The 72,089-nt window shown below is 38.3% G+C and overlaps 3 protein-coding genes across 3 annotated transcripts in view; all 3 read right to left on the reverse strand.

Annotated features, from left to right (window-relative positions):
• Positions 1 to 26,964: 26,964 nt before the first annotated feature.
• LOC309605886 (membrane-spanning 4-domains subfamily A member 13-like) lies at positions 26,965 to 49,893 on the reverse strand (the record flags this gene model as incomplete). Its single annotated transcript, XM_082342204.1, has 4 exons — positions 26,965 to 30,990; positions 39,800 to 39,919; positions 40,878 to 40,934; positions 49,699 to 49,893. Coding segments are annotated over 4 exons (501 nt in total), but the record flags the coding sequence as incomplete, so codon positions are not given.
• MS4A13 (membrane spanning 4-domains A13) lies at positions 40,693 to 49,024 on the reverse strand. The gene is made up of 3 exons (XM_082341810.1): positions 46,481 to 49,024; positions 43,099 to 44,579; positions 40,693 to 42,721 (listed from the first exon to the last, which is right to left on the reverse strand). Exons 1-2 carry the CDS (start codon positions 46,535 to 46,537, stop codon positions 44,400 to 44,402), a joined length of 237 nt encoding a protein of 78 aa, XP_082197936.1. The 5' UTR covers positions 46,538 to 49,024; the 3' UTR covers positions 40,693 to 42,721; positions 43,099 to 44,399.
• A 9,357-nt stretch (positions 49,894 to 59,250) lies between the features above and the next one.
• LOC309605887 (membrane-spanning 4-domains subfamily A member 12-like) overlaps positions 59,251 to 72,089 on the reverse strand; it is a 14,345-nt gene continuing 1,506 nt past the window's right edge. Inside the window, 5 exon segments of the mRNA XM_082342205.1 lie at positions 59,251 to 59,447; positions 59,451 to 59,495; positions 61,572 to 61,688; positions 63,319 to 63,375; positions 63,998 to 64,145. Coding sequence (XP_082198331.1) covers positions 59,340 to 59,447; positions 59,451 to 59,495; positions 61,572 to 61,688; positions 63,319 to 63,375; positions 63,998 to 64,145 — 475 coding nt within the window. The 3' untranslated portion in view covers positions 59,251 to 59,339.

Raw genomic sequence — 72,089 nt, forward strand, 5'->3', positions numbered from 1 at the left:
AATATGAAAAGGTAATGTCTATAAAAGAATTTTAATCAGTAATTAATAACCTTCCAAAACAGAAAGCACCAGGCCCAAATGGGTTCACTGGTGAATTCTAGCAAACATTTAAGGAAGAAATTATACCAACTGTCTGTTATCTTTTTCAGAGGAGAGAAGCAGAGGGAATAGTTCCTAACTCATTCTACGAGACCAGCATTACCCTAATACCAAAGCCAGAGAAAGATATTACAAGAAAAGTATGCATTAAGATCTCCCATGAACACAGATGCAAAAATTCTCAACAAAATTGAATAAAAAATGTGTAAAAAGAATTATACACCACAACCAGGTAGACCTGGTTTTATCCCAGGTATGGAAGGCTGGTTCAATATTCTAAAATCATTCAGTGAGATTCATCACATAAATAGGCTAAAAAAGAAAAATCACATGATCATATAAATAGATGCAGAAAAGGAATTTGACAAAATCCAATTACCATTCATGATAAAAACTCTCAGTAAACTAGGAATAGAGGGGAACTTCCTCAACTTGATAAAGAATACCTACCAAAAAAACCACAGCTAATATCATACTTAATTGTGAGAAACTCAAAGCTTTCCCACTGAAATCAGGTAAAAGGCAAGGATGTCCCTTCTCACCACTTCGTTACAACATCATACTGGAAGTTTTACCTAATGCAATAAGACAAGAGAATCCAGAAGAATTGACAGAAAAACTACGGACACTAATAAATGATTATAGCAAGATTGCAGGATACAAGGTTAAAAGAAAAAGGCAATTTCTTTCCACTGGCAATGAATAAGTGGAATTTGAAATTAAAAACACAATATTACTTACATTAGCACTCAAACAAATGTAATACTTAGGTATAAATCTAACAAAATATGAACAAGATCTATATGAGGAAAACTATGGAACTCTGACAAATGAAAGCAAATGAGAACTAAATAAACTGACAGATATTCTATGTTCATGGGTAGGAAGATTCAATATTGTCAAGATGTCAGTTCTTCACAACTTGATCTATAGATTCAAGGCAATTCCAATAAAAATCCCAGCAAGTTATTTTGTGGATATCAACAAACTGATTCTAAAGTTTATATGGAGAGGCTAATAACCCAGAATCCCTAACACAATATTGAAGGAGTAGAATATTCAGAGGACTGGCAGTACTTGACTTTAAGACTTAGTATAAAACTATAGTAATAAAGACAGTGCGGTTTTGGCAAAAGCATAGAAAATAAATCAATGGAACAGTATAGAGAACCCAGAAATAAACCCACACAAATATAGTCAACAGATCTTTCACAAAGGAGCAAAGACAACTCAATAGAGCAAAGTTAGTCTTTTCAGCAAATGGTGCTGGAACAACTGGACATGCACTGCAAAAAAATTAATCTAGTCACAGAACTTACACCCTTCATAAAAATTAACTCAAAATGGATCACAGACCTACACGTAAAACATCAAATTATAAAACTCCTAGAAGATAACACAGGCAAAAACCTAGATGCATTAGGTATGCTGATGACTTTTTAGATACAACACCAAAGGTATGACACATGAAAGAAATAACTGATAAGTGGCACTTCATTAAAAGTTAAAACTTCTGCTCTGTAAAAGACAATGTCAAGAGGATGAAGAGACAAGCCACAGACTAGGAGTAAACACTTGCAAAAGACACATCTGATAAAGGACTGCTATCCAAAATATACAAAGAATTCTTAAAACTCAACAGTAAGAAAACAAACAACCCAATTAAAAAATAAGCAGAAGATCTGAAGAGACATTTCATCAAAGAAGATAAACAGATGGTCAATAAGCATATGAAAAGATGTTCCACATTATATGTCTTAAGGAAACAAAAATTAACACAACAGTGAGATACAACTACACACCTATTAGAATGGCCAAAATCCAGAACATTGACAATACCAAATGCTGATGAGGATGTGGAGCAACAGGAACTCTCATTCGTTGCTGGAGGGAATGCAGAATGGTATAGGCACTTTGGAAGACAGTTTGGTGGTTTCTTATAAAACTAAACACACTCTTACCATATGATCTAGCAATTGCATTCTTTGGTATCTACCCAAATGAGTTGAAAACTTATGTCCACACAAAAACACAGATGGTTTTAGCAGCTTTATTCATAACTGCCCAAACTTGGAAGCAACCAAGATGTCCTTCAGTAGGTGAATGGATAAATAAACTGGGGTACATCCAGACAATGGAATATTATTTAGCACTAAAAAGAAATGAACTATCAGGGCATGAAAAGACATGGAGGAAACGTAAATGTATATTACTAAGTGAAAGACGCCAGTGTGAAAAATCTACATACTGTTTGATTACAAGTATATGACATTCTAGAAATGGCAAAATTACGGAGACGATAAAAATTTCAGTGATTGACAGGGGTTGGGTGGTGGTGGTGGTGGTGGAGGATGACTAGGTGATGCTCAGAGGACTTTTAGGAGAGTGAAAAATACCATGTGTGATATCATATAGATGGATACGTGTCCTTATACATTTGTCAAAACCTACAGAATGTACAACACCAAGAGTAAATCGCAATATAAACTATGGACTTTGGGTGATTATAATGTGCCAAGGTAAGGTTCATCAATCATAAAAAATATACCACCTTGGTGAGGGATGTTGATAATGAGGAAGGCTAGTCATTTTGGGGGCAGGGTGTATATGGGAAGTATCTGTACCTTTCCTTCAACTTTGTTGTGCACCTAAAACTACTTTTAAAAAATTAAAGTCTTAATAAAAAAAAAAACCAAACAGAATGAAACAAACAAAAAACCCAATGTGGTACTGATATAAAGATGATCATATATACCAATGGAGTAGAATGAGACATCAGAGATAAACCCTCACATATATGGCTAAATGGTTTTTGTCAAGGGTGCCAAGACCGTTCAATGGGGAAAAACAATCGTTTCAAGAAATAATGCTGGGAAAACTGAGTATCCACATACAAAACAATGAAGTTAGACCTTTATCTTACATCATATGCTAAAATTAACTCAAAATGGATCTAAGATCTAAATGTAGGACCTAATAGTACAAAACTCTGTAGTGTAAATGCCTGACATTAAGCTTTTTGATTATAATATAAATGTTTGACATTAAGCTTTTGATTGCTCAGGTATCCATTTCAAAGACATCCCTCTCAAATAAACATATTGCAACTGTATTGACATAGCATTTAACAAAACAACCAGACTAGGAACCAGGCCACCTCCACCTATGAAATTCTCCTTTTAGAAAGCCTTGGGTAACCTAGAAAACTGACTGCATGAGAGACACCTCTTCTCCCTTCTCATGCCCTAATTCCTGCTGTTATGCTTTAAATTCACCAATAGTAGTGAACTCATGAAACACTGGACATTCCACCCCAAGGTTCTAATGAGGCAGAGCCCCAGGTCCATGCTCCCTCCCTCTGTCTCCACCCACAACTTCACTGTGTGGCTCCAAGGCTTACTCTGTATCCTCCAGGACCTGTGAGTAATAAATCTTGTTCTTAAAAGTTCCCTGATGGTTTCTTGCTGAAGTGTGCCCTGTGATCATAAGAACCGCAAGGGGTGGTCCAGCTACAACATGGGCCCCAGTCGGGGTGGGGTGGGGAATGTTTGTGGGGCTCACTATGAGTAAATCTGGGCCCAGAAATTGTCTCAGACATTCCCAGCTAAGAATATAACTATCAATAGTCTGGGACAACACAACATTCTTAGTAGAAGATATAGGAGAAAAGTTTCATGCTACTAGATTTGGCAATGACATTTTTGCATATGAGATTAAATGCACAGGCAACAAAAGAAAAAAACGATAAATTGAACTACATCAAAATTTAAAACTTCTGTGCATCAAAGGACATAGAGTAAAAGGCAACCCACAGAACTGTATAAAAATTTTCAAATCATACATCGGATAAGGAGTAAATATCCGGAAAACATAAAGAACTCCTAGCATTCAATGACAACAAAAACATACAACCCAATTAAGAAATGGGCAAAGGACTTGACATTTGTCTAATGAAGATATACAAATGGCCAATAAGTACATGAAGTGATGCTCAACATAACTAATCATTAGGGAAATGTTTATCAAAACCACAATGAGATATTACTTTACACTTATTAGGGTGACTACCATCAAAAAAGCAGAATACAACAAGTGTTAGAGAAGACGTGAAGAAATTGGACCATTCATGCACTGTTGGTGGGATTGTAAAATGGTACTGCTGCTATGGAAACAGTTTGGCAGTTTCTCAAAGGTTAAACATAGAACTACCAATTGACCAAGCAATTCCATTCCTAGGTATATGTATAAAAGAATTGAAAGCAGGGACTTGAAGAGATCTTTGTATACCTATGTCCATAGCAGCACTATCTGCAATAGCCAAATGTGGAAGCAACCCAAGTGTCCACTGATGGATGAATGGAAAAATAAAATGTGGTTATATACACAATGGAGTATTTTTCAACCTTGAAAAGGAAGGACATTCTGACATATACTACAACATGTTTGAACCTTGAAGACATTATGTTCCCTGAGCTAATCACAAAAGGGCAAGTGTTGCACGATTCCACTTATCTAGGCACTAGAGTAGTCAAATTTATAGAGACAGAGAGAATGGTGGTTGCTAGGGGCTGCGGGGACGGGGGAATGGGGGAGTTATTGCTTAATAGGTATAGAGTTTTAGCTTGTAAGATGAAAAGAATTCTGTGGATGGATGGTGGTGATGATAGCACAACAATGTGGATGTACTTAATGCCCCTGAACTGTACACTTAAAAATCGTTTTTGATGGTAAATTTTATGTTATGTGTATTTTAGTACAATTAAAAATATGTATTACTTAAATCTTCTTTTTCAGCAAATCTTCTCTGATACTCTGCTGCCAAGGGCACGGGGGCAGCCTTGATACTACTGGGTGGGGTAGATTCCCCACTCAGCCTCCATTGACACTGGTGGGTGGCGGAGGAAGAGGGGCACCTTACTTAGGGTTCGTCACTAGGTGACACCCCCATGGCTCTGTGGGATAGGATCACCACATTACTGCTCCCCCATGTAGCCTATACTGACACTGGGGAGGCTGGGGAAGAGTGCTCATTTCTGCTGAGAGATGATGAAAGTCTCAGCCTCCCACTTAGCTGTCTCTGGCACCACCCTGGGGAAGGGGAGGGCTGTCTTGTTTACAGCCAGGTAATGGTGGAAGTCTAGGTTCCTACATGGTCTTTGTTTATGGAGGTGGGGGCCATAGTTTTTCCTGTGGTGTTTGGGTAGAGTAGGTCAGTTATTGTCTGAAAGTTTTCCTCGATCTATGGCTGAGAAAATAGGGTTTTCTTGGTTTTGTTTTTATTTTTTTGCCTGTGCTTAATAGTATTTTTGGGTTATAGGCTTCCTAAGCACCCAGTTCAGGATATTTGAAGAAAAACAAATAAACATACAAACAAAAAAACCTCAGGAAACTCACCACCAGGTCATTCTTTGGATTCCAAGGTCCCTAGCTCTTCTGCTTCCTCTGTACTTTTCAGTCTCCTTATATTTATCCAAAGTTTTAGCTGTAATTCATGGTAGGAATAGGGAGAAATGTATCTACCTTATCTTGTCCAAAATTGCAAAGTAGAATGTTTTCTTGACTGAAATGAGACCTAAACTCTCGGATAATGGTCGATATCATTAGAAGGACGGTAATGTGGCCAGCAACAGACATAGTCTCAGAAACACTTTATTCCTTCCCAATACCTAGATCAGATTAGTGGAGAAGCGGGTTAGGAATCCAGGTCTTTAACACCATAAAATTGGGAATGAGGAGAGGAAACTTTGGGTTCACTGCTTGCTTTATATAAGGCTCTTAGTACAATTCTTGTAGAGGATCAGGTAGATCTTAAGTAAGGGAAGGCAATAATAGACTTGACATGTTGGGAATACTCCTGGACCAAGCTTTAATCCTGTTGGTTTAATTCCTAATCTGGCTCCATCATCCAACAATATGGGTGGCTAATGCAAAAGGATATAACCTGCTAGATTTGATGCGAGTTGATTGGGAAAACAGTGCCATGTCTGGGAGATGATGTCCAGAACATAGTGCCATTATGATGATTGTCCACAAAGCTCTATGGTCTGCAGCTTCTCCTGAATATAGTTCCCACAATCTGACCACCTCATTTGGGACCATGTCATCATCAGCTGAGCTTAAAATAATTTATAGATGCCAAAAAGGGATTTTATACCCATTTCCAGACTCAGTATATCCGCTGGGAGTATTACTAGGTTGTAGTGGTTTTGGGGTATTTAAATGTAGCTGATAGATTCATAATTTTTGCTTTATTTAACTTTAGCCTGATATATAGTTGATACTTTCAGGCAGCATGTAGAGAATGCAGATATTATTACATAACCATTTCAGGACACTTTAACTACATCTCTTTAATTTGGGGAGTTCATAATAGAGGTGGTTAAAGTCTTCTCCTTTTTATATTTAGAAATTGCAACACTATAGTCATTTATTCACTCAAGTAGCCTTTAGTTCTTACCCCCAACATTCTTGTTTCCTCTCTTATCCACACACGATTTCGTGGCATCTTTCACTAAGATACAATAGAGAAATGAAAAGATAAATGTTTCTTTTCTATAGGAAAATACGGAAACAAATAAATATTAATTATGTTCTTGGGTAAGGTACTTAAAATGGAGGGAAATCTAATCCTAGAGCTGCTAATTTTTCATGGCTTCATATTCCCCTGAGAGATGTTTTTCATCAAACCATCAATATTACTATCTTGAAAAATCCAATACTTAGTTCTCAAGTAGTTTTGTTCATGTGACAACCTTAAATTGGACTGTAGTAAATAGTATATGGTGCCTGCTCCCATCCATCAGTCCCTCTAGAAATCACCCATATTCAGAAAACTTGGCCTTTTTCTTGCTATGGTTTATTCTCTTACTCCATATTGTTTTCTTCCAACTAAAGTCTGGTGCAGGGACGCCTGACTGACAGAACACGTATGTCTACATCGGCTGCACAGGAGGCTAAAAAGTAAAGTGCTATACATTCTACTTTGTAAAGGTGGGCTTCACAAGTTGGGGAACCTATGAAAATGTAGGAAAGGTATTCAACAGATAAGACAATTAAAACTCACAGATAGTTATCATTAAAGCTGTGGATAACCTTTGGGATTTCTGTATAACTCATTTCAGTTATCCTTAGACTCCATATTTAATATCCATGAGAATTTTTCCTTAGTCCTAGCTAGCTGGGCCAAAGGTGAACATGTAACTCAAAGTGGGAACATAATATACTCTTTCCCAGGTTGTTTAGGCTGATTTCTTGATGGAAAGATGTAAAACCTTGGGAGCAGTGGTGTTGCCATGCTCTACCCTAATGGACAGAGTTGTAGAGAAAGTGAGTTTGAAGAGTGAGAAAAATAGAGAGGACACCCAGAGAAAAGAAGAGATGAGAAGTAGCAGAACTTGATGAGTTTCTGATGGCTTTCAATTTTCTAGTTCCAATTTCTTTTGGAAACCTGGCTAACTTCTTGCCCTTACATTATATAATCATATCTGTTCATATATTATAACAAATATACCTTCATTTTGCTAAAGCTAGTAAGAGATAGCTTCTGTTTCTTGCAACCAAAATGTCTTTTTAAAAAATTCGCTTTGTCTTCTAACTTTTCTCACATGGCTGTCTACTCTCACCATCTACTCTCCTGAATCTCCAATGTCTGGCTCTTTTTATTTTTTTCCCAACCTCTTCTTTATAGCCATATCTGAAATTTAAGACTTTGTCTTTAAATTCTTCACTAATAAACTTTTCCTTCCATTTACCGGAACTCTTAAGATTTGAGTTCTCTAAGCAGGCCTGTCGACGCTTGAAACTGAGAAGAGGTAGAAAGGTATAGTGGAGAGAGTCAAATCTGAGTTCAAATCTTGTCCTTACCCATATCATTTATTCCTTCAAAGGGCGTTTCCTCAGCGGCCAAAAAACCCTGTAGGATTGTGTTGGGAGCAAATAAGAGAAACTGGTGCAGAACTGAAACTCAAGAAGAACTTGCGTTGGGAATGCCTGCGCTCAGGGCGGTCTACACCGACCACGGATCCCTGCATTCACTTCATCACAGGACTAGCTAGAGGGGCGAGATCTCGCAGGTGATGCCCTCAGTTCCGGACTTTTCGGCTCCGGAAGTCCTGGCGGCAGCACTTGCCGAGTGGGTCCTGCTTCCTCGGTTGTGCCCCTCATCGCCCCTCGCGCGGTTCCAACGCCGCAGTTTTGACCCAGAGCTCGGCTTCCGGGCGCGGCTGCGCGAGGAGCCCCGCGGGGACACCTGCGCGGTGGGGGCCTTGGAGCTCTGACGGATCTGCAGGCTCCCAGGACACGGATAGGGAATGAGATGTTGGGGGAGGGAGTTAACATAGACCAAACCCTTTGCTGCCTGTATTAGCGTCACACTCTGCGTCTGTTAGCATCACAATCTGGGCCATGCCTGGTTTCCCTGGCTGCCTCTGCAGGGACACCTCCATCAAACACACGCCCTCCGCCCCTCTTTTCTGCTAGGTTTGTATCAGCAACAGTCTTTCTACCTTTAATCTTCACAAGGTGTAGAGGGAGGAGTACTGCTCAGCAAACCTGGGCTCTAGTCCTTAACTCTCCTTTTTATTAGGTGCATAAGTGCTTGGGCAAAATATTTATCTTTCCTGTTCCTTAGGTTGTTTTTCCGTACAATGAGGTAATATATTTTCTGTGTATCTCCCATGTTCACACTAAGTTACTCTGAGAACTGAAATCGGGTTATACACGTTTAAAATATGCTGTAATCAGGTCCCAACAACTAATATATTAGAATCCTAACTTGAGAGCCATGTCCATGATTCCATGATGCCGGGTACCATGGAGAACTTTTTTTTTTTTTTTTTTAAAACAACTCAATAGTCTGTAAAGGCACTGTGTCTGTGTCTGACACATAGTAGAAATGAATAAATGAACAAAATGTTTTCTATTCAAACTCCCTCGTTTATACTGAGTCTCAGCTTAAGAGTATAAATGATTTGCTTTGATGGCTAACTAAAGACAACATTATGGTAAGGGAATGTAATTAGCATTTGTTGAGGCTTTAGGTGCTTGGTCTTTTACATATTGTATAATTTATTGAACAAATTATCTGTTAAGCATCAGTATGTGTCAGGTACTGGTCTACATATTGGGGATAAAAGCAGTGAAGAAAAAATATATATTTCTGCACCTCACGGAGCTTATCTCGTGGGAAGGTTCAGGGTGAAGGGAAGTGATGAGTGTTAGTGTCAGGAGGTCAGGGAGATGAACAGGATCCGGCATAGGAGGTAAAGAGTGGCCAGAAAGGTACCTGAAGAGCCCTGGAATCTAACAAAATTATGCTAAAATTATGGTAAAAGCCTCCTGGATGGCCAGTTAAGATGAGGACTGAGCATTGCTCATTAGATTTTGCAATATGGAGGTCACTGCTGTCATTGAGAAGAATAGTTTTAGGGGCAAGGTAGAGGCCAAACCCTAACTTGGAATGGATTCAAGAAAGAATGAGAGGAGATAATTTGGGAATAGTCAATATGGAAAGTTTTGTTTTTAAGGAAAGGAAAGAAATGGAGTCATAGGTAGAGGGGGAAGTAGTCAAGAGGTTTTTGTATTGTTTTAAACAGGAGAAATAATAACATGCTTTATATACTTGTGGGAGTGATCCAGAAGAGAGGGAAAAACTGAAGTCATCAACTGAAGTGAGGATGCAGTGGGAAGTTTTTTGACTGTGTCCCCTGGAGTCTGCCTTTTATTGGGCACAGTCACCTTTACATCTTTAACCTCGTCACAAGAAACGTTCTGTACCTCCTTGGCCTGAAAAACCTTGCTTTGTTTTGAGGGCAATACTTTTCTAAGCACTTGCTCACTCTCTGGAACCAAGAGTCCTCGGGTAGGGTGAATGATGAATACATTTTCTGTGAATTCTGCTGAAACTTCAAGACCCATACTGCCCAAACCAGCAGCCACTAGCCACATGTGGCAGTTAAGCCTTTGAAATGTAGTTCATCTGAACTGACATGTATTTTAAGTGTAAAATGGTGTGCATTTAAGTGTAAAATGCACACCAAATTTTCAAGACTTGATATGATGAAAAGAATGTAAAATATCTAAATATTTTTGAAATATTTGTTTAAGGAAATATATTATTAAAATTAATTTCACCTGTTTGTTTACTTTCTTAGTGTGGCTACTAGAAAATTTTAAATTACACACATAGCTCATATTATATTTCTATTGGATAGAGCTTTTCTAGATCTTTTCACTCTCCTATAAACCTCTTCCCTCTTTCAGCTCATTTTCTTGATGTCTCTTCTCTACATTTACATAAAATCTTAACAACAGGGCCAAAAAGGCACTATGTGAGCTGGTTCTGCCTATCTTTCCAGCTTCATCCTTAATCACCTTCCTTTTTAATCAATGAGTTCTAGACACACCATCCTCTCAAACCAGCCAATCCTTTTCCCTTCTCAGGATTTTGTTCTATTTCCTCTGCTTGGAGCACTTGTCTTCTGACTTGGAAAATGGCTTGAAAAATCACCTTCTTAGAAAAGCATTTATTTCCTATCTAAAACAGTGCCAACTATCTAACCCACCTCTCTTCCCATCATCCTGTTCATTTCCTAAAATGCATTTTCTAATGCCACACTTCCAAAATTCTCTTGCTAACTCATTAAAAAACAAACAAACATATGTACCATTTATCTTCTCCTTCAGCTCCATTAGAGTAGGGGTCTTGTCTGTCTTTGTTTACACCCAGGGTCTAAAACAAGGGTGGATGCCTAAACAGATGCTAAATGAGCACAAGCAATAAAGATTGATTATATATGTGATAACATAGGAATATTTAATTTTTTAGTTAAATTTAGTACATACGTGGTTGGGTAGTATTAGAATCTATGTTTAAGTGCTACTGTAAATTATAGAAATTAAAAATAAATGATTAAAGCTAATTTAAGTAATTATGGTTAAAACAATCGCTTTTTCACCATGTCTGTCTTTTCCTTTACTTTCCAACATATGACTCTCTCCTAGTTCTCTGTGTACTCCTTGTGGACTCCTTTCCATGGCCTTATATTTTGGTCTTAAATGATATTCTTCCCTAGGGTCCCTTCTACTTTCCCTCTTGTAAGAAATCACAATTAGAAAGACCCTTGGACTAAACAATTTAGTTTACAAACTTTAAGAGGTTTTGTTATTTGACTAATATTGTGATTTGGTTTTTTTTAACTCTGATTTTAAGGCCATTAGATGGGGCCTGGGTTCTCTAAGACACCATCTGGCCATTACTTTGTAACATTTTACACCTGGTTTCTTGTGGACATTTGATTGCTGGATCTGAGCTTTCTTGACTGGAAATGCCATTTGTATATATGGAGTGCACTACCTTCAAAGCTGAATTACCATGTTAGAATTCTCTACTAAATTCCTAGTCTCATATTTCCAACTTCCTAATAAATGTTTCTACATAGATTGTCCAAAAGCACCTCAGATAAAGAACAATCCAATCTAAATTCATCATTTGCCTATAAAGCTTTTCTTTTCCCTCTATTCCAGCTAACCCCCAAACCGCAGCACTGGTGTCACTTGCAAATGTAACCGATCTCCAAATCCTTTTGATTTTATCTTCCACATACATTTCAGACTTTTCCTCCTTGTCTTCATCTCCCACTATTCTAGTTGTAATATGCATCATCTCTCCTCTAGAAAATTGCAGTTATTGTCTAACCTAGAGAACCCGTTTTTTTTTGGTTTTTTTTTTAAGGAATTCTTTATTTTTATTATTTATTTATTTATTTTCGGCTGTGTTGGGTCTTCGTTTCTGTGCGAGGGCTTTCTCTAGTTGTGGCAAGTGGGGGCCACTCTTCATTGCAGTGCGCAGGCCTCTCACCATCGCGGCCTCTCTTGTTGCGGAGCACAGGCTCCAGACGCGCAGGCTCAGTAGTTGTGGCTCACGGGCCCAGTTGCTCCGCGGCATGTGGGATCTTCCCAGACCAGGGCTCGAACCCGTATCCTCTGCATTGGCAGGCAGATTCTCAACCACTGCGCCACCAGGGAAGCCCTGATAACCCGTTTTTAGAATAACAGCCACCTCAGATCCTCCACATTCTAACTACAAGGAACTAACCAAAAGTCTGATGATGTTACTTACTGTGTTTCCACAGTAGTGCACCACGGACAGGCTGAAATTCCAATGCCTTAGCGTGTCACTCAAATTATATCATATCCTCCCCTTGTCTACTGTGTAGCCTCACTTCCCACCTTCTCTCCAATAGGCACCATGGTTCATCCTCATCAAACTACTTGCCGTCCTACAAATACGCCATGCTTTCTCCCTTTGGTCAGCGCAGGTCAAGTTGCCATTGCAATATGAAGTCATTTTGCCTAAATCTCTATTTTTGAATGAATCTGATTGGTAAGTAGGGAGATACCATTATCAGACATTAGAACTTCTGTGTGTGTGTGTATGTGTGTGTGTGTGTGTGTTTGTGTGTGTGTAGCATTAATCTATTTTCCCTTTTTCATTCAATTTCAGAGGCTGGCTCTTAATTTTTAATGGCTGGAAACATTTTGTTTTCTTAAAATGTGTGGGTTTAATGTCAGTTCAGATAGTTTGAGTTCTTGAAAACCTGGCTGATTAATAAAACTGAGGCATTATTATCAAATTATCTCTATGTTTTTCTCTCCCCTTATTGGTTTCTTCCATAGAATTGTCTCTTTGGGAAGTTTTTTCGTATTCCAGTTACTATAATCTTTATTGATGAATATCTATGCTGACACATTTGTTATGAGTAAAACTGAAAAGTCTTAGGCCTAATTTGGTAAATGAGTGTGATTTCCTATTTTTTCAGCCTAAAACTCATACCTAAAAGTCCCTTGTAGTTTTATTTCTTCACATAATTTGAACTCTTTGTTTTTATACCCTGTCTTGTATCAATCATTTGTGCTTTAATATGAATGAATTTCAGAGTTGGAACTGCTATTAGTCTATTCACATGAGAACCTAGGATTAGAAAAAAAGGATTATCTGGGCACCTCTGCTTTAACCCAGGCATATATGCAATACCTAAAAATAGGCCCTATTATCATCTGGTTCCTAATCCCCTCCTGCCTCCCAAAGTCCCAACCCTTGGCACTTCCTTCAGTTCCAACACTCCCAGGTGCCAGAATCTGTTCTCATAACACCTGACCCCCATACTCTTTTGGAGAAAAGGTATGCTCTCTCTACTGGACACTAGTATTGCTTTTCGATTGTTCCTTAAGTGTGGGCCTGCGACATGAGTTTTAAAACAGTTGGCATGGAAATGGAAGATAAGGATGTACCTTTGACAAGAGTTCTCTGCATCAGTGATGGATGAAGCAAGCTGAAGATAAATTTTGTCTTCCAGATTGGGAATGGTAAATGTAGTAAGGGTAGAACTATATATATAACTTTACTGAATAACTGTACCAAATTTTCTTGGGATGTTTCAACTCTCTAGCTCTAAAACACCTGATTTTTGAAGATATTAGAGTATACTGCCTTTTTGTACACAGGAAATTGTAAAATACAGAGACCACAGATTTCAATGTACCTTTAATCTTGTGCCTAATGATGATTTGCCAAGTGTCCTTAGTCCCAGGAGAATATATGTTGAATAAGACACATCTGAGACAGAAAAGTCATATCTACCTGTCTCTACTGTCTTAGGAGGGTGGAGATATAGAAAACAAACTTCTAATTTCTTTACAGTTTTGTATAGGAGGGTTTTTCCTCCTTATAGTCAATAATAAGCCAAACAAGCAAACAAACAAACAAAACTATATACATTTACCCCAGCATTTTTCAACTTACCAGGGAAATTCTTTGTGCTTATCCTTTAACTTTTAGTTATAGGTGCTTTTACACTCTTTGTCTTTTAATCTAAGTTCTGACTTATTTAAGTGATCTTCAATCCTTACTATATATTTGACTTTCCTAGCAGGATTTTCCCTTTCCTATAAATTCTTCTCTTCCATTTAGAGAAGACCATTTAACATTTATTTTAGGGTAGGTTAAATATTGATGAATTCTTTTAGTTTTTCTTGTCTGGGAAGTTCTTTATCTCTCCTTCTCTTCTAAATGATAATCGTGCTGGGTAGTGTATCCTAGCTTGCAGGTTTTTCCCTTTCAGCACTTTGAATATATTATGCCACTGCTTTCTAGCCTGCAGAGTTTCTGTAGAGAAATCAGCTGATAGCCTTAAGGGGGTACCTTTGTATATGACTCTTGGTTTTTCTCTTGCTGCCTTTATAGTTGTCTCTTTAACTTTTGCCATTTTAATTATAATGTGTCTAGGCATGGGGTTGTTTGGGTTCATCTTGTTTGGGACTCACTGTGCTTTCTGTACCCGGATATCTGTTTCTTTCTTTAGGTTTGGGAAGTTTTCAGCCATAATTTCTTCAAACACAATTTTAATTCCCTTCTCTCTCCTCCTTTCGGAACCCTGATAATGCAAACGTTGGCACATTTTAGATTATCCCATAAATCTCGTATGTTGCTTTTTTTTCTTTTTTATTCAATTTGCTGTTCTGAATGGGTGATTTCCATTATTCTATCTTCCAGATCACTATGTGTTCTTTTCTATCACTTAGTCTGCTATTCATTTCTTCTAGCGTGCTTTTAAATTTTCAGCTACTGACTTATTTATTTATTTATTTATTTATTTATTTATTTATTTAAAAGATTGATTGATTGATTGATTGATTGATTGATTGCTATGTTGGGTCTTCGTTTCTGTGCTAGGGCTTTCTGTAGTTGCGGCAAGCGGGGGCCACTCTTCATCGCGGTGCGCGGGCCTCTCACTATCACGGCCTCTCTTGTTGCGGAGCACAGGCTCCAGACGCGCAGGCTCAGTAGTTGTGGCTCACGGGCCCAGTTGCTCCGCGGCATGTGGGATCTTCCCAGACCAGGGCTCGAACCCGTGTCCCCTGCATTGGCAGGCAGACTCTCAACCACTGCGCCACCAGGGAAGCCCTGACTTATTTATTAAATAAGTTAAAATGTTTAGTGTTTGGAGCACTTCTTTTTCCTAGTTAACATTTGTATTACCAATGTTTTGAATTATTTATCTGGTAAATTATATATGTTTCATTATTTTTTCAGGGGCTTTTCTCTTGCTTTTTGAATTGAGAGTAGTTCCTCTGCCTTTTAATTTATTTAACTTCCTCTTCCTCTGTGACTTTAATTGAAACAGTTACCTATTGTGGTCTTGAAATGGTGTTCTTATGTGGGAGTGTTCCTATGCAGACTGCTTGTGCCCAGTGGTTTTGGTGGGAGGGCTGGATTTGCTGTGGGTGCTAGTCACGTCTTTGCTCAGGGTGTGCTGGAAGCTATAACTTGGTAGGGGGTGGGGTTAGAGGTGGAGGGGCTCTAGCCAGCACTGGATGTGAGGTGGAACTTCTTCTCTGCTCAGTGGCCGTCACCACCTTGTCAGGGGCAGGGTCTGACACCAAGTTGCTGGAGCAGAAGCCCTGGGTTGGACTTGGGTTGTCTCTGTTCACTTTAAGTGTGTGTTTTTCCATCTCTCCTCACCAGGACCTTTGCCCCAAAGGAGGGGAGTGCTGAAGCAAGTGGGGCCTGTGCACATACAGAGGTTCAGTGCACTGCCTGTGTAGGCATCTGTGGCTCCACTCAGATGCAGCCCGTGGTTGAGTCTTTTTCCTGTCTGTGGCCACCCCAGATCCAAAGGTGCACTGTGGCTTGGTCTGAGTTAGGCTGGAGTGTTTGCTCAGCTTGGGCTGGGGCGCACTGGCTTGGGGCATGTGGTGAGGGGGTTGGCGCAAAACCAAGCAACCGCTAGAGCTGAACTCTGCCTGCCCTGCCTTGGGGGCGAGACCCACCTCTCACAGCTGACCACTGTCCCCAGCCTTTACCACTCTTACCCTGTTGTGGCACTGTTCTGTAGGAGAGATGGGGCCTGTGTAGTTTCTTGGCATGGATGGAGTGGGGTGAACTGTTGCCAAGTGGCTGCTATCAGAAATCTGGGCTGCTGCTTGAGTAAGTACCAACTGTGGCTGCCACAGCCCTATCCAGGCTCCATCCCGGGACCAGGTCACCTCTGTGTCCTAAGGTCGAGTCTTTTCCCTGGTACTGGCTGCCCCAGATCCAGTGTTGTGCTGTGGTGTGCAGTGAGCAGGACCAGAGCATTCACTTGGCTTGGACTGCAGCACTCAATGAGGTGGTCTTGGGAAATCTGGCTTCTCCTAGGGCAGATCGCTCTCTGCCCTGCCTCAGGGGCAAGGCAGTGCACTCATGCCCCTTGTTAGCAGAGTCCAGGCTTCTCCAGCCTTTCTCTCTGTCCCAGCTGTCCTCTAATCAGCCAAGCGGGCTTGGCTTCTCCATGTAAGACTGCAAGAGTGGGATACCCAGTCTGTGGCTTAACCTGCTTACTCCCAGGGCAGGTGTCTGCCATGTATTCTCCCTTTTCCTCTGAGCCCCTCCCAGGGGCACAAGTCCCAACCCAATCACTTTTCTTCCCCTTCTACCTGATTACATGTGTAACTTTCTTACAGCCTTGGTTGTACAAGAGTCCTTCTGCCAGTTTCCAGTTAGTTTTCAGTGAGAATTGCTCTGCATGTATATGTATTTTTGATGTGTTTTTTGGGGGGAGGTGAGCTCCACGTCCTCTTACTCCACCATCTAGATCTCCCCTCAATACCATATTGTTTTGATGACTATGGCTTTGTAATGTAATTTAAAACCGGGATGTGTGATACCTCCAGCTTTGCTCTTTTTCAAGACTGCTTTGGCTATTTGGGGTGTTTTGTGGTTTTATACAAAATTTTAGGATAGTTTTTTCTATTTCTCAGAAAAATGCCATTGGAATTTTGATAGATTGCATTGAACCTATATATCATATTGGGTGATCTGGATATTTTAATACTATTAATTCTTCTCATTGAGAACTTGGGGTATCTTTTCAATTATTTGTGTCTTCTTTTCTTTCTTTCATCAATGTTCTAAAGTTTTCAGTCTACAGATCTTTCACCACCTTTGTTAAATTTATTCCTAAATATTTTACTGTTTTTGACACTATTGTAAATGGGATTCTTTTATTTCTCTTTCAGTTAGCTCACTGTTAATGCATAGATGCAGTGATATTTGTATGTTGATTTAGTATCCTGCAACTTTACTGAATTACTTTATTAGTTCTAACAGTTTTTGTGGAATCTTTAGGGTTTTCTATATATTATGTCATACACGAACAGAGATAATTTTACTTCTTTTCTGATTTGGATGCTTTTAATTTCTTTTTCTTGCCTAATTGTTCAGGCAAGGACTATCAGTATTATGTTGACTGGAAATGGCAAGAGTGAGCATCCTTGTCTTGTTCCTGATTTTAGAGGGAATGTTAGCAGCTTTTCAATCTTGAGTATGATGTTAAGTGTGGGTTTGTCATATATGGCCTTTATTACGTTGAAGTAAATTCCATTCCTATGCTTTTGAGTTTTTATCACAAAAGAATGTTAAATTTTGTCAAATGCTTTTTCTGCATCCATTGAAATATGACTTTTATCCTTCATTATGTTAATGTGGTGTATCACATTTATTTGTGTATGTTGAACCACCCTTACACCCCAGAGAAAATCTCACTTGATAATGTTGTGTGATCCTTTTAATATACTGTTGAATTCAGTTTGCTAATATCTTGTTGAGGATTTTTGCACCTACTTTAAATCAGGGATATTGGCTGGTAATTTATTTTCTTGTAGTGTACTAGTCTGGCTTCAGTATCAGGACAATGCTGGCCTTGTAGAATGAGTTTGGAAATGTTTCTTCCTTTTCAATTTTTGGGAAGAGTTTGAGAAGGATTGATATTCTTTAAATGTTGGGTAGGATTCACCAATGAAGCCATCTAGTCCTGAGATTTTGTTTGTTGGGAGATTTTTGATTACTGATTCAACATCCTTGCCTGTTATTGGTCTGCTCATATTTTCTATCACTTCATGATTCAGTCTTAGTAAGTTGTAGGTTTCTGAGAATTTATCCATTTCTTCTAAGTTATCTAATTTGTTGGCATGTAATTGTTCACAGTATTCTCTTATGATCTTTCATATTTGTTTGGTATTAGTTGTAATGTCTCCTCTTTTATAATTTTATTAATTTGAGTCAACTATTTTTTTTCTTAGTCTAGCTAAATGTTTGTCAATTTTATCTTTCCAAAAATCCAACTCTTAATTTTGTTCATCTTTTGTATTGTCTTTCCAGTCTCTATTTCATTTATTTCTGCTCTAAGCTTTATTATATTCTTCTTTTTACTAACTTTGGGTTTAGTCTGTTGTAAGATTACAACAATTTGTAATCTTACAAGTTGTAAGATTAGATTGTTTACCTGAGATCTTTGTTTCTTAATGTAGGCATTCATTCTTATAAAATTCCCTCTTAGAACTGCTTTCACTGCATTCATTTTGATATGTTGTATTTACATTTCCATTTGTCTTAAAATATTTTTTGATTTCCCTTTTGATATCTTCTTTGACACTTTGGTTGTTCAGAAACATTTTATTTTTCACATTTGTGTAAAGTTTCCAGCTTTCCTCATGTTATTTATTTGTAGTTTCATACCATTGTGATTGCAAAAGATATTGGGTATGGTTTCAGTCTTCTTAAGTTTGTGAAGACTAGTTTTGTGACCTAATATATGATCTATCCTGGAAAATGTTCTATGTGCCCTTGAGATGAATGTGCATTCTGCTGCTGTTGGATATAACCTTCTGTATATACGTTAGGCTGAGTTGTTCTAAAGTATAGTTCAAGTCCATTATTTCCTTATTGACTTTTCATCTGGATAATCTATCCATTATTGCTATTAATTTCATTGCTGTCTATTTTTGCCTTAAGATCTGTTAATAATGTTTAACGTATTTAGGAGCTTCAAGGTCACATTTCAAAGGAGCATGCATATGGGGATGTGAAGAATCTGTGATCATTTGTACCATTTGTGATAAATGTACCATTTATCAATTCTCTGTACCCTCTTGTTTCTTTTGGCCTATATGCAAGCTTAAGTTTCCCCTAACCTTCTTGTCTCTACTTTTTCATACCCTGTTAAATCTTTTTAAGTTCCTGCAATTTGACCCAAGATATTAGTTCTGAGACTTTATTATTTGCCATTTCCATTACTGACTTATTTGACTAACTTGAATCCCTACCTTCGAACTCCATTCTCCTTTGGCTTTCATGATACTGTAATTCCCTAATTTTCTTTTCTTCCCCCATGACCACTTCCCAGATTCTGTTGCATCTTCTTTCTTGTCATGATCTTAAAATTAGTTCTTTCCAGAGTTCTTCCCTCAGTACTCTTAACTATTCACTCAATACTGTCATCCTGGTTGGTTTCATCCATTCTCATATTTTAAAAAATAATTGGGCTGAATTAAATATACCAGAGGCTATACATATCAAGCATACAGTTAGATGAATTAAGCAAAGTGAAAATCCATGTAACCCACACCCAGTTTAAGAAAGAAAACATTACTATCTCTTGAGAAGCCCCTCTCCAGCCCAGTGATATCACAACCCATATGTTCTGTTTGTAACTTTAAATTTGTAATAATTATAGATTCACAAAGCTTACATAGTACAGAGAGGCCCCATGTAGTCTTTACCTAGCATCCCCAATGGTTACATGTTATGTAGTTACAGTACAATATTCAAACTAGGTATTTCATATTGGTACTATGTGTGTGTATTGTTCTACGCCATTTCATCATGTATGTAGAGATTTCCTCTGCCATCTGAAAGCAGAGTGTTCCTATGAAACCTTCTGTAAGCTGAAATGGTGTAAAGTGAAGAAGTAATTACCTTAGCATACATCTTACTATCAGATGCACAAAATAAATCGAGATAAAGCGCAGATGCTCAGAGACACAGTTCAAAGCTATGGTGGCTTGATGCTGAGATGCTGAGTGTAGTTCCTGGGGAAGGAGCTTGGCAGGGCCACTCTTGCTGCTTGGAGTGTTTTCTGCCTCTCTAAGGGCTTGCTGCAAAATAAACACTGGGTGCTATTTTTGCTTTTTTTTTCTCATAAAAGTGAAAACCCTCTTCAGATTTCTTTCACTTAGTGAAAACAGGTACTAATGTAGGTCTTTTGTAAAAGTGAACTAATGTAAAGTGAATTTTTTTTTAAAGCGGGGGCTACCTGTAGATTCATGTAACCTCTGATGCAATCAAGATACAGAACTATTCCACTACCACAAAGATGTCCCTCATGCTACTCCTTTGTATTCACACCCACCCCTACCATCCTTAAGCCCTGGCAATCAGTAATCTGTTTTCCATGTCTCCATGTTTTTCATTCGAGAATATTTATACAGTTGACCCTTGAACAACATGGGCGATTGGTTTCAGGACCCACCAGGGACACCAAAATCCATGGATGCTCAAGTCCCACAGTCAACTCTCTGTATCCGAGGCTCTGTATTCATGAATTCAACCAACCACAGATCATGTAGTACTGTAGTGTTTATTGAATAAAATCTTTGTATAAGTGGACCCATGCAGTTCAAACCTGTGTTGTTCAAGGGTCAACAGTATAAGTGGAATTATACAGTATGTGACCTTTTTGAGATTGGCTTTCACTCAGAATAATGTTCTTGAGGTCCATTCAAGTTATTATATTTGTTAATGATATTTTGTTAAGAATTTTTTGGCATTCTTATTCATGAGGGATATAGTCTGTAGTTTTCTTTGTACTGCTTTTTTTATTGTTTTGCCATCAGGATGATGGGAAGTGCTTTTGCCTCTCCTATTTTCAGGAAAAGATTATGTAGAATTGGCATTAATTTTTCTTAAAATATTCCATAGAAACCACATAGGCTTGGAACATTTTTTGAAGGCAGTTTTAAATTATAAATTAGATTTGAAAAATAGTTATAGGAATATTCAAATGATCTACTTCATTTTAGTGAGTTGTGGTAGCTTGCACTTTTCAAGGAATTGGTCCATTTCAAGTAAGTTGTCAAATTTATGCATATAGAGTCGTTTGTAGTGTTCCCTTACCATCCTTTTGATGTCTGCAACCTCTATAGTGATATCTCGTTTCATACCTTATGTTAGTAATGTGTTTCTTCTCTTTGTGAGTCTTCCTAAAGTTTTGTCAATTTCATCAATCTTTTCAAGAATCCGTTTCTTTTGGGGGGGGGGTTTCATTTTTCTGAATTCCTTTTATTTTTTTGCTTCCTTCTGCTTGCTTTGGGTTCATTTTACTTTTTTGTTTGTTTGTTTTTTGAGCTCAGAGGTTAGATTGATTTAAGACATTTCCTATTTTATAATGTAAATATTAAATGCTATAAATTTCGCTGTTCTAGCTGTATTACAATAAATTTGGTACGTTGCATTTGCATTATCATGTAGTTCAAAATATTTTTAAAAATTCCCCTTGAGATGTCCTCTTTAACCTAGGGATTATTTAGAATTATGTTGTTTAATTTCCATCTTTTCTTCTGAAAAGTCACCACAATCTTGACTTCCAATAGGTATTTTGTTGGTTTTGATCTTTAAACAAATTGAATCCTAAAGTATGTAATACTTTGTGCTTGATGTTTTTGCTCAACATTAAATTTATTTAATGAAATTATTCTACCATTGATGAGCATTGGGATTTGGAATTTTAGATTTTTTTTTTTCCAGCTGGGGTTTGGAATACTGATTCTGTGACTATTCTATGAATATTCTTGTCTTTTGTTGAACATATGTACTAATATATACTAATTTTTATGCTTCAAACCTAGGAATGAGGCTTCCATATTGGATATTCTCAAACTGGTATCCAAAGTGGTTTAAGCAATTTATATATTTCTACCAGCAAGGGGTATGTAAGTTACAGGTTCTCCACATGATTCCAAAGAGTTGGTATTATCACTGTGGAATTTTTTGCCATTCAGGTGGGTGAGTAGTGTTATGTTTTACTCATATCTTCTATACTCTTACTGATTTTTGTCTGCTTGTTCCATCAATTATTGAGAAAAGTTGCTAAAAATTTTCCGGTATAATCATGGATGATCTATTACTTATTTTAGTTCTTTCAACTTTTGCTTTATGGATTTTAATATTATTCCCATACAGAATAATATAGAATTATATCTTCTTAACAGATTGACACTTCTGATGAAATTTCCTTTTCATCTCCAGAATTTTTCTTGCTTTAATATTTTCTCTAATACTACTTTGTTTACCTCTGTTCTGTTTCTTTTCTTGCCTTTCTTGACTTCTTCTGGATTTCTCACGTATTTTTATTTCATTTTAATGGACTATTAGGTTGTTATACAGTCTTTTATTATTCTTTCAGTGTTTACCTTAGAGGTTACAATGTGCAACCTCAATTTATTAAGAGCTGTTGTAAATTAGTTCTTTACTGCTTTATAGACAAGGCAAAGACCCTAGAACACTCTAACTACATTTATCACCTGTCTTGTGCTATTTTCAGTCTTTAAAAAATATATTTTAGTATGCCAGGAAATGATTATGTTGTCACTATATTTACTCAGACATTTATCCTTTAAAAATTTTATTTTTCCTTCCTTTGCTGCTTCTTCAAGTTCTCATCTGAGATGATTTCTATTTTGTCTGAAGAACACTTACTAAAAATTTAATTCAACGCTGAAGACTTTTGGCTTTTATTGGTTTTGGTTAACAAGTCAGCCACCATTCTTCTTATCGTTGTTCTTTGAAGGTAAAATGTCTTTTTTCCTTGTCTACTTTTAAGACTTTTCTCTTTGTGGTTAGTTTTATGCAGTTTTACTATTATGTACTTAGATGTGGGTTCCTTTATATTTACTTAGCTTAGGATTGTAACCGTTCTTGAATCTATAATTTGTCATTTTAAAAAATAAACTTGGGAAAATTCCAAGATATAATCTCTTTAAACATCACTTATTTTCTCTTATCTCTACTCTCCTTCTGAACTTCCAAATACATGGTATTGGAACTTTTCACCAGTATCATGTCTCTTACCCTGTCCACTCCCCACATTGCATTTTCCAACATTTTATAAATGCTTCAGTCTGATTTTTCCTTTTGCTCTTTCTTCCAGATTACCAATCTCTTATCAGTTATGTCTAATTGCTGTTACATTCATACATTTAGACATTAATTTCAGTTGTTGTGCTATTTCTCATTTCCATTTGATTCATTTTTAGAATTTTCATTTCTCTGCTGAAATCTTGTCATTTAAAATTTTATAATTCTGTTATTGGATCCATTTTGGGCCTGTATTTTTTTCTTGGATTTCAGTTAATTCTTGTTTTACTTTGATTGGATTCCAGACATTGTGTATGAAAAAACTGTGTATAACTTGATGCTCTGGATAATGCTATCTTCCTCTTGAAATGATTTGTATTTGCTTTGGTAGAATGTTAAATCTGGGGAAGCTCACTTTAATACAATCTGTAACTGAGCTGAGCATCAGTCTATGAGAGGGATGGCTCATTTTTGCTCATCTTTACTGTTAGGGTACAGCTCTAATAAGGATTGTAACAGGAAGTCCTGGGTGTCTATGAGCTTCTTGTCCTCTGGTGGGCACGAGCTCCAATGACTATCTTCACAGTTCTTTAAGAATACTGGAAGCTCTTACCCTCTTAACGTCTCATCTGCTGTTTGTGATTCAGAAAATGCATCTGGGGGAAAAGCTATGCTAAAAGTCTGGATCATCTCTTGGTTTCAACTCTGGAATCTTGGTTCCTTAAATCCCAGCTCCCTTCAATCCTAGATTTCCAATACCTTCAAACAGCTGATGTTTTAAAATTTTGGCTTGCTTCTGTTGTGTTCTTTGTAGGAGGCTTGGGCTGCAAGAACTTAGTTTTTAACTGCTGGAAACGGAAACCCTATTTCCATATTTTAAATAACCATCAAAATCAATCTCTTTCTATTTAGCTAACCTTTCTCCAACCTCCAATTATGTATTTTCAACTGCCTAACAGACATGTCTACTTTAATATCTCATAGTTATCTCAAACTCAACTTATTCTGAATGGAATTTATCACTTTATTCAATCCTGTTGTATCTTCTACATTTTGTATCACTGCAGGTGTCACCCAATCGAGAAATGGGGGGGTCATTTTAGATTCTTTGTTTTTCCCTTCATATCTTATGTTTAATCAGTCAACAAAACTAAAGCTTACCCTTTTTTCACTGCTTGTCTGAGTCACTGCAGTAGTTATCCATTACTCTCACACACACTCTAGTTGTTCTTATCAATTTCATCCTTTCTAATGCATTTCCCTCTATTTAATACTTTTTTGAGCATAAATCCAAGCTTATCATTTCCCTCCTTAAAAGCTCTTCAGGGGAGGACTTCCCTGGTGGTGCTGTGGTTAAGAGTCTGCCTGCCAGTGCAGGGGACATGGGTTCTAGCCGTGGTCTGGGAAGATCCCACATGCCACGGAGCAACTAAGCCCGTGTGCCACAACTACTGAGCCTGCGCTCTAGAGCCCACGAGCCACAACTACTGAAGCCCACGTGCCTAGAGCCCATGCTCACAACAAGAGAAGCCACTGCAATGAGAAGCCTATGCACCACAATGAAGAGTAGCCCCTGCTCACTGCAACTAGAGAAAGCCTGCGCACAGCAACGAAGACCCAACACAGCCAAAAATTAATTAATTAATTAATTAATTATTTTAAAAAAAGCTCTTCAGTGGTTTCCCCGTCTGCGAGGTATAGGTCAACACTTTAGTCATCGTCTTTGATGATTTGACTCTATCATCTGGTCTCTTCCTACTTCTCCAACTTTCACTCTTAACCTATTCCTCCCTGTTATTATGTTTTAATGATATATATTTATTTTAACTACTGGAATATACTATGATCTTTTTCACATTTCTGTTTTTGCATGAGCTAATCTTTCTATTTCAAATATCCGCCCACCTTGCAATCTGCTTGGTAAACTATGATTAATCCCCTGCTCAGAGGCCACATTCTTCATAAAACTTTATTCCTTCTTATTTCCCAATAGAAGGCTCATTATCTTTTCTGCGCTACTTTTTTCATACTTCTGTTAATACATGTATCACACTGCAGTACTGATTTGTTACCTGTTTGTTTCCTCCCTTAAAATAAAAACTCTTTGTGATGAAGCACCTTATTACTTTTTGATACGCCAAAGTTTAATATATTCATTGGCACACTGTAGACAATTAATGTATGTTAGCTAAGCTTAACATTCTTAGAACCACAAGAACTTAATTTGTATTATTAGATAACAATTGATGAAACCTCTTGAGAGACAAGGCAGAAAACGAACAAATAAAAAACAGCAGCACATTTAAAAGAGAGCTACACATATTCACTGGCATGATTCATATTGCTGAGCAAGGCTTTCTGAAGTTCTTTTCCATATACGAAGAAAGGATGAATCTGAATTCACAACAGATCCTTGGGAAATTTTCCTTAGTATGGAACAGCAGCCTGTTTGCTTTGAAAAGCAACTGAACAGGTGATCCAAGCAATGAGAAGAAATAAGAAGGAGGAATGAAAGGGAAGAAAGAACAGCAGAGACTTTCAGGGCAGAAAGGAACTTTAATGAGGAAAGGAGCAGTCAATGAAGGGACTGAATTGGATGACTTCTAATTCATACTTTGCTCAGGTAGCTAGCTAGCTCAGGTAGAAGAACTCAGACTGAAATGTACTCTTTACTTGTAGAGGCATAAATTATTTAAAATTCTCCTGAGAATTATACAATATCATGCTCTAAGTCTGTGTAGCTTGTACTCTAGAGACAGTCGCAAATCTTTATGGTCTCTTACAAAAGCTCCATTAGGAAGAGTTGACAGCTATTCAGAGTACCGGGAAAATAAATTCTTCCTTGTAATAATATCATATTTAATTAGGGAAAAGCTTTCCAATTGGAGCCTACAAAAATATGTGTGAAGAATTTTCTGAAATACTGAAAAGAAAAATTCAACTTGTTTTGTATTTTCTTTTGCACAAAATTTGTGGACTTTGTAGCAGCTTTGTTACACAGATATATCATCAGGCCCACATCAGGTAACAGCACCAGGAAAATTCTCACATTTCTAAGGTTTTTAAAAAGCACTCTCAGCTTCCTCTGTAACAGTTGTATGATCATCTTCATTTTTGCAACACTGAAAAAAAAATTAACTTCTTATAAATCACATTATGATTCCTAAAATCATACATGTAGTACTTAGTTTTTTAAAAATATAAGCAATACTGATGTTTATAGAATAAAATGTTAAAGTGCCATTTGTCCTCTTTCTGTTCCATCTCTACCTCAACCCACTCTTTTACCTGCTATTGAACCACTTGTAACTTTTGGTATACTCCCAGACTTTTAAAATAAAATATTTATGGTCTTCTGTAACATGAACAGATGCCGGCACCCCAAAAGTCACCTTGTCATGACATTCCCAATTATTACCCATTCCTTCCCTTGAAAGTAATGCCGTTTTGACTTTTAGGTAATCAATCCTGTCTTTCCTTTCTAATTTTACCAACAGCTTCCATCCCTCCCTAAACATTATAGTTTAGCTTTAGTTTTGCCTGATTTCAAACTTCCTATGAATGGAATAAAAAAGTATGCATTCTTTTGAATTTGCCTTTCAATATTCAACATTATACATATGAGACTGACCTATGCTGTTAAGTGTAGTTATTGCTTATTTTAATTTCTATGTAGAATTTTATTCTCAATATATTCACCTCTCACTGAATACATTTCCACTTTGGGACCATTATGAATAATACTGATATATATGTTTATTTTTTTCCCTGGAAGTATATCTTTTTTTTTTTTTTTTTGCTGGTGAATCGTGCTTTAATATCAATAGAAGGTGAACACAGGAGAGTGACAGCAGGCGGGGACAGCGGTGGGGAAGTCGTGATGGAGGCCACCTCCTGCCATGCGGGCCATTCCCTGGAAGTGTATCTTGCTACATGTATACACACATTTCTGTTGGGTATATAATCAGGACTGAAATTACTGATAGGGTATGCACATCTTAACCTTCAGTAAATAATGCCCCAAAGATTTTCAAAGTTGTTGCAGTAATTTATATGCCAATTAGGAGTGTGTGAGAAATTTCTTTTATCCATAGTCATTACCATCACTTAGAACTGTACTTTGAAATTTAGTCATTGTTAGGTACTTAACATCTCATTGTAGTTTTATTTTAATGTTATTTTTGAAATGGCTGGATTTATGTCTGATATTTTGCTATTTTCTGTATGTCTCATGTCTTTTATGTTCCTCCTTGTTTTTTTAAAAATTAAATACTTTCTGTGTATTATCTTTGCTAATTTTATTTTACTATAATTTTGGGAATTTTCTTAGTCCTTGGTCAGGGATTACAATATGCATTTAAACTTATCACAATCTGCTTCAGATGAATGCTAATTTAATTACAGTAAAATATAGAAACTTTGTTGACATGTAGCTGTATTCCTTCCCCTTCCTTTGTGCCTTTGTAATCTTTGTGTATGTCTTTATTTCACCTTCATTTTTGAAGGATAGTTTTAAAGGATATAGAATTCATGCTTGACTGTTTTTTTCCTCCAGCACTTTAACATGCCATCCTACTACCTTTAGGCCTCCATTGTTTCTGATGAGTCAGCTATTATTGTGGTGACACTGCACACGAAGTCATTTTTCTCCTGCCGCTTTCAAGATTTTCTTTTGTCTGTTTGGCTCTGAGGCATCTAGGAGTGAGTCTTTTTGTGTTTATTCTAACTGGAGCTCACTGAGCTTCTTAGATGGATAGAATACAATTTTTCTTCAAATTTGGGAAATTTTTGCCCATTATTTCTTCAAGTTTTTTTCTTGTCCCCCCCCCATCTTCTGGTATTCTCATTATGCATATGTTGGTGCACTAGATGGTGTCCCCCAAATCTCAGAGGCTCTGCTCATTTTTGTTTTCTGTTCTTCAGACTGGATGATCTATATTGGTCTATCCTGTTTGCTGATTTTGCCTTCTGTCAGCTCAGATTTGCTCTTGAGGTCCTCTAGTGGGTTTTTCATTTCAGTAACTGTATTTTTAAATTCCAGAATTTCCATTTGGTGTTCTTAAATAATTTTGCTCTCTTTTATTGATAATCTTATTTATTAAAAGATTAACAGCTTCACTGAGGCATAATTGATATACAAAGAACTGCATATATTTCATGTGCACTATTTGATATATACAAACACAGTGATACCATTGCCACAATCAAGGTAGTAGACATTGATACTCTTACTTGATGAGTCATTGCATCATCCATTAATTCTTTAAACATGTTTTCCTTTAATTCTTTGAAGTCTTTCTTTGTGAAGTCCAACATTTGTTCTCCCGTCCTCTCAAAAAAACTGTATCTATTGATGACTTTTTTTTTCAAGTGTATGGGACACTACTGCCTGTTCTTCGCATGTCAAATGTTGTTGTTGTTGTTGTTGAAAAATTAATATTTTAGATAACATATTTTAGTGACTTTGGATTCTGATTGCCTCAGCTTCCCTCTGGAGTGGTTGTTATTGCTTTCCTTTGTGACTTGCCTGTACTAATTCTAGTGGAGTCTGTGTCCCTTGCAGTATGTGGCCTCTGATATATCTGTTTACTTTTTTCTAGTTTTTAATTATTGTTTTTATTTTTAACCCTGGTCTCCTAGGGTTCTCCCCTGGGTCAGAATAAGTGGTCAGCCAATGACTGCTTAGAGCTCATGCTTAAACACCTTGTTATGGGCTGAACTGTGTTCCCCTCAAGTTCATGTTAAAGTCCTAACCCCCAGTGCCTCAGAATGTGACTATATTTGGAGATAGGGTCTTTAAAGCAGTAATGAAGTCATAATGAAGTCATCAAGGTGGGCTACAATCCAATATGATTGATGTCCTTATAAGAAGAGGGGATTAGGACACAGACACATACAGAGGGAAGACCATGTGATGACACAGAGAGAAGAAAGTCATCCAAGAGCCAAGGAAAGAGGCCTCTGAAGAAACCAACACTTGCCAACACCTTGATCTTAGAATTATTCCAGCTTCCAGAATTGTGAGAAAATAAGTTTCTGTTGTTTAAACCATCCAGTCTGTGGTAATTTGTTATGGCAGCCCCAGCAAAGTAATATACACCTTAAGCTAATAAGACTACCACACTTTGTCAATGAATCAGTATAGCTTAAGGAAGGTATTCAAAGTTTAGGCCATTTGTAAATCTGTCACAGCTTTTACTTTGTGTTTGCAAGGCCTCTTATTCAGCCAGGAGTGAGAGCTTACTAGGGCCCTCTCCAGCCTCCTTAGTGCATGCATAGTCTCACCCAAATTTGTAATATTCCAAGCCACAAGGGATAAATAGGATACTATCAAGGCCCACTATGGTTATATTTGTCTCAGAATCTCCCTGCTAAGTTTCTGGCTGGTTGCCAATTTCTTGCCTCAACAAGTATTGTAATCTTAGTTAGGCTAGGTGTTATATTGGCTTTTCCAGATTGTTTGCAATGGAGATCACTATTATTTTAATACCCCTGGTCATAAAACTTTCTTTGCTCTGCTCCAAATAAAATAAGCCCTCTCCAGCAGTGAGGCTGCTGGTCCTCACAGTCTGACTCACCCAGGTAAACCTCTGCAAAAACGAACCTGGGGCTGAGGGGGCAAGTTGGAAGGAATTAGAGCCGCTCCAAGCTAAAATGTCACAGACATCCACTGTTCTTACCCAAGGTTCAGTAACTTTTCTTAAACAAACACTTCTCAATTTGTTATATGCTTTGGTAAATTTCCAGAATCTTTAAAAGGTCGTTTATTGACAATTTTGTCCAGTTTTATAATTTCTTTTTAGGGAAATCTGCCATATCCTCACCCAACAATTCTGGAAGCCCCACCATTCCCTTTTCTTAGAAAACTGTGTTTCATGTAGTCTCATAGTTACTTATGCACTTCAGTTAGTCTCTGATCAGAGGGTCTTCCCTTACCATCCTATGTAAAATAATCTTTGCCTTACCTCCTTACTGTGTTTTGTTTTACTCTATAACACTTTTCCACTTCCTGAAGTAATTATATATTTGTTTGTTTATTGTCTTTCTCTCCCATTGGAGTGCAGGCTCCTTGATGGTTGGGATGTTGTTTTGTTAATCGTTGCAACCTGAGTGCCTATTACACTGCCTAGTAAATAATAGGCCCTCCATAAGTATTTGTGAAAGAATGAATGAGTGTTAGATATCTAGTTTTTTTTAAGGTTGAGAGGAAACGTCTCATCAACTTTTGTGGGATTGTGAATTAATACAGCATTTTGGGATGTTATTAAACTTGCAATTACACTTCTAGGAAGCAACCACCTACAGAAATACTAGTCTTGTATGCAAAGATATATGTAGTGGGATGTTCACTGCATCAATGTTTATAACTTAAACTGGAAAAAAGTTAAATATGCAGCAGCAATAAAGGAATGTTAAAATAAATACTAAGGAAAACTATGATGCTATTAAAAGGCATTGTTTACATATGCTTACAATGGAAAGATGTTTATGATAGCTGAGAATAAAAGCATGTAACAAAATAAGATGATCACACAATTAGTAAGAAAGAAAAGTGTGTGTATGTGTGTGCATGCCTTTTTGTATAGATTTTGGTATGTGAGCATGATGGGGACTATATTTAGAGGAGAATAACATTTTACTCTACAATTTTTTTACATTTTAATATTCAGTTTCACATATTACTTTTGTAATTTTATAAACAAAAAAGAAAAAATTAAAAAAGTGAATATTATCACATATTCTATTAGTTCCAAACATATTGTATCAGAACACTTCATCTCCTCCTAGAGTATGCTTACTAGAAATCTACATCTCTAGATTTGCCAGAGGGTTACATCAAAACTTACCAAACCAACATAGCCGAAGATCGTGTATGTGAAAGCAATACACAATTCCAAGGGGTAGAAGCCCAGTAAAACACATGAAATTTCTCTCCCAAATTTCTGAAACCAGAAAATAGGGAGACATCTTGCATCATCTTTTGTAAAAATTAGAACAATTTCTTTATTGAAGTATAGTTAATTTACAATGTTGTGTTAGTTTCAGGTATACAGCACAGTGCTTCAGTTATGTATGCATATATGTGTATGTATGTGTATGTATATATATATATATATATATATATATATATATATATATATATATATTCTTTTCCAGATTCTTTTCCCTTATAGGTTATTACAGAATATTGAGTACAGTTACCCATGCTACACAGTAGGTCCTTGTTGGTTATCTATTTTATATTTAGTAGTGTGTATACATCAATCCCAAACTCCTAATTTATCCTTCACCCCCTCCCTTTCCCCTTTGGTACCATAAGTTTGTTTTCTATGTCTGTGAGTCTATTTCTGTTTTGTAAATAAGTTCATTTGCATCTAGTGAGATGATCGTACAGTTTTTACTCTTTAATTTGTTAATGTATCACACTGATTGATTTGTGGATATTGAAAAATCCTTGTATCCTTGGGATAAATCCCACTTGATCATGGTGTATGATCCTTTTAATGTATTGTTGGATTCAGTTTGCTAGTATTTTGTTCAGGATTTTTGCGTCTATGTTCATCAGTAATATTGGCCTGTAATTTTCTTTTTTTGGGTGCTATCTTTGTCTGCTTTTGGTATCAGGGTGATCATGGCCTCAAAGAGTGAGTTTGGAAGTGTTCCTTCCTCTGCAATTTTTTGGAATAGTTCCAGAGAATTAGGTGTTAACTTTTCTCCAAATGTTTCATAGAATTCACGTGTGAAGCCATATGGTCTTGGACTTTTTGTTTATCAGAAGCTTTAAAATCACAAATTAATTTCAGTACTTGTAATTGGTCTGTTCATATTTTCTATGTCTTCTTGGTTCAGTCTTGGGAGATTGTACCTTTCTAAGAATTTGCCCATTTCTTCTTGGTTGTCCATTTTATTGGCATATAGTTGCCTGTAGTAGTCTCTTATGGGCCTTTGTATGTCTGTGGTGTCAGTTGTAACTTCTCCAATTTTCTTTTTAATTTTATTGATTTGGGCCCTCTCCTCTTTTTTCTTGTGTCTGGCTAAAGGTTTATCAATTTTGTTTATCTTTTCAAAGAATCAGCTTTTCATTTCATTGATCTTTTCTATGGTTTTCTTAGTCTCTATTTCATTTATTTCTGCTCTAATGTTTATGATTTCTTTCCTTCTACTAACTTTGGGTTTTGTTTGTTCTTCTTTCTCTAGTTGCTTTAGGCATAAGGTTAGTTGTTTGAGATTTTTCTTGTTTCCTGAGGTAAGCTTGTATCACTATAAACTTTCCTCTAAGAACTGCTTTTGCTGTGTCCTATAGGTTTTTTGGATCGTCATGTTTTTGTTTTCATTTGTCTCTAGGATTTTTTTTTTATTTCCTCTCATTTCTTCAGTGATCTGTTGGTTTAGTAGCATATTGTTTAGCCTCCACATTTTTGTTTTTTGCAGTTTTTTTCTTGTAGTTTATTTCTAAACTCATAGCCTTGTGGTTAGAGAAGATGGTTGATATGATTTCAATTTTCTTAAGTTTACCAAGGTTTGCTTTGTGGCCCAGCATGTGATCTCTCCTGGAGAATGTTCCATGTGCACTTGAAAATAATGTGTATTCTCCTGCTTTTGGATGGAATGCTCTATAAATATCAGTTAAGTCTGTCTGGACTAATGTGTCATTTAATGTTAATGTGTCTGGCCTGTTTCCTTATTGGTTTTCTGTCTGGATGATCTGTCCATTGATGTAAGTGGGGTGTTAAAGTCCCCCACTATTATTGTGCTACTGTCAATTTTTCCTTTTATATCTGTTAACATTTGCCTTATATATACTGAGGTGCTCCTATGTTGGGTGCATGTATATTTACAATTGTTGTATCTTCTTCTCGGATTGATCCCTGGATCATTATGTAGTGTCCTTCTTTGTTCCTTGTAACTATCTTTATTATAAGTCTATTTTGTCTGATATAAGTATTGCTACTCCAGCTTTCTTTTGATTTCCATTTGCATAGAATCCCTTTTTCCATACCCTCACTTTCAGTCTGTATGTGTCTCTAGATCTGAAGTGGGTCTCTTGTAGACAACATGTATACAGGTCTTGTTTTTGTATCCATTCACCCAGTCTATGTCTTTTGGTTGGACCACTTAATCTGCTTACATTTAAGGTAATTATTGATATGTTTGTTCTTACTGCAATTTTGTTAATTGCTTTGGATTTGTTTTTGTAGGTCTTTTTTTGTTTTGTTTCTTTTGTTCTCTTCTTTAGCATTATGTTTGGATTCCTTTTTCTTTTTTGTGTGTATATGTATTACACATTTTTGGTATAGCAGTCTATGTATATATCCACATGGTTGTTTTAAATTGCTCACCTCTTAATTTCCAGTGCATTTAAAATATCCTCTATTTGTACTTTCCTTCTCTCACAATTACTAGTTTTGATATCGTATTTGTGTGTGGATGATTTCCTACCTTTACTGTATGTTTGCCTTTACCAGTGAGCTTTCCCATTTTGTAATTTTCTTGTTTCTAGTTGTGGCCTTTTCTTTTCTGCCTAGACAAATTCCTTCAGCATTTGTTGTAAAACATGTTTGGTGGTGCTGAATTCTTTTAGCTTCTGCTTGTCTGTAAAGCTTTTGATTTATCCATCAAATCTGAACAAGAGCCTTGCTGGGTAGGGTATTCCTTGTTGTAGGTTTTTCCCTTTCATCACTTTAAATATATCATGCCACTCCCTTCTGTCCTGCTGAGTTTCTGCTGAAAAATCAGCTGATAGCTTTATGGGGATTCCCTTGTATGTTATTTGTTGCTTTTCCCCTGTTGCTTTTAACATTTTCTCTTATCTTTACTTTTTATCAATTCGATTACTATGTGTCTTGGCATGTTCCTCCTTGGGACTCTCTGTGCTTCCTGGACTTGGGTGACTGTTTCCCTTCCCATTTTAGGGAAGTTTTCAGCTATTATCTTTTCAAATATTTTCTCAGGCCCTTTCTCTTTCTCTTTTCCTTCTGGGACCCCTATAATGCAAATGTTGGTGCATTTGATGTTGTCCCAGAGGTCTCTTAAACTGTCATTTCTTTTCATTCTTTTTTCTTTATTCTTTTCTATGGCAGTGATGTCCACCAACCACTCTGTCTTCCAGCTCACTGAACCATTCTTTTGCCTCATTTATTCTGCTTTTGATTCCTTCTGTTTTTCATTTCAGTTATTATATTCTTCAACTCTGTTTCGTTGTTCTTTATATATTCTCTTTGTTAAAAACTTCTTGTAACTTTTCCCTCTGTACATCCATTCTTTTCCTGAGTTCTTAGATCATATTTACAATCATTATTCTGAACTACTTCTTGTGTAGATTGCTTATCTCCAATTCACTTAGTCGTTCTGGGGTTTTATCTTGTTTCATCCTCTGGAACACACTCCTTTGCCGTCTCATTTTGTTTAAATTTCTATTTGTATTTTTATGTACATGGTAGGTTAGTTACATTTATCGACCTTGGAGAAGTGGCCCTCTGTAGGGGATGCCCTATGTAACCCAGCAGTACACACCCCTCTCATCATCCAAGGGCCAGGGACCAGCTGGTCCCAGCGTAGTTTCTGATCTGTGTTTGTGGAGTCATTTCTGCAGGCTGCAGAATCATAGTTTTCTTGCTTCTGGTGTCTGCCACCTAGTGGGTTAAGCTGGTTTAGAGGCTTGTAGAGGCTTCCTGGCAGGAGGGGCCAGTGCCTGCCCACTGGTGGTGGAGCTGGGTCTTGGCCCTCTGGTGGGCAGTACTGTGTCAAGGGGCATGTCTAGAAGTGGCTGTAGGCTCAGAATGTCTTTAGGCAGCCTGCCTGCAGATGGGCGGGGCTGTGTCCCCCGCCTAGTTACTTGTTTGGCCTGAGGCATGCCTGCACTGGAGCCTACAGGCTGTTCAGTGGGGCCAGGACTTGGTGCTAATGACCAAAGGAATATGTTGCCTTGAGGAGCATTCATGCAGATGAATACTCCCTGATATGTCTGCCACCCACTTTTATGACCCCAGAGTGAGCCACAGACACTCCCTGCTTACCCAGGAGACCCTCTAAGACCAGCAGGGAAGTCTGGCCCAGGCTCCTATGAAGTCACTGCTTTTGCCCTGGGTCCTGGTGTGTCCGAGGCCTTGTGTGTGCCCTCCAAGAGTGGAGTCTCTGTTTTCCTTAGTCCTGTGGAGCTCCTGCAATCAAGCCCCACTGGCCTTGAAAGCCAAATGCTCTGGGGGCTCCTCCTCCTGATGCCAGACCCCGAGGCTGGGGAGCCTGATGTGGGGCTTAGAGCTCTCACTGCTGTGGGAGAACTTCTGTGATATACTTATTTTCCAGTCTGTGGGCCACCCGCCTGGGAGGTATGGGATTTGACTATATCACGAGTGCGCCCCTCCTGCTGTCTCGTTGTGGTTTCTTCTTATGTCTTTTGATGTAGAATATCTTTTTTGGTAGGTTCCAGTCTTTTTTATCGACGGGTGTTCAGCAGTTAGTTGTGGTTCTGGTGTGCTTATGAGAGGAGGTGAACTCAAGTTTTCTATTCTGCCATCTTGTCTCCTCCAAGTTTAAGATTTTAAGATACCTAAAAGATCTTGGAAACTGTCTTTAAGATGTGTAGGGATGGTAGAGGTCTGTAGTGAGGTCCAGTCTTGAGCCAAGTCACAGCACCAAGAAAAGTGCCCAGTCCTTATGCGGTTCTCTCAGCTAAGAACCTAGGCAAACCTGAAGAAGCAGAGAGGAAGCACATGGAGACTGGCCCTCTGCCCAGATTGTGGAAAAGCTCAGAGGGCACACTGACCTCACTTGCATTATTATCTTTAGTAAGTGCAGATATGGTCATGGAAGGAGCTCCTAATATGAGAGTCAAGGAAAAGAAGGGAAACAGAAGAATAAATAAGCCTCTTTCACCATTTGATTTCCCTAGGCATTCCTACGCCTGTGCTTTCTGCTTCACTTTCCTAGCTTTCATTCCAATTCATTATCTACAGCTGTAATTCTTGATCTTCATCACTCAGCAGTCTTGTCTCAATTCTTGCAACTCTTCATTCTCATTCTCTTCACTAGAGTCTCTGGCACAGCTCACTATCCAAACTCTTCAGTCAACAAGATTTGGCTATTCTGTCTCCAATGATAAGAGGGCCACCAAGAGATTTTATCAAGCAATTCTCATCATTAAAACAGCTATTATTAATTACAAGCTTACTTAAATTTACATGTGTAAAAATCTCACACAGAAATTGCTATAGTATCAGATGGAAGAATGAATAAATTCAAAATGAGAAACATTTCACTTGGAAGTATAAGGTGATTGTGATTTCTGGGATAAATAAAGCAGATCCCTTTTGTTGCTATTGGAAAGGTATTTTCAACTACATATGAGGATGATGATTTGGTACTAAGCCTGAAAATAAATGTAGTTTCTGTGATGGCTGTGTTAAGACAAGAATGATATTCTGACCCAGAAAGAATAACATCATAATTCTCTCTCCTTCAATTCCTTCATCTTCCCCCCTTTTTCTGTTGGGTTTATTTAATACCTTTGATATGCAAGAAATTATTAGGTGGTAGAGATTAGATGGTAAGAATGAAATGACAAAAAATTCCTGATTTCTCAGTTTACATTCAAGTAGAAAATATAGAAAGATAATATAAGGTAACATATGATAAGGTTAAAGATGTCAAAATGGATAAGAACTTGATCAACAATTATATGGGACAGGAGACTCACCTTAAGCCATTCATATCTAGGAAGGCTTTGTAAAGAGGTAGGACCTTTGAAATAAAGACTAAGAAAAATGAAGGAGGAAAGCAATATTCTAGGTAGCTTTAGTTTACTTGTTTCTTTGTAACCTATTTTGTTTCAGAAAGAATTTAATAACATAAATTAAGAGTGTGACAATATAATTAAGAAATGGAGACATTAAAAAACCCAATAATAAAGCTAAATTATATATCACATGACCTACAGTTTGGTAATGTGAGCAAAAAACCGAATGCCAGAATGAACATAACATTTTTTGAGAAAATGATAAAGCAAGTTTAATTCAGATAAAGTGTTCATTCATGATGATATTAACAGGAAGATAAAGAAAAGACTGTAGGGGGTTTGAAATGGCAAAGTAAAGAATTCTCATTTAATTTTATTGACAGAAACATAATCATAGCATTTTAGCTGGGAAGTACTTGTGACCTCTTAGTTGGCAAGACTGTAAAAAGTAATTTTGCCCACACTCCATAATTTATGTGTGTTAGTGTTATTCTCAAACTCTTCCCCTGAAAGTGGCAAGTTATGTGCCAGAGAAGTTCAAATAGGAAAAGAACAGAAAAAGTGACTGAGTTCTCAACACATAACTTAAGCCTCTGAATCCAGCTTAAGTCAGTTAAGTGTCCTTTTTTGGGAAGTCAATTTGGGCTGTATTTCTTGTCACAATCAAAAGATCACTAATTAATAAAAATGTAAGTAAATGATAAACAGTACTTGGTAATTGGGAAGACAGTGAAAAGATAAGGGTTTGAGGATTACATCAAGGTTTTGAGCCTAGGACACTGAAATAAGGGCGTCTTGCAGTACAGTACCTTTGAGGAGGTAAACATTTTCCATTGTATATACGTTGAGTTTGAGATGATGACGATAGAAGCATATCCAAGTAGAAAAGTCATTAGAACACTAGAACAACATGCTTGGAGTTTGGGAGAGACAGAGCAGTTAACTAATAGATATGTGATAGCATCTTCTCCGTTTACACATAAAGAAACTAAAGAACGGGGAAGTTAAGAAACTTGTCCAAGGGTCACACAGTTAGTGAATATGAAAGGTAGTATCTGAATAAAGGCAGTCCAGCTCTGGATTTATTGTATGAGAAGTATTTTTCAGAGGCATGAACTTTTGGAGATAGCTGAACCTACCTGAGAACACTGATAACTTGATGAGTTTGTGGATTTAGCCAAGCTACTTGTTTATGTTAGAAAGCTGGCATATGAAAAATCTTGTAAAATATTGGTTGCCTTAGAAAATGTAGGTATATAATTCTATAAGGCCTCTAGGAAAAGACAGTATATAAGTTCATTTTGTGTAACTAATTACAGCAAACGAAGCTGAAACTTGTGTTTGGGAGATTGTGAAACTGATCATTAGTACTGAGTTCATGTCAGACAAATACAATGTACAATGGTTTGTAATACTGTTTGCAAAGGTTAAGTCTTGGCAATTATGCCGTATTATCTTAAACTAAGATTATAAGCTTATGAGTAAGAGTGGTAAGCTAAAATAACTTGCAACAATTCTATACTTACTAATTCCACCCCTCCCTATCTCTGTCCCTGAAATAAGAATTGAAGGTACCTAGATTGGATTTCCAGGGCAAATGAAAAATTTTCTTACAATTTACAGGGAAAATCTGATGCATGCTTATTTAAATCAATACATCATTCATGACAGACAATCTATTCGGAGGTATTACTGCATCTTCTCTCATCATCTTATTGTCTTCTAGGCTTTTGTTCTCCATGTTTGGATTCCTTCATCTGATGGTCCCCTTTATAATATACTGCAGGTATGGAGAGAGGGTATATAGCGGAGGAGAAGGAAGTTTATCCCTCATCTAGAATGAGCCTTCTACTCAGAATTATTTTGAATTAAAATTTCCAAATTGTTATTTGTTTTGTTCTGTTGTTCAGTAACAAAGAGGAGCTCCACTCCAATCAGTTCTCATTTTAAATGGAAGATTTTTATAATTATTGTTAAAGTCTTTTGCAGCACTAATATTCTGTTATTTGGAATTTACAACATTTTTAAATTAATTAATTAATTTATTTATTTATTTATTTATGGCTGTGTTGGGTCTTCGTTTCTGTGCGAGGGCTTTCTCTAGTTGTGGCAAGTGGGGGCCACTCTTCATCGCGGTGCGCGGGCCTCTCATTATCGCAGCCTCTCTTGTTGCGGAGCACAGGCTCCAGATGCTCAGGCTCAGTAATTGTGGCTCACGGGCCTAGTTGCTCCGCGGCATGTGGGATCTTCCCAGACCAGGGCTCGAACCCGTGTCCCCTGCATTGGCAGGCAGATTCTCAACCACTGTGCCACCAGGGAAGCCCTGTTATTTGGAATTTAAAGCCAACAAAACTGAAATAAATCTACTGTAATATCAGTAAAGATATTCACATTTACTGGAGAACGTTACTATCTTAAAAAGAGATATAGTTATTTTTCTGGTACAAAGTATGTGACTGGATGTTTAATTAAATGGAAGCAAGGCAGATTCATGCATATTTGGCATTTGAGGACTTAAAGCAAAATTCATGTGAGACACAAAAATAGGCTATATATGAAAATATCTATGTTAAACCAGAAATGTGTAGCTGTATACAATTCCAACTACTATATGCATCAATAGCAGAATTCTTTTGTTGATTTTGGGGAATGGTTTTAACGTCTAGGATTATACTTTTCTTTCATTAAGAGAATCATCCTAATGTGTGTATATATATATATGTATACATACACATGTATGTATATATATATCCTACTATATATATAACTTATCACTGAAGTCTTCAAATTTTTTACTTTATTTTAATTGGGTATGTCAAGATTTCAAACATCCTATTAATATTTACAAAAAAAATGTTAGAGCTATTTTTGAATTAAAACTTTCAATCAAGAGCTTACTACTAAATCAGAGAATTTCATGGGGGCCAATAAAAGCCTTATTTTACCTCTTCAGGCTTCAAAATCTCTGAAAAGAATAATTTTGAAATTAAGATGTTCCTATAGAATTGGTCACTTACCGCTTGTCCATAATTCCTATATGACACAGACTCAAAAGAAGACAACTCCATTACTGTTAGAACCACTGCAATAACTGCAACAATTATGCATAAGATGTTCATGATCATAGTACATGTAAGCTGAAAAGAAGATATAGGATTATTATACTCAGAATAAACAATCTGGTTAAACAGTTTGTATTGCTGAAAAAAAAAATCTAGTTAAAACTTTGATCTAGTTTCTGAAGCTTTAGAAGGGTTGGTATATTTGCCATTAGAGTAAAACCTTTTTCTATTTTATAAGAAACCCAGTTAATTTGGAGGAAACATTGAAATATCATCACACCAATAAGCATCAATCTTCCATTTGGGCTCAAAAATATTATATTTTACAATCTTCTGAGTCAGTTGGAAGAAAGGGTTATAATATATGATTTGAACAAAAGGAGTTCCACTGTAAAAAGAAAAAAAAGATGAAAAATGACTGCTTGCAGAAACAGGCCAAATAGGATTCAATGAATTTTAACCCTGGGTTTTCATTCTCTAGGGAAATCCTTCAATATCTTTGGATATTAGTTTTTTATCTGTACAACTATGAGAGCAGACTAATTAATTTCTAAGGTATCTTTTAGCTCTAAGATTCTAAGATTTTTTTCCTTCCCAATATCTTTCCACCTCTACTATATATGGATCTTTATTCTGAACAGATTTTCTATTTTGTTGCCAGGTACAACTGTGTTCCCAAATTGGAGTTAGGAAAATGAAGTTTTACAGCAGAATTATGTCTATATATAAAGGCATTAGGTCCTATTAAATATTTTTCTAACGGTAAAATTCACACAATGTTAAAAGAAAGTAGAACACCAAACCAAAGAAAACTCCACACTTAAACTTAGAAACCTTTATATAATATGATTGTAACTAATATAGCATGTTTGTCTACATTAAATTATATGCTCCTAGATTTTCAATTAATTCCTTCATTTATTTTACAGGTAGGGTAGATTCCTTCATTTTTTAATGCCCACTGTCTTTTCACTAAAACCTACTTAGCTTTGTGACAAGCGATTTCTAGGGTACCATAAACATTTTAACTTACCAGGCGTGGAGATGGATGCCTTGCTACTCTTATTATGGAGACTCCTGAAATGATAAACTGGATATAAAAACAGATATTTATAAATGCTCATTGATAATGCTCATCAACTTAAAAAATATTTTTAACAACTCGTTCTTCTAAGTCAATTATTTTTAGAATATTAAGAGTAAAAAAATATAAAGAAGTTTCAGTGGAAGAGGTGAGGACAAGTTTATTATCATATAGTAATGAAGATAACAGTATGGTCACTAATAACAGAAACATATAGGGGACAGTGGGCATAATTCAGACAGAGGGTTGTGGAATATGCCAAAGATGACTTAAGCAGTCCTGAATCAGGGACCAAGTTTGCTTAAATCTGCGCATGCTTTCTGAACTCATTCGATTCTTACTTCTAATGCTATACTTCCTATTGAGATGCTGTCACTGATTATAATTACTGTGTATGAATCCAGATGTAAAAAAGTAGTCCATGAATCTATTCCAGATTGTGTTTGTACAAAATACATCTCTTAACTGAGACTGTAGCCATTATTAGCGTAACAGCTGCTATTCATGTTTTTGCGTTTGTTTTGTTAAAAAGAGGTTCCATTATTTCATACCAGGCTACTTTGTCTATTTCCCAGAAGTGTAAAACTATGTCATATTGTTTGAATGTGGGCTGCACAATCCCTGTGAAATATTCCTTTTGTCTTATCTGTTTTAGTGGTTTTGACAAAGATCTAAGTCAAAGGCTAATTTGTGGAAAAATAGCATTCATACTATACACCATATACAGGAAGGCCAAACTTGAAGCTTACTAATTACTCAAGGATAACTTAAGTCTACACACTCAGCACTTCATTCTGTAGCAAAAGTGAGATTTCTAAGAAGGTACACAGTGAAGGTAAGAACTAGTTCAGAATACAAAGTGAAAATACCTTGTGAATTTTAAACTAGTGCTAACTAGATTACCAAACCACGTGCTTTACAAAATGCCTTTCAAAGTTTATGAACTAAATGAGAAATTTTGCACTGGATTATATTTAATTGAAATTTTAGACAATTTAATCTAGAAGCTAGCCATGATATTTTTATAACATGAATGATTGAAAACATTGAAGGACAGGAATCATTTATCTGGATTTTATCTGCAAATTTACTATTTTTCTCCTATTATTTTCCAAGGCAATGCTTTGACACCTATAAGCCAATGTACAAAGGCAGTGGCTCTCCTAGAGGCCACTGCTTCCTTTATAGCCCACTCAAATGGTGGCCCTCTTATCTCCTACTGCCCTTATATCACCGGTTCTAAGCATGGGTAAGTGGTCTCCTTGCTCCTTATTGTTACTTCCAAACATTCTTTCTCTTCCAGCTTTGAATCAGATGTTATCAGATTCTATCACCCACTACCCCTTCTGGTTGAAGTCATCTACTGGCCCCTTGGTCACTCTTCTATTTCTAGGTGATTTTAATTCTTTTCTAACCTTTTCTCTCACACCTCTTAATCCTTGGTAATTTCAGAGTATACTTATATGATCTTTCTTATAACCTGGGCTTGTAGTTCTTTGAATTTCTCTCCTCTAATCCTTTGACTCTAACTTATCTCAGTCACTCACTCCCATGTTCATTCTCTTGTACTTATTTCTGTCAATAGGTGCAACACCTTCCGAATCTCAATTTTAATTATCTCACTCTGTCCACCACCTCCCATCTTTCTAGCTCATAACCTGCAGTACTGCAACTCTAACAATCCTTTGACCCCATCTGGAGCTATAATCTGAGCCCCTTACTTCTCTGTTATATTCTTTCCTTCACCAGCTTCAATCCCATGGTCAGCTATTAAAAACGTTCATTTTTATACACTCTCAACTCCTTTGCACCTTTCTTGTTTGATCACAGTTGTATGGTTAAACCAAAATCTTGATTAAATGCAGTTGTCCTTCTTACTACATGCCTGTGTCCATCAGCTGAACATGGCCTGAGAAAGATGTACATAACCATCTTGACCCATCTCACTAGACAATCATGTTTTAAAAGCTTAAGTGAGTCCTTAATGCTGCATGAAAGTCATACTACTTTTCCACAATCCATATACTCTCTCTCACTTTTCCTAGATGACTATTTCCTATTCTCTTCTCTCTCCTCAAACAACCAATCCATTCGCCATTCACACTCTCAGATCATGATCCTGCTTCCTAAATTACTGAGATATTTGAGGTCATCAGAAGAAAAGTTCCACAAGCTCCCAACACCCGACTACCTACCTATAAAATTTGTCCTTTCTCTCTGGTCCTCTACCTTCCCTCCTGTTACCTGCCTGGACACTATTTACATTAAAGGTGGATAATTTTTTGTTGGGGGCTGTCCTGTGCATTAGAGGATGTTTAGCTGCATCCTTGGCCTCTGCTTACTGGATGTACACCCACAGCTGTGAAAACCAAAAATGTCATCACCAAATGTCCTCTGAGGGGAAAAATCAACTCTAGTTGAGAACCACTGCTAGAGATGAACTGTCCATACTCCTAGCTATTTGTGTATTAAAATGCTTCATTTCTTGCCTACCCAAGTCCATGATTCTAATAATCCCTCCCTCCCCTCATTTATCTCATATATCATCAATTTTATCTCCTCTGGTTCAGTCCCTTCAGCAAAAGACATGAAACAACCTACTGAAACAAATAAGCAAATCCCGCCCTGACCCAAGCTTCCCTCAACTACTACCTCATGCCTCTATAGCACATTACACCAAAGCCCTTAAAGGAGTTGTCTGTATTTGCTGTCTCTAATTCCTCTCCTCTCATTATTTTTTATTTTTTAATTTTATTTCATTTTTTAAGTTTTTGGCCTCCCCCACAGCATGTGGGATCTTAGCTCCCCGAACAGGGATCGAACCCACGCCTCCTGCATTGGAAGGCAGAGTCTTAACCACTGGACCGCTGGGTCTCTCTCATTATTTTTTAAACCAATTCCAATCAGGCTTTTGCCCCACCTTCTGATGAAACTATTTGTCATGCTTACTATTGGCCTCCATATTGCTAAATCCAATGGTCGATTCTCAGCCCTTGTCTTATTTGACAACATAACACAATTTAATATAGTTGATCTTTCCCTATTTCTTTGTTCACTTGGCTTTCAGGATGTCACACTCCCCAGACTTTCCTACTACCTTATGGCTGTAAGAAACCACAGAAGAGTGCAGGTGATGACACATTTAGAAAATTTGTGAGTATAGACTCATTGTGTGAGGAACCTAAGGTAAAGACCCTAAATGTGAAAATTAACCATGCTAATGGAGATTATGCTTAAGATTCTGTCTTTCACATATCTAAGGACAATCCAACCTATGGTTGTCATTGTGTATTCACTCCTATATCTACATCTCTTGTAATAGTACTGGTAAATTAAAGGTGCTTAAAAAATACTTGTTGAAAAAAGAAATCTGATTTTGAATAAATTACCAACATGGGATTTAGTTACTTAGCTCTCCTGAAAATTTTGTTTAGAAACTGTTCCTTATGTTCCATGTGGCATGAATATTATTTACTGAATGATTAAATCATATAAATATATTCTACTTACAATAATTCCCCATAAAGAACATCCTGTTTTGTAAGTTATAGGTTCATATGTCCCAAAGACTCCTTTAATTTGTCCTTTATACAAAATCAATAGGAGATACCACATGAAAACACTAAAGATGCCAATCATAATCTGGATAGCCTATGAGAAGAGAATGCTATTAGTACCAAAACCATGTAATTTATAACATAATTCCAAAAAGTGCTGACTATGAGAAACATTCAACATTTTTACAAAAGATGAAAGTAAAATAGAAATGCACTTAACCATGAAATTTCTGGATTGGTTAGTCCAAAAAGAGGGCCCTTACCAGGAAGTACTGAGGTTTACCAAATAGGAATGAGTCATACCTGGAGCATCAGACTGTTCAATAGTAATTCTGGTGAATTCTCCCATAGAAAAGTTGACAATCTGACTCTACTACTGGCTGTCCCCCCTACCTAACAAGTAATGACGTGACAGGAGAATACTGAGGTTACTTCTTTTCCTTCAAGGCACATTTGGTATGGATCTTTTTTCACAAGCATGCTGAGGTGGGGTAGAGTCAACACAGAGATACAAAGAATACCCAAAGTAGACTTACTTGCACAAGGTCTTCCTATTGGTAGGGGATAATTATTACTCAACTTTAATTTGTAAAAAGACAATTATAATCCCAGTAAATATGTACCAGTAAATTTCTGAATTTATATGTAAACTGGTATTTCAACTATGAATCACATTTTTAATTACTCTTTAAAAATTTCAGAGGATACATTATCTTCACTTTCATAAACTTTAACAGGAAGCTATTTAACGTTTTAACTTTAATGGTTCCAGTTCTTTGTAAAGCAAGTGATCTATGAAACACATAAATGCAATTGGCTCATATTAAAGATATGTTTTAGAGAAATTTTTTTTCATAGAAAACCCACTTTTTGGGGGTAACAAACTTACGCATTTAGATTCAGATTTTAAGGTTTCCTCTGAATCAAATTTGGAAGAATGAAATTATTTTCAAAGGTTCTTTGGATCTGACTGGGAGAAAATCCTTTACTAGATCTCAAAATCCTTGACAGCCTGGACTTTAGTTGTCCACTGTTGTCACCAGCCTCTAACATGGCGCCCAGCATACAGCAGGCACCCAGTAAATACCTCTTGAACAAGCACATCAGTATCAAGAACATTAATTCCACATGACTTTCTGTTAACTATAAAAGGAGTGAGTGGGCTTGAGAAATAGTGCCTACTTTTATATGGATTGCAGCTTTTCTATATGAAACTATGAAATACCTAAGAAGCCAAATCTTGTAAAGGGCTCTTACAAGAAAGCAAGGCTGCTAGTATCTGGAGAAGGACAAAATGACTTTTCTCATTTAAAAAGTATTCTTAACCTAGAGCCAATGAACGGGTTCTAGGAGGTCATATGCTTCCCTTTCCACACACATAAGTGAGTGCAAAGGATTATGATATGTATATGAGTCTGGGGAAAAGATTCAGAAGTTTCTTCCTATGCCCAAAGAAGTCTGTGACTTGAAAGAGGTTAAGAATCTCTGCTGAACAAGTCAGGTAGGAGACTTAGACAACTGGTCTACACAGTAGCCAAATTCAAAGGAGACGTTCACATCCAGTGGGAAAAATTTTTTTCCCCTTCAGAAGTGATCTTTGAAATTCCTTGGTGTTTATTAAGAGAGCTAGATAAACTCTGTTTATACTTTAATAGAAAAGACAAATTAATAATAGTCCTACTGCATAGATACCAATATAGTAATTAAAAAGATCAGCAATACATCTCTCTCACAGTTAAAAAAATCTGTTTTTCTTTTATTACTTTTTTGATTTATCCATTACTCTGTGTGTATTGATTTAGTCAGTACACATATCTAAGCACATATCTGTTTATAAAGGGCAATGAGATCAAATTTGTAGAAGGCTATCAATATTTTTTTAAAAACCCAAAAACTTTTACCCTTTTGACTTAACCAAATCTGCCGCCCTCCAGATTCAAGAATATTCCTTATTAAATGTTCTTACATGCAGGAATATATTGAAGTCTTACTTACCCCTAAAACAAGAGAATCTGCTGTAGAGACTTTTGAACAACACGCACATAGAGCCATACTACCAGCATTTCCTCTAGATGATTATGTCTCTAATCTTTGGCGATATCTTTATTAGCAAACGTCTACAAAACAGTACAAAACACATATACACACTTTGCTCAAAAGAAAGTACTTAAGTTCATTTCTTTTCTTATGGTTTTGCAACCACCTCCCCAAACTCTGAAGCAATCGCTTTTCCACGGCTTACTTGTTAGAGGCAATTTGTATCCACCTGTTCTGAATAACAGTCTCCATAACGGAAAAGCCTCCCTCTATGACTAAAAAATATCAGTACATTACAGATATTTTCTCTGAGTAGTGAACAGTGTCTCTGGATGATAAAGTATAAAGAACACCTAAGGAATAGTGTTAGAGGATTTTCAGTAAAGCTGTTCACAGTTCATTTGCAGTTCACAATCAATTCAGTGTAACTCATAATGCCATGTGTGCATTTTTAAAACCAAATTCTTGGACTTAAACTCATCATGGGCTTGTGATTTTTTTTTCTGACACGTACTTGCTACCTAGTTCGTCTTTCTATAAGATGAACTTTTTCCTCCATGAGACAGCTTATCAAAGTTGCTTCCACAATCCTAAAGGCTCTTCCTGTTTTTTTTTTTTTTTTCCCTGTTATTCCTGCATTTTCCCCTGATGTTTAAATCACCTTCTTACTTACGTGAACATTAAAAACTTGGCTAATAATTGTATCCCCTTCTGGGATTTCATCCACTTGTGGATCTGAAATTACATTGTTTAGCATCTTCTAACATGGCATACTTAGGTCAATAACATGAGTTACACCATTTAGCCATCCAGGTGATCATCTAACGGGTGATCTCAAAACTTGAGCCTTGGACCTTCCAGAAACTAAAGAGGAGTTTGACTAAATGATCTGTCATTCGCTGCACCCTTAAAATCTCATGATTTGATTATTTTAATGAGTCTTTGGTTTCTAAAATTGATTTCCTGAATGTCTCTTAATTCTACAAATTATAGAAACAGAAAAAGCTAGGTAAGAATACAAGAGCTGGTGAAAGCAAATAGAGAACACAATACGTTAATCACTGAATTATAACTAGTAAGCTTTATATATTCAAACATCACCTTTGAGAAATACCAAAGAAAGGCAACCAGGATTAATAGGCAACCAAGATTAACCACTCTGTCAGGTTTAAAAGACATAGACTTACAGAATTCATATATAGAGTAATGAAGAAAATTCATACCTAGATTGCTATTATTTGTCACTTTTCAGATAAGAGGAAAATAATAAAAATAGTAAGCCCTTTTGTGTATATAGAAAAAGTTTTTCACATTCATAGTTTATGGTGGAAGCACCATGAGTGCTTGGGAAGTAGAACATTTAGCATCACTATACTCTCCATCAGGCTCCCACCAAAACTACCTCAAATGAAGTATTCATTAAAATACTAAGAAAAAAAGTGTGTGTGTGTGTGTGTGTTTAAAATCGTCAATTTAATTGACAGTAGGAAGAAACTAATAAATGCTACAATATATTCCTTCAATAAATGATGGTTAGAAGTTAAAAAAAAATTCTGCATTGGGTTACTCTACAACCCAGTTAAAAACCAAAAGTAGAGTATAAAAATAAAATTAATCATTTATTTGTTTTTATTTTCTGGTGATCCCATCACTAAACCAAAAAGCAGCTGCAGGAAAGCCCCTAGCCCTTATTCTCAACCCTATCCTCACTCCCCTAAACTTGCGTTACATAGAAATTCTGGAACAATCACAGAGAGCTCATGTCTAGAAACCACTTCTCCATCTTTAGCATCTTCAGCAGGGGTGCAACTCACTGTCTTCAGAATAAAGTGCAAATTCTTCGGCAGGGCCCATAAAGCCCTTCATGAACTGCTCCCTGCCCACCTTATCGGCCTCATCCTGGCCACTCCCTCGGTTTCAGCCCTAACAGCGGCCCCAGCAACCTTCTCTGGGAAGCCTCCTCTGCCTCATAAGTCTGTTAGATACTCCTCTCGTTGACCCCCTAACATTCTGTGCATTCTTCCTATCAGGGTGTAGTCTTAACTTTTGATTTTCAGGACTGGCTTCCAAGTCAGTGTGAGCTCCCAGAAGTCTAGGAATTCATTTCTGTGTGTCCAGGGCCAGTCCTGCATTGCAACCAAGAGACTCAGACTTTATGAAATAAGCTACAATGAGATATTACCTCATACCAGTCAGAATGGCCATCATCAAAAAATCTACAAATAATAAATGCTGGAGAGGGTGTGGAGAAAAGGGAACCCTCTTGCACTGTTGGTGGGAATGTAAATTGGTGCAGCCACTATGGAGAACAGTCTGGAGGTTCCTTCAAAAACTAAAAATAGAATTACCATATGATCCAGCAATCCCATTGCTGGGCATATATCTGGAGAAAACTCTGATTCGTGAAGATGCATGCAGCCCAATGTTCATGGCAGCACTATTTACAATAGCCAAGACGTGGAAGCAACCTAAGTGTACATCAACAGAGGAATGGATAGAGAAGATGTGGTGTGTGTATACACACACACACACACACACACACACACACACATATGCACTATGGAATATTACTCAGCCATAAAAAAGAATGAAATAATGCATTTGCAGCAACATGGATGGACCTAGAGATTATCATACTAAATGAAGTAAGTCAGACAAAGACAAATATTATATGATACCACTTCTAAGGGGAATCTAAAAGAATAATACAAATCAACTTATTTACAAGACAGAAACAGACTCACAGACATAGGAAACGAACTCTTGGTTACCAAAGGGGAAAGGAGAGGGGGAGGGATAAATTAAGAGTATGGGATTAACAGATACACACCACTATACATGAAATAGATAAACAACAAGGATTTACTTTATAGCACATGGAACTAAATTCAATATCTTATAATAACCTATAATGGAAAACAATAAGACTCTGTACACCTGAAACTCAACACAATATTGTAAATCAACTACAGTAAAATTAAAACAAACGAACAAAACAAAAAGACTGGTCGGGCAGGTGGGTGAGTGAGTCCAGACCCTGCAAAGGGAGGGAAGGAAGAGACAAGAAAAGGCGGGTGAGGGTGGGGAGGCATTGAATTTGGTCTCCATGCCTCGCTGGAGCTTTTCACACTTAACAAACCCCGAAAGCAAAGCGACATCATTACCCCTCATTTTACTTGTTCAAGGTCCTTTCGCCCTCCGAGGTCCAGGTCCTGGCTGAGGTGGGGGTCCTTGCGGCGACCGAAAGCGATAGCGCTGCCCCTGAGCGTTCGTCCAGACTGGGTCCTCCCACCAGTGCCCAGGCCCGGCTGAGGACGCGGCTCACTGCTGGCCGCGCCCTCAGGCCCAGGTCCCAAGACCCTGCCCAGCCGTCATCAGGGAGAGCGCAAGGCACCCAGGACCCAGCCGGCCCTGAGGCTCCTCGGGTGGCGCAGGCCTCCAACGGCACAGCCGCCGTTCGATCCTTGCGCGCCTGCGAAGGAGCGGGGTGTTGGGGGAGGGGGAGTGTGCGTGCGCAGACTCACTAGAGTCTGGCGGGCCATGTGATCAGAGCCGACTAGCGCTGGGTGTCCCTAGAAATGGCTGCTCCAAACCACCGTTTCTCGTATTTGCCTTTCTGGTGCTTTTCTTATATGTACATCCGCTGCAGAGCGACCAAGATCTCTGATGAAAAGTCAGTCCTTCACCGTTCTCAAGAAAAATTTTGGCCACAAATGCACTTTAGAAGGTTTACATATTGAAAAAGGCAAGTAGCTGAGTCATTGACTTTTTTTTTTAATTTAACATTTTTTTTTAAATTTTTATTTATTTATTTATGGCTGTGTTGGGTCTTCGTTTCTGTGCAAGGGCTTTCTCTAGTTGCAGAAAGTGGGGGCCACTCTTCATCGCAGTGCGTGGGCCTCTCATTAATCGCGGCCTCTCTTGTTGCGGAGCACAGGCTCCAGATGCGCAGGCTCAGTAATTGTGGCTCACGGGCCCAGTTGCTCCACGGCATGTGGGATCTTCCCAGACCAGGGCTCGAACCCTTGTCCGCTGCCCTGGCAGGCAGATTCTCAACCACTGCGCCACCAGGGAAGCCCCAACCTTTCTTTTCTCTGTCCCTATAACCTGGATTTAGAAATTCAGAATTCATTTATTTTTAATTTTTATCCTTTGGTCTTCAATAATTTTGCATCCTTCAACAATGAAGAGATAGTCATGGTTTCACATCCCATTTGGCTTTTAATCTTTGTTGTCTAAAATTTTTCTCCATGCAGATTATGCTGTTAATTTCCCTTGAATTGGTTCTCAGGATACAAAAGGCATTATGTGGAAATGTGGTGAGACCACCATGCCTGATATAATGCTGTTAAAACCATTGTTGGGGATCATTCCAAGGACTCTGTAAGCCCTGATAAAATATCTTGTCCAAATTGCTACAAGGAATTTCATTTTACTTATACTCAGGAGAAAACAGATGCTTCTTCTCTGCAAAATCAGACTGTTCTAGTAAGAAAAATGGAAATAAATCTCTGTAACGCTGGGGCACCGAAGCAACTGAGTTTATTGTAGAAGTGCAATATGTATAAATATTTATATAAATTAAATATATATGTATGTATACACATACACGCACATATATACCTATGTAGTAGATTTAAGTTTTTATATAGTTCACACTTGAACAAGCTGGGGGACCCCCACACAGTCAAAAATCCACCTATAACGTTGTAGTCAGCCCCCCATTTCCATGGTTTGGCATCCATGGATTCAACCAACCACAGATTGTGTAGTGCTGGATTGTATATTTATGTATTGGAAAAAAAATCTGTGTATAAATGGACCCATGCAGTTCAGACCATGTTGTTCAGGGGTCAACTGTAGTTTAAAAATAGTTTTCTTTCTTTCCCCCACATTTACTATGTCCAGGCAATGTTATATGGCTAACAGTTGTTTAAAGATAAGTTAAAATACATTAAAATTTTGAAGAGTTTGTTTGAGCAAACATTGATTCGAAGCTGACAGCACCAAACCAAAGGTGGTTAGAAGCACTCTGCCGACAGGAACTAGGGGAAAGGTTTTTATAGAGGAGACACAGAAGCAAAGCAAGGAAATTATTTGATTGGCTATAGTTTAAATGGTTGCCTTATTTGGGAAAGTCTAGTTGGATGTTTATGATTAGCTGTTCTTAAGTTTCGTTTTCGAGCATGTTTACTCTGGTCTAGGTTTCAGTTTGCTGATGTAGGCTACCAAGGCATCGAAGCCACCCCAGTCTAATGGACTCCTTGTTTAATTACTTCAACACATTGGCTTATCTTTCTTAAACTTTCCAATATGCCTATGATGTACATACCATTGTTAGTCATTATTATGATTATTTTTATTTATTTATTTATGTATGTATTTTTTGGCTGCACCGTGCGGCCTGTGGGATCTCCATTCCCCCACCAGGGATTGAACCTGGGCCACAGCAGTGAAAGCCCTGAATCCTAACCACCAGGCCACCAGAGAACTCCCTGTTAGTCATTGTTTTAACAGCTGAGAATACTGAGACTTGGGGAGGTTAAGGGTTTTGTTCATGTTCACAGCTTATAAATTGGAGAGTTGTGATTCTAACTCCAGCAGTCTAGCTCCAGAATCTGCACCTCACTTGCTTTCTCCAGGCCTCCTTCAGGAAGAGCTCTGTCCAGGACTGTCGTGAGAATGCATGAAGAATTCTGTTGGCAAAATCCCAAGGTCTAGGGATGGTTCTCAGCTCTAGTCTGCATGTACTGCACTGCACATACTGCACTTGTACGGTTCCTTAAAAAATTTAGGATTATTTGTTCTAGTTCTGTGAAAAATGTCATGGGTATTTTGATAGCGATTGCATTAAGTCTGTAGATTGCTGTGGGTAGTATGCATATCTTAACAATATTAATTCTTCCAAACCAGGAACACGGCGGGATATCTTTTCATTTCTTTGTATCATATTCAATTTCCTTCATCAGTGTTTCACAGTTTTCAAAATATAGGTCTTTTACCTCCTTGGTTAAGTTTATTTCTAGGTATTTTAATCTTTTTGATGTGATTTTGAACGAGATTTTTTTTTTTTTTTTAACTTTCTCTTTCGGATAGTTAATTGTTAGTGTAAAGAAATGCAACAGATTTCTGTATATTAATCTTGTGTCCTGAAACTTTGCTGAATTCATTTATTTGTTCTAATAGTTTTTGGGTGGAGACTTTAGGGTTTTCTATATATAGTATCATGTCATCTGCAAATAGTGCCAGTTTTGCCTCTTCCCTTCTAATCTGGATGCCTTTTATTCCATTTTCTTGTCTGATTGCTGTGGGTGGCTAGGACTTCAGATACTATGTTGCATAAAGTGGCGAGGGTGGGCATCTTTGTCTTGTTCCTGAATTTAGAGGGAAGGCTTTCAGCTTTTCACTGTTGAGTATGATGTTAGCTGTGGGTTTGTCATAAACGGCCTTTATTATGTTGAGATATGTTCCCTCTATATCCACTTTGATGAGAGTTGTTAGCATGACTGGGTGTTGAATTTTGTCAAATGCTTTTTTCTGCATCTATTGAGATGATCATGTGTTTTTTCTTCTTTTTTTGATCATGTGATTTTAATCCTTCCTTTTGTTAAGGTGGTGTATCACATTGGTTGATGTGCGAATATCGAACCATCATCCTTGCATCCCTGGAATACATCCCACTTGAACATGGTGGATGATCCTTTTTTATGTATTGTTGCAGTCAGTTTGCTAATATTTTGTTGAGCATTTTCGAATCTATATTCATCAAAGCTATTGACCTGTAATTTTTTTTTTATAGTGTCTTTGTTTTTGGTATCAGGGTAATGGTGGCTTTGTAAAATGAATATGGGAATGTTGTATCCTCTTCAGTTTTTTGGAACAGTTCAAGAAGGATAGTTATTATCACTTTTTTATATGTTTGGTAGAATTCTCCTTTGAAGCCATCTGGTTCTAGACTTTTGTTTGCTGGGAGTTTTTAAAATTACAGATACAATTTCATTCCTAGTGATTGGCCTGTTCAAATTGTCTGTTTCTTCCTGATTTAGCCTTGGCACGCTGGAGATGGAGGGGCTAGAGCCATTGCCGTGTGTGAGGTGGGGTTCCCCTCTACTCAGTGGCTGACAATGCCCTGTGAGGGGGTCAGATCCCAAGTTGCTGGGGTAGAAGCTCTGAGCCCAGGGTCGGCTCTGTTCTCTTTAGGTGTGTGCTTTCTCTCTCCCAGCACTAGGACCCTTGCCCCACGGTGGAGCAGTGCTGAAGCAAGAGGGGGACACGCAGGCTCTCTGCTCGTGACAGGGTATGGGCTGTGGAGGGTCGGCCACAGACAGAGGTCTCAGCTGCCTCCGATGTGCCACCTCTGCAGGTGCCAGCAGTTGTTGCCCTCGCCCTGCTCAGGTGCAGCCCCGGGTCCGAGTCCCTGACCAAGCTCTCTCCTTGGTTGTGGCAGCCCTAGGTCCAGTGCAGAGCTATGATGTGAAGTAAGAGGGGCTGGAGTGTTCACTCGGCTCATGCTGCGGTGCTTGTGGGTGGCACTTGCGGGACACTGGACGTGCACTAGAGCAGGCCTCGGGGGCAAGCCAGTGCTCTGGTGCTTCTCACAAGCAGAGTCCAGGCTTCCCACAGCCTTCCTGTTAGTCCCGGAAGCTCTCCAACCAGCCAAGGGGGCTCATCTTCCCCATGTCAGACCTCTGGGCTGTGGTGCCCAGTAAGTGGCTCGCACCCTCACTCCCCAGGGTGGGTGTCCACCCATGTAATCTCCCTTTTCCTCTGAGTTGCCTCCTGGGTCACAGATCCTGACCTGATCACTTCTCTTCCTTTACCTGATTACATATGTATCTGTCTTACAGCCTTGGTTGTACAGGGGTCTTTCTGCCAGTTTCCAGTTAGTTTTCAGTGAGGATTGTTCCACATGGAGATTTTCAAAAATATTTTTAAAAAATTTTTATACAATTTTTAAAGGTTACTTTCCATTTGCAGTTATTACAAAGTATTGGCTGTATTCCCCACGTTGTGCACTACATCCTTGAGCCTGTCTTACACCCAGTAGTTTGTACCTCCCATTCCTCTACCTCTATATAACCCCTCTTCTCCACCCTACTGGTAACCACTAGTTTGTTCTCTATATCTGAGAGTCTGCTTCTTTTTTGTTATATTCACTAGTTTGTTGTATTTTTTAGATTCCACATATAAGTGATATCATACAGTATTTATCTTTGTCTGACATTTCACGTAACATAATGCCCTCCAAGTCTATCCATGTTGCTGCAGATTGCAAAATTTCAGTCTTTTTTATGGCTGAGCAGTATTCCATTGTATGTATATATACAACATCTTCTTTATCCATCCATTTGTTGATGGACACTTTGGTTGTTTCCATATCTTGGCAATATTAAATAATGTTGCTGTGAACATTGGGGTGCATATGTCTTTTCAAATTAGTGTTTTTGTTTTTTTCTAGATGTATACCTAGGAGTGGAATTGCTGGATCATATGGTAGTTCTATTTTTAGTTTTTTGAGAAACCTCTATACTGTTTTCCACAGCGGCTGCACCAATTTACATTCCCACCAACAGTGCACAAGTGTTCCCTTTTCTTCACATCCTCAGCCACATTTGTTATTTGTAGACTTTTTTTTTTAATAAATTTATTTATTTATTTGTTTGTTTTATTTTTGGCTGTGTTGGGTCTTCGTTGCTGCTCACAGGCTTTCTCTAGTTGCAGCAAGCGGGGGCTACTCTTTGCTGCGGTGCGCGGGCTTCTCACTGCGGTGGCCTCTCTCGTTGCAGAGCATGGGCTCCAGGCACGCAGGCTTCAGTAGTTGTGGCACGTGGGCTCAGCAGCTGTGGCTTGCAGGCTCCAGAGCACAGGCTTAGTAGTTGTGGTGCACAGGCTTAGTTGCTCCGCGGGATGTGGGATCTTCCCAGACCAGGGCTCAAACCCGTGTCCCCTGCATTGGCAGGCGGATTCTTAACCACTGCACTACTAGGGAAGCCCTTGTAGACTTTTTGATCATAGCCATTCTGACAGGTCAAAAAGATCTCGTTGGGGCTTTGATTCGTATATCCCTGATGATTAGTGATGTTGAGCATCTTTTCACGTGTAGATGTATTTTTTTAAATAAATTTATTTATTTATTTATTTTTGGCTGTGTTGGGTCTTCGTTGCTGTGCAAGGGCTTTCTGTAGTTGCGGCGAGCGGGGGCCACTCTTCATCGCGGTGCGCGGGCCTCTCACTGTCGCGGCCTCTCTTGTTGCGGAGCACAGGCTCCAGACGCGCAGGCTCAGTAGTTGTGGCTCACGGGCCCAGCTGCTCCGCGGCATGTGGGATCTTCCCAGACCAGGGCTCGAACCCGTGTCCCCTGCATTGGCAGGCAGACTCTTAACCGCTGCGCCACCAGGGAAGCCCAGATGTATTTTTTTTTTTAATAAATTTATTTATTTATTTATTTTTGGCTGTGTTGGGTCTTCGTTGCTGTGCGAGGGCTTTCTTTAGTTGCAGCGAACGGGGGCTACTCTTCATTGCGGTGTGCGGGCTTCTCATTGTCGTGGCTTCTCTTGTTGTGGAGCACGGGCTCTAAGCAGGCTTCAGTAGTTGTGGCACGTGGGCTCAGTAGTTGTGGCTTGCAGGCTCTAGAGCTCAGGCTCAGTAGTTGTGGCTCACGGGCTTAGTTGCTCCGCGGCGTGTGGGATCTTCCCAGGCCAGGGCTCGAACCCGTGTCCCCTGCATTGGCAGGCGGATTCTTAACCACTGCGCCACCAGGGAAGCCCGTGTAGATGTATTTTTGATGCGTTTATGGTGGGAGGCGACCTCCATGTCCTCCTACTCCACCATCTTGAGCGATCCCTGTACCGTATTTTAAAGTGTTGCTAAATATTTGGGGGAGTGAGAGGAGTTGTGAAAAATAAAATAAAATTGTGTGTGAGGCTTAAACTGGGTGGAGACCACATGTGGGGAGAGAGATTGAGTGAAGCTGGCTGAATACTGCTGAGTTGGTAGAACTGAGTAAACAGCTACCCATTTTTAGAGTGAAGTCAGGGTACTGAGGCGTGGAGAAGAGGTGGGCTTGAGGAGAGGAACAACATTTCTACATGGTAAATTGTAGAGAATAGTTTGGAGAGAGAAAGGCTTTGTTTGTTTTCATTACGAAATGAAGGGAGAAAGGCAGTAACAGCCAGTTTTAGGGAAATGCTGCTGTCTGAGACCTCTTCAGCCTGTGGGAATGAGGAGTCACTGGCGATATGGCCACGCTTGCCTGGCTTGCACCCCTTCCTGCCCAGGCACACCTCAGCTCTCTGCCCATCCCCACTTCCGAAGTATTTCTGGCAGTCCGCAGAATTTTCACATTGTTCTCTAGCACAGCAGGCCTCTGCTGAGCCTCTGCCGCGTGTGTGGGGCACCCAGTTTCCTTCTACATCTCGGGCTTTGCAGCTGCTGCTCTGGGAGAAGGCCGCGTGACCCCAGGTGCTATCTCCCAGCTCTCCTCAAGCTCCGAGCCCTGGGGGTGTTCAGACAGCCTTGCATTTTCTTCAGTCCTCCTTACAGAGCAGGAACCTCGTTATAGTCCGGGCACAAATGCGGAGAATACACCTTTCTCCCAGGGGATCCAACCCATCACAGAGGCCAGGCTGGGAACTGGACCTCACTTCCTGGTCTTTCAGCTCAGGCTTCACGTACCTGAACTCACAGCTTGCTCCAGATCTTTCCCCTGATTCAAATCACTCCTGCACATAGATGCCTAGGGACTCCCTGCACGCCCCCCCAATCACCCAAATTCAGGATAGGTTTGGCCAGCTCCATGGGAGAAGGGGACAATTGTGACTGATTGATTTTTAGTGGGATGTGACAAACGCAAAACACGCTCTGGGAAAAAGAGCTTCCTGAAATGTTGTGTGGGCCTGGTGTGAATCAATGATATGTATGTATCTAAGATACATTTATGGATTTTGGAAAGGTAATTCTTTTCTCTTGTTTTGGTTTCTGGCTTAAGTATTATTTTTTTAAAGTTTTAATTTTTATGTAATTTTTAACGGTCATTTTCCATTTACGGTTATTACAAAATTGTTGGCTATATTCTTCATGTTGCACAATACATCCTTGATCCTATCTTACACCCAATAGTTTGTACCTCTCACTCCCTCACCCCTATATTGCACACTCCCCCTCCCCCCACTGGTAGCCACTAGTTTGTTCTCTATATCTGTGTTTGCTTTTTTTTGGTTATATTTACTAGTTTTGTTATATTTTTTAGATTCCACATATAAGTGATATCATACAGTATTTATCTTTCACTGACTTATTTCACTTAGCGTAATACCCTCCAAGTCCAACCATGTTGCTGCAAATGGCAAAATATTGTTCTTTTTTATGGTTGAATAGTATATATATGTACCACATCTTCTTTATCCATTCATCTGTTGATGGACACTTCGGTTGTTTCCATGTCTTGGCAATTGCAAATAATGCTGCTGTGAACATTGGGGTGCATGTATCTTTTCGATTTAGTGTTTTGGGGGTTTTTTTTGGATATATACCCAGGAGTGGAATTGCTGGGTCATATGGTAGTTCTATTTTTAGTTTTTTGAGAAACCTCTATACTGTTTTCCACAGTGGCTGCACCAATTTACATTCCTACCAACAGTGTACAAGGGTGGAAAGATAATTCTTGAACCCATGTATTTCATGATGAATTATTAACCTTAGAGTTTAGAATTGGAAGACACCCTAGAGGTCTAATAATAACTTGTATTCTTCTGAGGAAGGAAGAGACTAAATATAGGATGCACTTTGGTTTTTCTCATACAGTTTAAATTATATTTTTGGGGTGAAGTCCTTGTACTTAAACCCAGCATTTGTTACTTGTACCTGAAAAAAAAACATGTGTACACTGGCATTTCAATAAAGCCCACTTTATCCCATTTTCTATTACCCCAAATAAAAACTATGTAAAATCTTAATTTTATGTAATTGAATAGCACAGGGTTTGGTCACAAAGTAGTAGTGTAATACCTTTTTTTGAGCAAATGAATGAATTAATGAATACGTTTTTAGATATTCCAGAATGAAACTACCGTAAGGGCTTTAAATAGGATCATATTAATAATAGGCATATGACTTCTGTGGTAGGATATAACATTTCTACTTGGACACCCTGTAAATCATCATCAAAGAAATTTTATCAGTCTGCTTTGCAGTATTTTGTCAGATCTCCTACTTAACAACCAATAACAAACCAAATGAATAAAAAAATACCAAAAAAGGCTTATGTTCCTAGTAACATTTTATTGAGGAAAGGGTAACATTAACAGGAAATTTTCTAACTTTAAGAGAGTTGCAGTCATTTCCGGTCCTCTGGCCCTTCACCTTTGCCAGTGAGTGGTAGCGGCATGTAGGAAGAAACAGTGGCAGGGAGATCCATGCAGTTATCGTTCGTGATAAACTAAGAACAAATCTGAAACACAGTCTTTAAAATCAGCAGTCATCGTGGAGAGTAGAGACCAGCTTCTTCAGAAGTTTCTGCAGGTAGTTTTTCCCCATGAGATTGCATGATCCTCCTTTTTCTTTTAATACCTAGTGGTATTAGGTGGTGTGAGCTTGGTGGCCATCATTTCTGGGAGGAACTGAGGACCACCCTGTGGTCAAGGGACTATTTGCATACACAATTGGAATAGCCAGGACAGACTGGAAAGAATGAATAAAGCAAACAATATTGTTGCTATAATCCTGTTCAGGAACCCCCCTGGTCCCATCGGAGAAGAGGACAAATAGCACGCTGGTAAGTCCACAGTGGGACTTAGCTGACACTGAAGTCTGTATTTCTTCAGCACATACTCAGATTATCTTCCAGGGAAGAGGCCCAACTCACCCCATTGGTGTTGGTGATTGCTTGGCTGGCAAAATGGGCTGTGACACAAGTTATGCAAAACTCCTAAAGAGAGAAGATGATCAGCATGGCTGAAATTCCTTTCCCAGCTAGCTGAAATCAGGAATAAACACACTGGAATGTTGACTAAATCAGGAGGGCTTCACCCAGGCTTCAAAGAGTTCTGATTCATCAAATGTACTATTGCTTGTACTCACCTAGCTCTGGGACCATTTCTCTGTCATCACGTGCTTATTTCAGGGGAATGTAAATTAACTTCGGAATTTCTTTAAAATGCCAGAAGACTTCCCTTTTTGCCAGTAGACTGTTTTATTTAGAAACATTAGAAAGGAAGTAGAGTTCTTTTCTTTGCAATGGCTTTCTTTTTTTTTCTAATAAAAATTTACTTACTCATTAAAATAAAAATATAAATCAAGCAACATAGGACACAGCCAATCATCCCAAATGCCACTGCCCAGAAATGAGCTAAATTAACACCTGAGACCTGTTATTCTAGAACTCTATGTATGGGCAAAAGGCAAATAGAAAAGTGGGTGCAGGGACTTCCCTGGCGGTCCAGTGGTTGGGACTCTGCGCTTCCACTGCAGGGGGCACAGGTTCAATTCCTGGCCGGGGAACTAAGATCTGGCATGCTGCGTAGGGCAGACAAAAAAATAGAAAAAAAAGAAAAGTGGATGCATGGAGAGACAGCAAGAGAGAGAAAAAAAGAGAGGAAGCAAGAGAGGGAATGAGAGAGCAATAGAGGGAAACACCATTTTTTAATAATGGAATCATTTTTACTTCCTATTTTGAAATAAAAGTCTTACCTGATTTTAAAAGAACAAAAAGAAGTCAAGTTTACGAAATCCATGAAGAGGTTGACATCATTTTAAACCTACAAGTTTCAGTTTGAGGCAGTATTAGATGATTGTTTATTATGAAAAATGAGAGATTAGCATACTTGTTTTACCTCTCATCTTCTCTCTTCAACTTCCAGTTTTTGTGCTTTTCACGAATCTCCTTACACAGCTTCTCTTTGCGTTTCTGCATTCTTGATTTAATCTACCTCATGTATGGTTGAATATTACTATTCTTTTTTTTTTTTTTTTTAGCAGCAGTGCCCATGTGTGTTATTGTTGTTTTACTGAGAGTATCTTCTTGTTGCTTTTATACTTTCACAAGGATTTTATTGGACTTGTTATTCTTTTTTTAATTTTTTAAAATTAAAAAAAATTTTATTTATTTATTTTTGGCTGCGTTGGGTCTTTGTTGCTGCGTGCGGTCTTTCTCTAGTTGTGGTGAGTGGGGGGCTACTCTTTGTTGCGGTGCGTGGGCTTCTCATTGCGGTGGCTTCTCTTGTTGTGGAGCAGGGACTCTAGGCATGCAGGCTTCAGTAGTTGTGGCTCGTGGGCTCAGTAGTTGTGGATAGCAGGCTCTAGAGTGCAGGCTCAGTAGTTGTGGCGCACGGGGCTTAGTTGCTCCGTGGCTTGTGGGATCTTCCCGGACCAGGTCTTGAACCCGTGTCCCCTGCATTGGCAGGCGGATTCTTAACCACTGTGCCACCAGGGAAGTCCCTGGACTTATTATTCTTGAGTCACATTTTCTTTTCATCAAAACTCTGTAGATATTGCTCCATGATTTTCCCTCACTGAATGTTTTTGTAGTAGAGACTGAGTCAAGCTGATTTTTTTTCCTGCTTGTAAGTAATTTGATTTTTCTTCCTAAAACCTCAAAGAATCCTTTTCTATATCTTATGCCTTAACAAGGATACATGTATTTCAATATGTATCAATATCAATACTTATATCTATGTATCTATATCTGTATCTCACTTATTTTGCATCTCTTTCTCCTAGTATAGGTTATTCTCATTCAGTGTGCAAGTTCAGTTACTCTTTTATTTCCGGGAGCTTTTTTTCCCAGTATTTCTGTATACCCTTTAGGAGTCTTCCCTATGTGACTACCTGTGAGATGGACCACTAAGGGGTGCCCTTTCTGCCGTAGTCCATCTACAGAGGTGACTCTCCCACTTTATTCTCTAGTCCTAGAGATCACATGACCAGGAGTAGGGCTGGAATAGAAAAGGGGATTTACTACTAGAGCTGCTGTACAGTAATAAGAAATAAAAAATAGATCCACTCTAAGTGAGTGGAAAGAGAGGAAGCACATGGTAGGTGATGGGATACTTACCACTGCCCAGTAGTCTTGATTAGGCAGCCCATTAATGCTCACATCCACCAGCAACAGAATCACCCCAATGAAGGCAAAGACAGAATTAACAATGTTCATTCCTAGGTTGCCTTTTATCTGATGGAGATGGCAGGAAAAATAAATCATATGTAAGATGAGTGAAATTAAATGAAATAAGAAGCAATTAAATCTAATGGTTCTTAATCTTTGAAATCTTGAAAAAAATTTTGAAGTTGAAATGATTTTTTTCCTCTGCCCTTCTGGATAGTTACCATGAAAACTATTCTATATGCCTCCTAAATGTAGGGTATTTCTAAAATCTGTAGAAAAATGTAGATAATACAATGCAGAAGCTCATTATTATATTTGTCTAAGCCTCATGCACAATAACAATTATATTCCCTTTTTAAAGCAATAAAATGACAAACTTATAATGAGCATTTTTTCTGTGACAGTCACTGTATTAAATCATGTAAATGCATTATTTCGTAGAACTCTTACAACCACTATATGAGGTAGTACTATATAGCATCCAATTTTATAGATGGAAAAGTATATACACAAAAAAATCTGTGCTGATAAATTTAGGAATTAATGAAACCCTTGTCTTTCTAAGGACTAGATAGATTTAGAATGAGGAACTTGGTCGGCTTTTGAGGGTAGGGGTAAGTGGGCAGAGTATAAAATGTTCCCCAGTTTCTACAAGAAGACTTTGAAATTCAGCAGAATAATTGTGAAACCAAGTCCTCAGCTGACTTGTTAGGAGTTCTTTGGAATGTGCTACTGCTTCAGCATGCCTTAGATAGTCTTCTGAAGGCCTCTAAAGGGCTCCTAGAAAAATCGATTTAGGTATAATTTTAGCTCTCTTCTCCAAATGGACAGATTCTATGCTTGGACAAGCATAGTTAGAGGGAAGGATCTCTAAATCATGCAGTGAAAGGATGTTTTATTTTGTTTTTGTATTACAAGAGTCGTTAGTCAAGATTAGACTGATTTATTTTATTTTATTTTTAGTCTAGTGTAGTCTAGTCTGGGAAAGTATGAGCAACATGACTCTGTGTTCCTATTTTCCCGTTCTTCCCTCTTGTGCTGGATTAAATATAATCTTGAAACCACTTCTGTTCTAGTTGTCTCTAGTTCTTGGCAAACCATTTTCTTTCTCCTGTTTCAAAAGTGGACCAGGAGATTGCAAAAGGTGGAGTGCTGTGACAGAGAGAATTGAAAGGCCTGTCTCAGTGATTTATGGACTCTTCTTAGGTACTGAGCTAGGTGTTTTTCATGATGATCTAAAGAACTATAAAACAAAAGTCAAATCTGAATAAGACTAAGAGATATGCACAAAGAAAAAATAACAATACAAGGCAAGGCAGAACTGAGAAATAGCAAATGCAGAGTAGAGTGTTTGATACCGAAGTGGCAAGAGGGTGTTCCCTGGCTTCTTTGTTTCCGCTTGGAGTTTCCCCGGTGCAGTGTGACCCCACTGAACCAGGGAGCCTTGGAAGTAAACAACCCCATCTTTACCAATTTCCACTCTTGTGAATTAAAGAGTCGGGATGTTGAGCTCTGCCATTTCTGAGTGGCAAATTGTGTAGACCATGTGAGGGCATACATACCACGGAGGCAACCCACAGATACTTTTGGGAAAAAAATGCTCCCCTTCTCATTTTCTGAATCTGCCTTCTCAATTTTCTTACCCAAATAAATTAATCTTTAAAGGGGTTTAAAAAGTAGAAACATTCTAACTTACCAGACAAGGGGAAAACTGCTTGGATGCCGAAATAGAGAGTGCTCCAGTAATAGTGAACTGTAGAAATAAACAAATTTATTTGTGAAATGATGGGTCCTTTGATTGTTCCTGGGAAATACTTCTCTTTATATGATGAAAGGTTGACCTATTTATATTTCCCTCTCAAAAATTCCTCTCGTACTTCTCAATTTTTTGGAGTAACTCTCGAAGTTACTATGTCATCTTGACATCCTTTTCTTTTTTCTCCTTAGCTTCTCGCATAAAAAGACCTCATTCCCTTGTAAGTTTTCCTTGTTCTGATGACTTCTGACCTCACTGCTCAGTCTCTTCTCATGATCAACTGCATATTTTTAATCATGTTCCCGATCACCTCTTTTTGCCACTGTCCACCCAGCACATACATTTCCATCTAAAATGTAATAGGGAAATAAAACTTTGGTTTGCTGGTTACTTGATCAGTGTAAACTTTAGGGTGTGAGTTTAGGCTGCAAGTTAAAATGGAGAACAAAAGCTCTTCTTTATTTAATTCTCTATCTAATTAATATCTAATATTAATATCTAGTATCTAAATTCTCCAGCTGGTCAGATGCAGGGCTTATTAAAAGATGAGTTGTACATAGACTGGGGACAGCTATACTTAATAAACTGCGAAGGACAGCTGTTGCAGCAGGCTACTCACAGAGAGGTCGCCCCAGAATGGATATCCGCCAGTAAAAGACAAGGAAGCAAAACCCAAAACTTGGTTATAAATGGAGGCCATTAAACCCAAAATAATTTCGAAGTCAGTGTGCATCAATCCAATCATGATCTGGATTGCCTGAAAAAAGGAAACAGACATTTAAAAATTGCTTCCTCTTCTTCAGGCACCACTGAAACATCACTGTCATTGCTGCTGCTCCTTATTTATTGTCAACTCTGTCAAGATCCATGGGTGTCATTTAGCTATACCTATACAGGAGGTGGGCCATTAAGATTTTGACATACGCTAGGACCAGGGCCTCAGTATAAAGCCTTGTTTTTTTTTCCTTTTTTTTCTTCCCATCTTTATTGGAGTATAATTGCTTTACAGTGGTGTGTTAGTTTCTGCTTTATAACAAAGTGAATCAGCTATACATATACATATATCCCCATATCGCCTCCCTCTTGCATCTCCCTCCCACCCTCCCTATCCCACCCCTCTAGGTGGTCACAAAGCACTGAGCTGATCTCCCTGTGCTATGCGGCTGCTTCCCACTAGCTATCTATTTTACATTTGGTAGTGTATATATGTCTATGCCACTCTCTCTCACTTCGTCCCAGCTTACCCTTCCCCCTCCCCGTGTCCTCAAGTCCATTCTCTACGTATGTGTCTTTATTCCTGTCCTGCCCCTTGGTTCTTCAAAACCATTTTTTTTTTTTAGATTCCATATATATGTGTTAGCATACGGTATTTGTTTTTCTCTTTCTGACTAATTTCCCTCTGTATGACAGACTCTAGGTCCATCCACCTCACTACAAATAACTCAATTTCGTTTCTTTTTATGGCTGGTTAATATTCCATTGTATATATGTGCCACATATCTTTATCCATACATCTGTCGATGGACATTTAGGTTGCTTCCATCTCCAGGCTATTGTAAATAGAACTGCAACGAACGTTGTGGTACATGACTCTTTTTGAATTATGGTTTTCTCAGGGTATATGCCCAGTAGTGGGATTGCTGGGTCGTATGGTAGTTCTATTTTTAGTTTTTTAAGGAACCTCCATACTGTTCTCCATAGTGGCTGTATCAATTTTCATTCCCACCAATAGTGCAAGAGGGTTCCCTTTTCTCCACACCCTCTCCAGCATTTATTGTTTGTAGATTTTTTGATGATGGCCATTCTGACAAGTGTGAGGTGATACCTCATTGTAGTTTTGATTTGCATTTCTCTAATGATTAGTGATGTTGAGCATCCTTTCATGTGTTTGTTGGCCACTGTATGTCTTCTTTGGAGAAATGTGTATTTAGGTCTTCTGCCCATTTTTGGATTGGGTTGTTCGTTTTTTTGATATTGAGCTGCATGAGCTGCTTATAAATTTTGGAGATTAATCCTTTGTCAGTTGCTTCATTTGCAAAATATTTTCTCCCATTCTGAGGGTTGTCTTTTCAACTTGTTTATGTTTTCCTTTGCTGTGCAAAAGCTTTTAAGTTTCATTAGGTCTCATTTGTTTATTTTTGTTTTTATTTCCATTACTCTAGGAGGTGGGTCAAAAAGATCTTGCTGTGATTTATGTCAAAGAGTGTTCTGTCTATGTTTTCCTCTAAGAGTTTTATAGTGTCTGGCCTTACATTTAGGTCTTTAATCCATTTTGAGTTTATTTTTGTGTATGGTGTTAGGGAGTGTTCTAATTTCATTCTTTTACATGTAGCTGTCCAGTTTTCCCAGCACCACTTATTGAAGAGGCTGTCTTTTCTCTATTGTATATTCTTGCCTCCTTTATCAAAAATAAGGTGACCATATGTGTGTGGGTTTATCTCTGGGCTTTCTATCCTGTTCCATTGATCTATATTTCTGTTTTTGTGCCAGTACCAAATTGTCTTGATTACTGTAGCTTTGTAGCATAGTCTGAAGTCAGGGAGTCTGATTCCTCCAGCTCCGTTTTTTTCCCTCAAGACTGCTTTGGCTATTCGGGGTCTTTTGTGCCTCCATACAAATTTTAAGATTTTTTTGTCCTAGTTCTGTAAAAAATGCCATTGGTAATTTGATAGGGATTGCATTGAATCTGTAGATTGCTTTGGATAGTATAGTCATTTTCACAATATTGATTCTTCCAATCCAAGAACATGGTATATCTCTCCATCTGTTGGTATCATCTTTAATTTCTTTCATCAGTGTCTTATAATTTTCTGCATACAGGTCTTTTGTCTCCCTAGGTAGGTTTTTCCTAGGTATTTTATTCTTTTTGTTGCAGTGGTAAATGGGAGTGTTTCCTTAATTTCTCTTTCAGATTCTTCATCATTAGTGTATAGGAATGCAAGAGATTTCTGTGCATTAATTTTGTAACCTGCTACTTTACCAAATTCATTGATTAGCTCTAGTAGTTTTCTGGTAGCATCTTTAGGATTCTCTATGTATAGTATCGTGTCACCTGCAGACAGTGACAGCTTCACTTCTTCTTTTCTGATTTGGATTCCTTTTATTTCTTTTTCTTCTCTGATTGCTGTGGCAAAACTATGTTGAATGATAGTGGTGAGAGTGGACAACCTTGTCTTGTTCCTGATCTTAGAGGAAATGGTTTCAGTTTTTCACCATTGAGAACAATGTTGGCTGTGGGTTTGTCATATATGGCCTTTATTATGTTGAGCTAAGTTCCCTCTATGCCTTCTTTCTGGAGGGTTTTTATCATAAATGGGTGCTGAATTTTGTCGCAAGCTTTTTCTGCATCTATTGAGATGATCATATGGTTTTTCTCCTTCAATTTGTTAATATGGTTTATCACATTGATTGATTTGCGTATATTGAAGAATCCTTGCATTCCTGGGATAAACCCCACTTGATCATGGTGTATGATCCTTTTGATGTGCTGTTGGATTCTGTTTGCTAGTATTTTGTTGGGGATTTTTGCATCTATGTTATTCAGTGATATTGGCCTGTAGTTTTCTTTCTTTGTGACATTTTTGTCTGGTTTTGGTATCAGGGTGATGGTGGCTTCATAGAATGAGTTTGGGAGTGTTCCTTCCTCTGCTATATTTTGGAAGAGTTTGAGAAGGACAGGTGTTAGCTTTTCTCTAAAAGTTTGATAGAATTCGCCTGTAAAGCCATCTGGTCCTGGGCTTTTGTTTGTTGGAAGATTTTTAATCACAGTCTCAATTTCAGTGCTTGTGATTGGTCTGTTTATATTTTCTATTTCTTCCTGGTTCAGTCTTGGGAGGTTGTGCTTCTCTAAGAATTTGTCCATTTTTTCCAGGTTGTCCATTTTATTGGCATAGACTCGCTTGTAGTAATCTCTCATGATCCCTTTGTGTTTCTGTAGTGTCAGTTGTTACTTCTCCTTTTTCATTTCTAATTCTATTGATTCGAGTGTTCTCCCTTTTTTCTTGATGAGTCTGGCTAATGGTTTATCAATTTTGTTTATCTTCTCAAAGAACCAGCTTTTAGTTTTATTGATCTTTGCTATTGTTTCCTTCATTTCTTTTTCATTTACTTCTGATCTGATATTTATGATTTCTTTCCTTCTGCTAATTTTGGGGTTTTTTTGTTCTTCTTTCTCTATTGCTTTAGGTATAAGGTTAGGTTGTTTATTTGAGATGTTTGTTGTTTCTTGAGGTAGGATTATATTGCTATAAACTTCCCTCTTAGAACTGCTTTTGCTGCATCCATAGGTTTTGGGTTGTCATGTTTTCTTTGTCATTTGTTTCTGGGTATTTTTTTATTTCCTCTTTGATTTCTTCAGTGATCTCTTGGTTACTTAGTAGTGTATTGTTTAGCCTCCATGTGCTTGTATTTTTTATAGATTTTTTCCTGTAATTGATATCTAGTCTCATAGCGTGGTGATTGGAAAGATACTTGATACGATTTCAATTTTTGAAAATTTACCAAGGCTTGATTTGTGACCCAAGATATGATCTATCCTGGAGAATGTTCCATGAGCACTTGAGAAGAAAGTGTATTCTGTTATTTTTGGATGGAATGTCCTATAAATGTCAATTAAGTCCATCTTTTTTAATGTATCATTTAAAGCTTTTGTTTTCTTATTTATTTTCATTTTGGATGATCTGTCCATTGGTGAAAGTGGGGTGTTAAAGTCCCCTACTATGATTGTGTTACTGTCTATTTCCCCTTATATGGCTGTTAGCATTCGCCTTATGTATTGAGCTGCTTCTATGTTGGGTGCATAAATATTTACAATTGTTACATCTTTTTCTTGGATTAATCTCTTGATCATTATGTAGTGTCCTTCTTTGTTTCTTGTAATAGTATTTATTTGAAAGTCTACTTTGTCTGTTATGAGTATTGCTAACTCCAGCTTTCTTTTGGTTTCCATTTGCATGGAATATCTTTTTCCATCCCCTCACTTTCAGTCTGTATGTGTCCCTAGGTCCGAAGTGGGTCTCTTGTAGACAACATATATACGGGTCTTGTTTTTGTATCCATTCAGCCAGTCTATGTCTTTTGGTTGGAGCATTTAGTGCATTTACATTTAAGGCAATTATCGATATGTATGTTCCTATGACCATTTTCTTAATTGTTTTGGGTTTGTTATTGTAGGTCTTTTACTTCTGTTGTGTTTCCTGCATAGAGAAGTTCCTTTAGCATTTGTTGTAACGCTGGTTTGGTGGTGCTGAATTCTCTTAATTTTTGCTTCTCTGTAAAGGTTTTAATTTCTCCGTTGAATCTGAATGAGATCCTTGCTGGGTAATCTTGGTTGTAGTTTTTTCCCTTTCATCACTTTAAATATGTCCTGCCACACCCTTCTGGCTTGCAGAATTTCTGCTGAAAGATCAGCTGTTAACCTTATGGGGAATCCCTTGTATGTTATTTGTTGTTTTTCCCTTTCTGCTTTTAATATTTTTTCTTTGTATTTGATTTTTGATACTTTGATTAGTATGTGTCTTGCTTGGTATGTTTCTCCTTAGATTTATCCTGTCTGGGACTGTCTGTGCTTCCTGGACTTGATTGACTATTTCCCTCCCATATTAGGGAAGTTTTCAGTAAAGCCTTGTTTGAGGTATTTGGGGAGACTTGTTCAGGTGTCCCAAGGATTCTTCAAAAAGTACTACTGCATAGGCTTGCATGAGCATCCCCTGAGAGCCTCCAAGACTCTTAGAGAAAAATGCTGTAACTGGGACTTCAATGACTGTGTTTTGCAAATGGACCAGTTCTCTGCTTGGGTAATCCGAGTTCTGGGGAAAGTATCAGTGAAGAAAAAACAAATATTAGGCATTAACAATATGCTTGATAATTTCTAAGCACTTTACACTTATTGTACATGTAATCCTCCCAAACAATGGGATGGAGACACAGAGATCTAAAGAAATTAGGTATCTGTCTTAGTCTGTTCAGGCTGCTGTAACAAAATACCACAGACTGAGTGGTTTATAAACAACAGAATTTTATTGTGCACAGTTCTGGAGGCTGGGAAGTCCAAGTTCAAGATTCCAGCACAGTCACCTTGTGGTGAGGGCCCTCTTCCTGTTCATAGCCCGTGCCTCTGTGTCCTCACATGGTGCAAAGGGCGAGGGATCTCTCAGGAGTCTCTTTTATGAGGCAATAATCTCATTCACGAGCACTCCACTCTCATGCCCTAATAAGCACCTCCCAAAGGCCTACCTCCTAATATTGTCATCTTTGAGAGTTAGGATTTCAACATATGAATTTTGGAGGGGGACAGAAACATTCAGACCATAGCAGTGCCCAAGGTCACACAGTTACTGAGGGGCAGACCTGGGAATTTAATGCAGCAAATTGACTCCAGAGCCCATGTCTTAACTATCCCGTCAGGCTCAGCTTCACTTCTTCCATGAACTCTTCTTGATTATACCAGTGAATTTAAGCTATCTTGTTTTTCTTTTTTAAATTCGGTTGTATCTTATGATATAAATGACACACCTTATTTCTTAGTTTTGTACTCATTTATATTGTTCTTTTTCAAATTGCAGGTATGCAAACATTTCCTTATTGGCCCATCATGTATTCTCAGACAGTGGATACATCTTAGTACCTCTTAGTATACCTTCCTTCATCCTTGATAAACAGATTTGTGAGAGATAACTGTTGCTAGATTGGACCGGAAGTTAATTGTTTCTTCCAAAGTTTACATCTTATCTGTCCAGGAATACTGCAAATACAGTGATTGCTGTGTTTATTTCTTCAACACGTAGCTACCGAATACAATTAAATTGAATCAGGATTAGAAGAAAACCCCACAGCTTCCTAAACAATGCTAAGAGATTAATATTTTTTGAATAATGAAGTTGAGACTGATAAAAGCTGTGAGTCTTCTCCCCTAAAAAACTGTTCTTCCATATCCATCCATACACACACCACACATTTGCATACAACTTCAGAGGTGTCATGGGCTTCTTTTAGCCAGTTTTGGGTCTCAGTTGAAGAACTCCTGCATTAGACATTATTATTTGATTTTTAACTACCTCTTCTCCAGAGCAGCAATTCAAGCATCTGGCTATAAGCTTCCCACCCTCATCCTTGCCATCATTTTGATGAGGAGCAGTTAGATCTGGGTTAATACTGGCCTTCCTTTCTCCTGGTAGAACCCTGGATGTACCATTTACTGATCACAATTGCATATTGGCCAGACTTAGTAATTTGGTCATTTAGTTCATTCTGGATTTTTGGCCGCAGAACTATTTTAAGCTCTGAGTCAGTTGGAACAGGTGGTCCACTCACATCCTACGCCCCTGCCCCCACTGCCCCCGAGGCCCCTGCACCGTTGTGGTGACTGGAGGCTACTAACAGCACAGAAGGTCAGTCTTCAGGGAGAGGAAGTAGCTTCTGCCAACTGGAGCTTTTAAAAAACCCAAGGGTACTTTAAAGCATTTCTCTTGAGCACGTCTTTGGTACCGGTCAGACGGCTCCAGTGGCCGCCCACTCCACTCAGACTAAAAGCCAGAGTTTCCAGTCCTCCCAGCCTCAAAGGATCTGGCTCTACCGCCCCTCTGCCCTTTTTCCCACTACTCCCTCCGTCTGCCATTCTATTCTACTTTGTTTGCCTCCTCCCTGTTCTTCAAACATGCCACATTTTCCTCGAAAGACCTTCTGACTTTACCGGGAACCTCTTGCCTGACATCCACAAGGCTCACTCCTCACTTCATGTCTTTGCTCAAATGTCGTCTTCTAAGGAAAGCCTGCTCTGACCAGCTTGAAACTGCTACCCCCTCACTGCCTGGAACTGCTTATCCCTTTCACACTTCTTTATTCTTTCCATATCTTTTATCAACTTCCAACACACTGTGTACCTTAATTCTTTATTATGTGTGTAGTCTGATTCTGCCACTAGGTTCTGAGCTCCATGAGGGCAGAGATTATGCCTGGTTTGTTCTCTGCCGTATTCCCAGCACCTGTATGGGGCCAGCTGTGTGGTGTGCTAGTTTGTGCCAGTGGCCCAATGGGAGCAGGGAACTTCCTCTGTCTGGCAGGAGGAAGATCTGAGAGGCCACCTCCCAGCTTACATCTGCCTGCTGCAGGGGGACCAATGCTCAGTTTTACTTTCCTGTGATGGCTAGAAGAGTTCTGGCATATAATGGGCACTCAATATAATTTATGGAAGCCTCTAGCAGAGAAGTTAGAGCTGCACACAGGGAGGGACAGTACCATTTGGAGGAGCTGTGTTAGTGGCGTGAAAGAGGTTCTTCAAAAGCACAGCAAAGGAACTAATAATGCCACCTATGCCAGTGGAGTCTTCTTGTACATGTAGGGCATATTTTATTTACAATGCCTCCATAAACTAGATTAGGAATGGTCAAAGTGCCCCTTATGGAATTGACATGCAGTTAAGTCATAACATCTCCATGGGCACTGGGTGAGGGGACAGCAGATGGAATGGCCCCTAGTTCTTTCACACCCAGTTTCCCCAGACAGCCCATTTGCAGTTCCTTCTGTTTTTAAGGCAACCCTCAATATGAGTTTGCCTCTATACAAATACCAGGCTTGAAACTAATCCAGAGACAGGATTGAGGGTACCCAAAATATCCTTTGCAAAAGTGAGATCAAGCTAGAAGTGGTGGCATTTCCAGAATGTCAGTGTTACTGAATCATCCTGCTACGAAGAATCCTTTGTCACCCATTAG

Source organism: Balaenoptera borealis (assembly GCF_965194805.1).
Source record: "Balaenoptera borealis genome assembly, chromosome: 11".
NCBI classification, from domain to species: domain Eukaryota; kingdom Metazoa; phylum Chordata; class Mammalia; order Artiodactyla; family Balaenopteridae; genus Balaenoptera; species Balaenoptera borealis.

Excerpts from the sequence above, each read along its gene's own strand:
- MS4A13 (XM_082341810.1), bottom strand. The coding sequence starts at position 46,537 with ATGGCTCTATGTGCGTGTTGTTCAAAAGTCTCTACAGCAGATTCTCTT. Across the intron at positions 44,580-46,480 it reads CAGATTCTCTTGTTTTAGGG|GCTATCCAGATTATGATTGG; the intron begins GTAAGTAAGACT and ends CTCTTCTCATAG.